The sequence below is a fragment of the Dendropsophus ebraccatus genome, chromosome 15 (assembly GCF_027789765.1).
Source record: "Dendropsophus ebraccatus isolate aDenEbr1 chromosome 15, aDenEbr1.pat, whole genome shotgun sequence".
In the NCBI taxonomy this organism is placed as follows: domain Eukaryota; kingdom Metazoa; phylum Chordata; class Amphibia; order Anura; family Hylidae; genus Dendropsophus; species Dendropsophus ebraccatus.
In genome coordinates, this window is record NC_091468.1 from 16,406,396 (window position 1) to 16,478,484 (window position 72,089).

At 44.6% G+C, this 72,089-nt stretch overlaps 1 protein-coding gene and 1 non-coding gene across 2 annotated transcripts; one reads left to right on the forward strand and one right to left on the reverse strand.

Annotated features, from left to right (window-relative positions):
* Positions 1–6,390: 6,390 nt before the first annotated feature.
* Positions 6,391–31,787, reverse strand: HAAO (3-hydroxyanthranilate 3,4-dioxygenase). Its single transcript, XM_069954845.1, has 10 exons — positions 31,617–31,787; positions 29,778–29,856; positions 24,205–24,288; positions 19,984–20,090; positions 19,028–19,117; positions 16,859–16,902; positions 10,495–10,640; positions 9,812–9,880; positions 8,221–8,303; positions 6,391–6,655 (listed from the first exon to the last, which is right to left on the reverse strand). Exons 1-10 carry the CDS (start codon positions 31,691–31,693, stop codon positions 6,577–6,579), a joined length of 858 nt encoding a protein of 285 aa, XP_069810946.1. The 5' UTR covers positions 31,694–31,787; the 3' UTR covers positions 6,391–6,576.
* A 16,492-nt stretch (positions 31,788–48,279) lies between these two features.
* On the forward strand, positions 48,280–48,373 carry TRNAI-UAU (transfer RNA isoleucine (anticodon UAU)). The gene is made up of 2 exons: positions 48,280–48,317; positions 48,338–48,373. It is a non-coding gene; the product is annotated as a tRNA-Ile (tRNA).
* The last annotated feature ends 23,716 nt before the right edge of the window (positions 48,374–72,089 follow it).

The following is a 72,089-nucleotide window of genomic DNA, read 5'->3' on the forward strand; positions in this document are numbered from 1 at the left end:
TATTAAATTATGTGACTACTCCAAAATTGGCTGTGGCTTATGTGAAGGAGGAAGTTTCCTATCTTGCAAAATTATCCCCTATCCACTATCCCCTAACCAAGACTCTCAATAGACTAGAGTAGTGGATTGCTCATGTACACCACGGCACCATACATTCTCCATGGGAGCTGCCGGAGATTGGTGAGTACAGTATTTTGGCTCCCATAGATAATAAGGGACCTGCCTTTCTGTTCTAACAGAAGATCATGAATAGGGGATAAATTCGCAATATTGGAAAATTCCTTTAGAGGAAAAGTCCGGCCATTTTTTAAATCCGTCATCCAGCGTGATACCCGTGATGAGCGGCGGGACTGGCCTCGGGACCCCTGCAGGAAGGCACTTTCCCCCAAGTTGTGATGTGGGGCAAAATGCCTGTTCTAGCTGATGGACTGACCGATCAGCCAATCACAGACTAGAGCAGTGTCCCGCCCCAGTCACTGAGCGGCCAGTCCATCGGCCGGGTTGTGATGTGTGCAGTGCCAAGATCCCGGAGCCTGGCGGGGGTCCCGAGGCCGCTTCCCCAGCTCACCACTAGCACAGGGAGAGATAAGTTCCTACTCATTATCAAATTCCCCCCTGCCTCTTTTAAAAATAGCCGGACTTCTCCTTTAAGTGATGATTAGCTGGTATTTATTTGTACTATTAATTATCTCCATTGTCTAATGAGATTCTCAGGTAACCCGAAAGCCACATACTAGTCCAAAAGAGACTCACGCTACTACCTCTTATATACTGTATAGGCCTAGGTTGGCTGGTCCATAGATGCAGAAGCCCTTCCCTATATGTAAAGAAGTCCCCCACGTGTCACTTGACTGTCATGCCCATAACAACAATAATGTGACAGCCATGCCCTAGGGATACCCCAGCCATTTCTTTTTCTTTCAAATCAACTGGTGTCAGAAAGTTATATTGATTTGTAAATTACTTCTATTTAAAAATCTCCAGTCTTCCAGTACTTATCAGCTGCTGTATGTCCTGCAGGAAGTGGTGGATTCTTTCCAGTGTGAAACAGTGCTCTCTGTTGCCACCTCTGTCCATGTCAGGAACTGTCCAGAGCAGAAGCAATAATGAATATTGTGCCTTAACGTGAATTTATTATTTTTTACTTTGAAGCATTTTTATATTTATTAAAGTTAAAAAAAAATGCAACGCAGAGTATTATAAGGTGTAATAAAAGTCCTACAGGTTTCTACTGGACTTCCCAAGTGTGCTCTGCTCGTTTGTTCTAGGCTGCAAACTCCAATGATTTTTCTTAGTTAGTTATCAGGTCCTTTTCTGGCATTTGCCAACTTTTAGCTGAAAAATGGCATTTTATTCCAGTGCCCTGACACCGCTCCTCTGGAATAAAATTGTGTTTTTTAACTATAGGACAGCACCAGGATTTGAACCCTGTACCAGGAAAGGACTTCAAGAGAACTAATGAATGGTACCAGTCGTTTGTGTGTGCGCGTTTTTTGCTGGTGGGTACAGATTCACTTTAAATTTCCAGGACCCCAAGGTGACATGGACCATTCATAATACTTGTCTCTACTCTTGGGTGACCTTTGGCCTTGTCAGACTATAGCTTGGGTGTAACTACTACTCTGTATGTTAAAAGGGTATTGCCAATACGAGTTTTCTCTTATCTTGAGGACAGAGGATAACAAGCTGATTAGTTGGGAGTCCGATAACTGGAACCCCCGCCTGCTGATCACAAGAATGATGGAAATTGTACCTCAATGAATTGAATACATCTGCTAGTGCAATATACCGGTTATGTACTGTGAGTAGTTAGAAGTAGATGGCAGGGCCAGGCCACCATGAGTCCACTAGTTCAGGCCGCAATGAGTCAAGGCAACCACAAAAAACACAAATTTGGTCAGCTCTCCTAAAACACCATTCACACCAGGCAGGAGAACGTAGCAACCACTAGTCTAAGCAACCACTAGTCCAAGTTGCCCCTAGTACAGGCAACAACTAGTACAGGCCACCATTAGTCCAGACCACCACTAGTCCAGGCCACCACTAGTCCAGGCCCCCACTAGTCCACACCATCCCTAGTCCAGGCCACCACTAGTCCAGGCCACCCCTAGACCAGGCTTTATTTTTGTTGGTGAATTCTGGAAGTTTTTGAACATTTTACTTTGGAGATTGTCAATAAAAATAATAGTTATTTATATGTGTATAGATGTTGGGAGTTAATAATAATCTCTTCAAAAACAACATGTGAAAATCCTGACTAATTTGAGTGCCACCATCTGACTGTTTACACGCACATTTCCTCGGTACATCTGTAGCGGCAGGTGGGTAACATTCAGGAAATCAATAAACTTCCTAAAGAAGTTGTTTCTTTTTTAGCTGTAAGTGTCTCATTTTCTCTTCACTTACTAAATAATACCATATGTCCGGACGTTCGGAAGGCTCGAGGACTGATTGTTCATAGCACAGATACACAGACATACATACACATCTATATGGAGTTTGTTAGCCGTGCCAGCTGGAAAAATCAGGTGCCAATAATACATTGTGTGTTGTGTAAAATTTTGCCCTTTGAAATCCAGAACACAGTCCTTCCCTCCACCTTAGTGTGTCCCATTCTGCGTCCACTTTTAGAGGAGCCCACCACTTGCCCAATAGTCACAACAGACCCCTTCTTCCCCAGCAAGTAGTAAGGTTGTCAATTGGCCATCCCATGTCTAAGATGGTCCCCTCTCTAAGCAAAGATGTCATGGAAGAGAAATCTGAGGCCAGAGAAATCTGTTTGTGGCTTAGGCTGGGTTCACGCAGTTTTTTTTTATGCAGTCTGTTTTTTTCTCATCTGTTTTTTGCAAAAAAGGAAGAAGAACGGATGTATTTTTGTGCATCCCTTTAGATCCGTTTTTCTTTTGACTACCATTATAAACAAAAAGGGATAAAATTGGATCAAAACTAGAGATGAGCAAACCTGGAGCATGCTCGAGTCGATCCGAACCCAAACTTTTGGCATTTGATTAGCGTTGCTGCTGAAGTTGGATAAAGCCCTAAGGCTATGTGGAAAACATGGATATAGTCATTGGCTGTATCCATGTTTTCCAGACAACCTTAGAGCTTTATCCAAGATCAGCAGCCGCCGCTAATCAAATGCCGAACGTTTGGGTTCGGAACGACTCGAACCCAGTTCGCTCATCTCTAGTCAAAACACATCCATTATTTTAGCATAGACAAAAAAAGTGGTCGTCCACATTTTTGTGTACCCTTAAAAAAATGATGTGATTTGATAAATTTTTTTAAAAATTGAAGTCAATGGAAAAACTAATCAAAACAGATGCACAAAAATATATGCCTTTTTTCATTTGAAATGGATAAGAAACGTCCGGCCCCCAGTGTGATGAAACCCCGTCCCCTCTATGACGCAACTCCATTAGAATCAATGGAGCTGAATCACAGTGGTGAGATCGTCACACTGAGGACTGTCCGGCCCGCCTCCTGTGCTTCATGCCCGGCTAGTGCTCAGCCATAGACCAATGCCAAGCGTGGGAACCGGGCAGCAGTTCAAAAAAAGGACCGCTGCTCTGGCGCCAGTCTATTCAACCGGTAGTACACAAGGTAAATATTTTTGCAATACATTCATTTACAAAATTCCTGATATGCTGCTCTTCTCCTCCCGTTGTTAGGGTACTATCACACGGAACAATAATCGTCCCTATCCGGCCGATTATCGTTCTGCGTAATAAAGACAACGATCAGATCGTTGTCATCGGCTGATCGTTGATATAGGTTCTGACCTATAATCGTCGGGCACCGACCACGCACCGCTGTGTGTAATAGCAGTGCACGGCCGATGCTGACGATATGCAAAGAGGAATACATACCTATCCAGGTTGCAGGGCTCCTCTTGCTCTGTGCTTCTCCCTGGGTCCCGTGCACTGCAGCTTCAGAGCGGCCTGTCTCAGCTGACAGGCCGCTCAGCCAATCACTGGCTGGGACCGCCGCAACCAGTGATTAGCTGAGCGGCCTGTCAGCTGAGACAGGCCGCTCTGAAGCTGGAGTGCGCGGACCCGGGGAGAAGCACAGAGAAAGAGGAGCCCTGCAGCCTGGACAGGTAATGTATACAATAACACATATATAAAGTCTGTAGAACTCCACCATACAAGACACTACCTGTATTACTCTAATGTATGGGGAATAGGTACAAAGTGTGTGAAAAAAACTTTGGGTTCTAGTAGCAAGCTAAAGACCGATAGAGAAACAACTGAACCTCTGATATATTACAACATATAAATTTTATTAGTTAAAATCACATACATATAACGAAATAATCAATAAATAAATACACAATGAATCATGGCTGACAGAATAGTTAAAAATGACAAACATACAGTGAGGGGGCTGCTGCAGATGGACACTAGTAACTAAATAAATAAATAAATTAATAAATCAGTAAATGATTTAGGTAAAAAAGGTAGACTAGAGTGCTAAATACAGTACCTAGAAATCTATGTGTAGATGCTATATAATAAATACACCATAAAGGCGCAGTAGATAAATAAATGACACACGTGTCTCAATTAATGCAAAAATAAAGCAAAAATAGATAAATGAGTGAATAAATCAATAAATGCAGTGTCATACCATAAATAGTAAAAATCAGAGTGTCCACCGGCGGCCCCCACCCCAACGCACGTTTCGGCGTAGCCTTTTTCAAGGGGTACCTATCAACTGGAGGGTCACACTATAAATACCCAAAGAGCCACTAGGAGAGCCAATCACCCGACTGCTCCGCACATGAAGTGCATTACATACAATCAGGCTACCTGATTGTATGTAATGCACTTCATGTGCGGAGCAGTCGGGTGATTGGCTCTCCTAGTGGCTCTTTGGGTATTTATAGTGTGACCCTCCAGTTGATAGGTACCCCTTGAAAAAGGCTACGCCGAAACGTGCGTTGGGGTGGGGGCCGCCGGTGGACACTCTGATTTTTACTATTTATGGTATGACACTGCATTTATTGATTTATTCACTCATTTATCTATTTTTGCTTTATTTTTGCATTAATTGAGACACGTGTGTCATTTATTTATCTACTGCGCCTTTATGGTGTATTTATTATATAGCATCTACACATAGATTTCTAGGTACTGTATTTAGCACTCTAGTCTACCTTTTTTACCTAAATCATTTACTGATTTATTAATTTATTTATTTATTTAGTTACTAGTGTCCATCTGCAGCAGCCCCCTCACTGTATGTTTGTCATTTTTAACTATTCTGTCAGCCATGATTCATTGTGTATTTATTTATTGATTATTTCGTTATATGTATGTGATTTTAACTAATAAAATTTATATGTTGTAATATATCAGAGGTTCAGTTGTTTCTCTATCGGTCTTTAGGTAATGTATACAGTTTAAACTAGGACTGCAAGGACATCGGTAACGATGTCCCTGCAGCCCTTGTTAAACGATTATCGGGCTATGTAATAGGCCCAGTAAACAAGCACCGATCTAGCAGGTAATACAGGTATTATCGGGCCCCCATCGGCCCGTGTAATACCACCCTTACTGTGGGTTACTGCCCATCACTATGCTCTAATATAGATAGATATAGATAGATATTACAGTACACATACCCTATATGTCTTCTACATTATAGCTATAGATACACAATAGCCAAACCACTGCTTTTATAGCAGAGTGGTGGTTGGTAACCTAAACAACAACCTGTGAACAATGAGAGGGAAATAGCAGCATATCAGGAGGAGACAAGTTTGCTAAATGAGTGTGTTTGCAAAAATATTTAGCTTGATGAGTCCTACAAGTATAACTATATTGGTTGAGATGGGAATACCCCTTTAAGTCATGTCCCAATACCATATTTCTTGCCGGCATTCCCCTTTATGCAGCCAGGTACTATATGATTTGTGGCAGGAGGCTAAAATAACTAGAGCAAAGAATTTACATAGATGAATAATAAACCTATAGATGAGCGTGCGAGACAATGCATCATCCAGAACACGAGAAAGTCGAGAAAAGAGGAGGAGCGGTCCAGGTGGGAATCATCCCTGCTATATCCGATGTTATATAAATAATCTTGTGTTAATTAACAAGGATCCTGTTCGGAGGCAAATGTGTGAATGAATAAGAATCCTACAGAAGGGCTGACGTTGACTCATTTCCTCAATGACATATGAACCGTGATCAGCGAAATACATTTCCCCAGTTATTCTGTGGATGACACACATGCTATCCTACCAGAGAGTATCACAGGAGAACACTGTCTAGGCAGATGGTGAAGAACAAGGATAAGAAAAATTTTTCTAATTATACAGTTTAATTTTTCATTTAAAAACAATTTTTAAGAGTTTTTAATTAAAAAAAATTATCTTAAGAAGTGTTCGAAATTTATTATTTTTTATTTTTGCAAACTGCTATCTCATGAGGTTGGAGATTCGTCCTCTCCTTCTTAATATACATAAGCCGTGATATATTGACGACGCAAATGTATTCATGGACATGTTTGATGGCGAGTGCGTCATGATAAAAAGGCAGCTGCTCCTCTGGAAATTCTCTGATCAAGTGATTAATTCTGAGCTTTTCTTTGAGCGGGTTCCAGGTGAACACAGAAGGCGATGCACCCGTTATGTCTCTTCCAGGAAAAGCTGTTCCAGGGAAAATAGTAAGAAAATGTCACATAGAAAACAGTCTACAAATCTTCACTACATGCAGGAGATTCTAGTAAATATAGATTTGTAAGAAAACACGTAGTATCCAGAAATTACTATTTCCTATTAAAGGAGAAGTCCGGGGTTGCAGCTATTTTTGAAAAAGGCAGGGGGGAATGGGACGTAATAATAACCACTACTACCAGCTGATTGACAGCTCGCTTAGCCAGTCAGTGATTGGGGAGGGTCGCCACTGCACTTACTGATTGGCTGACCGGGGTGTCCATCAGCTAGGTCAGACATTTTCCCCCGGACCCAGCTGATGGACACCCCGCCCAGCCAATCAGTGATTGGCTCAGCGAAAATGACTTCCGGCGCGGTCCCAGACATTTTCCACCCTGTCCCTGCCAGATTTTAAACTAAAAAAAATCTCCAGAATTCTCCTTTAAAGGGGTACTCCAGCCTATGGGATTTATTATCTACTGTAGGGGTGGTAAAGCTGCAGCTTTTCAGCTGTTGTAAAACTACAATTCTCATTGTGCCTGGACAGCCAAAGCTTTAGCTGGAGAGCTGAAGATTCCTCATCCCTGATCTACTGTATCCACTATCCACTCTGTATCCATTCTCCTGTCTCCATTCTCCATTCACAGTCTAAAGCAGCAGTATCCACCACTGCTATAGGCCTTGAATGGAGAATTATAGAACTTACCTGACTGCTGTTCCATTTTTCACTCCTAGTCATGGACATGTGGCACTACATTTCCCCATGAGAGGTGGTCATGCATCTCTTATCACTTTTCATTATGGTGAATTGACTTCAATGGGTGCTGAGCTGCAATAACTAGAGATGATCAAACAGACGAAAATCTTAGGTCCGATTGAACTCGAACCTAGCCGGACCTTCCGCACTTGATTCCCGATGCCTTCCCGGTCCATGGGGAAGGAGGAGACAGCCCTGGTACCGCCTAGAATTCCGGGATTCAGCCTATACCTCATGGACCGGGAAGGCATGGGGAATCAAATTCGGAAGGTCCAGCAAGGTTCGAATTCAATCGGACCTAAGATTTTCGGCTGTTCGATCATCTCTAGTAATAACCCAGTGTGGCCACTACACAATGTATAGACGTATCTCCCATTATGTAGACCAGTGTTGTCCAACCTGCGGCCCACCAGGCATAATGGACACCGTGGGCCGCAGTTTGGGCCTCACATGCTCTAAACATACGTGTATTCATAGGCTTCAATTATGTTATACTTCAAATTCCAAATTAAACTTTATCATTTTTTTGATCTAAGAGAGAAATGTTAAATTAATTCTACAGACAGCGACTTTCTTGCTGCCTGAACCACTAGTCATCAGGCTTCTTCCCACCCTGCCAGCCTTGATTCATTGATCTCTCTATATACACAGGGAGATGTCTATCAATCAAAGCTTAGAGAAGCCGCTGTCTCAATAACTTGTGGTTCTGGCAGCAGGAAAGTGATGACAGGTTCTCTTTAAATTCAAATGAAGCTAAAATATTACCTGGCCCCATGTTGTAGAGTATAAAGATGTTACTTACTCAGTCTGCTTTGGTATGAAGAGGCTCTCCCCTGCGGTCAATGTCCGAACTTTGTCATTAGCATTTATTACAGAGGAGCCTTCCTGTAAGAAATTGTCATAAGAACATGTTCCTAGTAGAGATGAGCAAGTAGTAAAATATTTAAAAGCTTTGAATTCAATTGGAGGAGACCGCGATGTTCAACTATTCAAGCAAATATCAAACCCCATTAAAGTCAATGGGAGAAAAATACTTGTTTTTTGGCAGCCTAAATTTGACCACTTGGAGGTCACAACATTACAACAGTCCAACATTACACCTGAGAAAATGATGCATACACCTCTGGAATGCAACTGGGACACCAGAGGAAGCATGCCTGGATGTATATAACACGCCAAAGTCACAGTATTACGCCACTATCACAGCCTATCAACTATACACTGCAAACACAATATAACCTTTATGCAAAATGGAAAAGAGAGAAAACCTTCTGCCTGTCTGTCTAATAAGCTGATATGCTGCTAGTTTATGCACTGTACGTCTGGAGCTCTATGCTGTGCTGTGTAGTGTATTAGCCCTAAGAAGGGCTTTTTGGGGTCTTTCCTGCGTACAACCAGCTAAATCTTCACTTTCCCTACTCCAGGATCTCTCCCTCACTACCTTCAAGATGGCGTCTGATGATGAGCAGGAAAAGCCAAGTTCTTATACTCCGGAGGTCACATGAGTAAATCTTTAGTAACAGCAAAAAAAAAAATGCAAATGCAAAAACAAATGTAGGAAGTGATGTCAGGTGTCCCTCTGCTCTGCACAGGCTGGCCCAGTGAAGATGAATGCTGATTGGCCAGTGTCCATACACGCCCCCTGTACACGCCCCTGAGCACTGCTGCAGATGAGTAAACTAACTGATCTAAGGGCCCGTCCACCAGCTAACAGTGAAATGCAGAAACAGACAATATACATTAGGCAAGCATTGATTATTAGAGGTTTTAGTTTTTATATATCATGACAGGAACACCTAAAGCGTAACAGTCATTTCAGGGTCATTTTTCTGAAAACAATAAATATCTATAGAAAATCGGTTTTATTACCAAAAGAGTTTCCTTCTGTACTGAAAAAGATGTTTTCCTAGGTCCCCCCTCAGAAAAAGCAGGATTTCTGTGTCCATTATGCTCTATGGAGAGGGGAGGGGCTGAGAGGAGTGAGTGAGTACGGAGAAGTCCTGCCCAGCACAACACCCTGCAATCTTCTCTCAGCAAGTTCCTAGGTGAGCACTGACCTTTCTGACCCCTTAATCCAGCATTTTAGGTGTCTAGACAGTCTACAAACAGCTGACCTTCATGTCTCTTCTCCCTGCTCACTCATCCCCCTCGGCCCCTCCCCCCTCCATAGGATATAATGGACATAGAAGAACCCATCTTTGCTGGCTTTCCTCCTTAAAAAAAATTGAGGAAAAATTATAAAAATTAGTTATGATATTTTTGAATTACATCAAGCAATTTTTCCACAGCCCTAGTGCCACATCCTAATAATAGCATATTATTACCATTCCCTGAGTCATATAATGATTCACTTAGATGTATCTGTTAATAAATAAGATTATTTTTGAACCCACCAGTTGCCATACCCAGGTGTCTGTGTATAAAGAGCTATGTGTAGTTTCTCCTTCTCCATAGACTGTAGCCTGAAATGAAAACAGAGAAAAGTATTATAAGTAAAGGTATAATTGTAGTGTCCGGGGGAACTCATGGGATGCTAATGGCCCATGGTTTCCTGTATGTACCACAAAACTTCCTTCAAGGGCTACTCTGAAGAGAAAAAATGTTTTTAAATCAACTGAAAATTACTCAAGCCTTTAAATATTTAGCAGCTGCTGTATGTCCTGCAGAAACAGTTTTCTATGGGGATTTGCTACTTCTCTGGACAGTTCCTGACAAGGACAGAGGTGGCAGCAGAGAGCAGTGTGTCATACTGGAAAGAATACACCACTTCCTGCAGGACATACAGCAGCTGGAAGACTGGAGACTGGTTTTCACACAGAAGTAATTTACAAATCCATATAACTTTTTGGTACCAGTTGATTTGAAAATAAATAAATAAAGAAAATACCTTTGTACCTTTTCCCCTTGCATGCTTTAATACCTCACTCTAAGCAGTTTAGTAGTGTAATAGACAGTATGGCAGATTATACATGCAGTATTTAGCTATTAGGATAGATTGTATGGCCATGCAACAACCTTTTATTACACAGCTCCTTGTAGACAGGTACCAGGACATTGCGCATGCATCATATCATACCTTAGTTTCATATCGGTCTTTAAACAAATTTACTGATTTTTCTCTCTCTATTTCCAATCTGTGTGTATCTAGCCAACTCTGAAAGGAAAACGGTTCCATAACTTTCTCAGTATTTAGTTGGAATGGAGGCTTTTGTGGAATTTGGTCTTTAAGAAAACAGAAGAGAAAATTACTAAAAAACATCACATTGTAATCCAAATTTATGTTTTGGGCATCCAGTGTGACTATATAAAAGCTCCCCCCCCCCCATTTAAGGGGAAACTGTCATCACTTTCAGGCTGCCTGAACCCCAAGGGCAGTCCCTACTCTTGTCCTGTGTGGGTTTTGGAGCTGATTTCCATTAAAGTGAATGAAACTGAATTGTAATACCACACACAATTCAGGGGTGGTGCTATTTTTCCAAGAAAGTAGCTGTTTTTTTTTTTTTTTTTTGCAATCCTGGATAACCCTTTTAGACTGACATATTGCTACTTTGATAAATTCCCACAATGACGATACCAAAGCTAGAATAGTGTGCTATTGTGTAAATGTGTGTTCAGGGGTGAAAACCAGTGGCATAGCTACCATAGACGCAAGGTAGGCAGCTGCTATGGGGCCCATGGGGGAGGGGGGCCCAAGAAAGCACATGGAAAATAAGTCCTACGTCTTGTGTCTTTCTGCTTAACCCCTTATGTACTGCAGTGTATATGTAACCCAGTGTTCACTTACACGCTGCAACACAAAAAAAAAAGGCTTAATAGGCAGAGGACAAGGAGATCTCTGCTTCACTGCTCTGATAACCCCTGACTCTGAGCTCTATCCAAAGGTCAGGGGTTATCAGTTCAGGAGCAGTGAAACAGAGATCTCCTTGTCTTTCTTTTTAACATTTTTTTTTGTGTAGCAGCATGTAAGAGAACATTGGGTCACTCACACACTGCAGTACATGAGGGGTTAAGCAGAAGCTAGTCTGCTCCTACAGTATGTATTTAACCATACCAGCTCCTAATTAAGACTAATTTAAGACTGGGCGCCCGAAAAGTGTTTGGTTCTCAAACTCTGCTCAGTTCTCAAAGCAAACTTTCCTTGAAAATACAGTTTGAGTTCCCAGCAGTTTGAGAACCAAAGTACCACTGTATATACGCAGTGCTTTGTGTTGTGCAAAGGGAAAGGGGGGCCCTTACAGTTTTTTGCTATGGGGCCTCATGAATCCTCGCTACGCCCCTGGTGAAAACTAAGAGCAAATATAAAAATGTGATAGGATCTTCTTAATTGTTATACTTAAAGGGGTTATCCAGCAAAAATCTTTTTCTATAGAATCAACTGGTGTCAGAAAGTTATATACATTTGTAATTTACTTTTATTACAAAATCTCAAGTCTTCCCACACTTATTAGCTGCTGCATGTCATGCAGGAAATGTTTTATTTCCAGCCTGACACAGTGCTCTCTGCTGACACCTCTGTCCAAGACAGGAACTCTGTCTCGGTTTTCTATGAATCCTCATAGAAAACCTCTCCTGCTCTGGACAGTTCCTGTCTTGGCCAGAGGTGGCAGCAGAGAGCACTGTGTCAGACTGAAAATAAAACAACATTTCCTGCATGACATGCAGCAGCTAATAAGTATAGGAAGACTAGAGATTTGTTAATAAAAGTAAATTACAAATCTATATAACTTTCTGACACCAGTTGATTGAAAGAAAAAGTTTTTCGCTGGATAACCACTTTAAGCATAAATAAGGGCCACAAGGACTATATTACAGAGACACAAAATCCTTTGGCCATAGTCTGTGCTCACTTTATAGTTATCATTACTCAGCTGAAATGCAATTAACTTGCAGCCTCCAATCATAGGCATTTCTTATATTCTGTCCTGTTAATCCTGCAATGATTTACTGACCCATAAAATTTTACATTCTGGTATTTAGGCTGCTCGAGCCTTATGCCAATGCATTGAAACTAACGTCCATTATACTGCCTGTTCCTAACTTAGTATTATACTGAAAGTTCCCAGAACATTTGTCAGTTCAGTGTACTGTACCTAATACTAACAAACATATCAGGAACAGATAGGTAGATAGAGGCAGGGCTAGAGAGGTTTATAGAAGGATGGTTAGGTATCAGGAATAGATAGATAAATGGTGTAGTATAGAGGGTAGTAGTGTAAGCTGTGCAGCTGTCAAATCGCTGCTGTCCTGCCACTCTGCGTGCAAAAACACCCGTCCACAGTTCTCCTGTGTGAAGTTAACCATGTGAGTGACCTGTCAGGTCAGTCAGGGGGCCTGTTCTAAAAGCGTGTTTTGTCACAGAATAACTGTAACAATTGCACTTTTTCTGCTGCCAGACAGTTTAATAACAGGCCACCTGAAGTAAACTGATAGGTGACTGGAGGATTTAACTTCACCCAGGAGATCTGTGGACAATGGTGGATCACTGACGTATAATGAGACATAGTAGGCCAGTGAACGACTTACGGACCACAGCTATCCTGGATGAAGTTAACCCAGTGTGTCACCTGTCAGCTGATCACAGGGATGCCCTTGGTGTTGGTGAGGTATAGCAAAAATAAGCCAACAGGGAGATGAGATATTAACAGTGACTTTATTCAAATGTCAGATACAACCGGTAAAAGTCTTTTATTTTTGGAGGACCTTTAAAATAGCTGCTGGGTCAATAAGTTAAAGGTTCTTTGTCAATACAACACATATACCTTCTATGCAATATAACAGAAGCATAGGTAAATTTTCACAAATAAAGTGCAATAGGCATACATATCACAATAAACAGAAACATAAGTTATAAAGTAGGATGGACTTCTGCCCAATGGAAAACACTCAAAGTATTGATAAGTCACTTGTAAACAGCTCTTGTAATCAGAGTCCATTATGGTGCAGAGTATCCCTCTAACTTTTAAAAGTCACTTGACACAGCATCCATATTAAAGGTATCCTGTAAACATCTGTAATCAAGAACTCTCCACTGCACACAATGGAGCATACGGCCAGAGCCACAGTGTGGCTCTACTGTGTGCACTGACAGGGTTTTCTGCGGCCGCCATTCATTGAATAGCGGCCGCAGAAAACCGACATGTCAGTTTCTCGCGGAGCCTCTAGGGATCCCGCCATAGACGGCATTGTAACGTATATTTTTGTATTAATCACAGCCATTGTTGCAATCGGCAACAACGGCTATAGTTTTACGAAAATGCACGTAGTGTGAACGTAGCCTGAGGCTGGGTTCACACTACGAATATTTTAGTCAGTATCGTGGTCCTCATATTGCAACCAAAACCAGGAGTGGATTACAAACACAGAAAGGATCTGTCCACACAATGGTGAAATTGAGTGGATGGCCGCCATATAACAGTAAATAACGGCCATTATTTCAATATAACAGCCGTTGTTTTAAAATAACAGCAAATATTTGCCATTAAATGGCGGCCATCCACTCAATTTCAGCATTGTGTGAACAGATCCCTTCTGTGTTTTCAATCCAATCCTGGTTTTGGTTGCAATATGAGGACCACAATACTGACTGAAATATACGTAGTGTGAACCCAGCCTAAATCTGTATAGTCTTCTTTTGCAGTCCCCTGTATAGTCCCCTTTTGCAGATAGAGATCCGCTAGCACATAGCAAGTAGTGTCCATTAGAGTCTCTGCATAAAATAGTCATCAAACACCATCCTCTCCAAATGACGGCAGTAGTAATCACAGCATCACAGCAGTTTTTACCAAGCAAAACTCCAAGAAAACCACTTACCCCCCTCCTATCCACAACAATAGGCGGTTTCACTGCCATATATGTGTGATCTGTGCATCCTCAGCTCCCCCCCCCCCCCCCCAAGCACTGGTGGATGGCAGGGATCCCCACCGACCTCAGGCCACCCCATGAGCACTCATGGCACTGCTGCAAAAGAGCCCCAATAGTCCCACTCTTGCAGCTGCAATGAGCTAGCTGTTTTAATGTGGCTCTTTTAATATTCGAATCTGAACTGTACGCCAGGTTTGCTCATCTCTATTCCAAATCCCATTTTAAAGAGGGTTTCCCAACTTAAAAATTATGTTCAAATGGCTTTCTCATAGCAAGTGTGAACACATACTAATTTACTGTCTATAGCTATTATCCAGTGTCACATGCATTAACGTTCTCCTGTGTGCCATCCTGTATACGGAACATGTCTTCCCCTCCACCCTTCCCTGTATTAAAGGACATTATACATGTATATACTTTATATCTACACTGCTCCCCGCTCTCTTCCACCTGCCCTGTCTGTGGAGGGATTGTGTTTCACACGCTGGGCAGAAGATAATGCAACAGAATAGCAGAGCAGACACGAGCACTACCATACAAATTGTAATTGATGGCCATGCAGGAGGCTGTACTGTAAATGGAGGCAATATTTGTAAGGGGGAGAGAATTCAGTAAACTGTAGTCTTTCACATTGATAATCCTACCCACAGAAAGCTCTGGAAGCATCAAAACAATGGTGTTTTACAGAGATGTGCCAGATAAAATACTGTGTGTACTTTTCTTTCTTTTTTTTAATGTTTGGAGTAAGCCCCTTCCTCTTTCTGCCACTAAAATATCCCATCCAATGCACATTAGCATTCACCAAGCCCCTATGATCTATGGTCAGCGTGACAGCCCCATAGCAAATTGGACTATTGGCAGGTATAGTATACTCTACGTAAAGACAAGTAGGACTCCAGGCAAAAAACTCACGTGGGTGTCTTTAGATCTTAAAGCGACTCTGTACCCACAATCTGTCCCCCCCCCCCCCCCCCCAAACCACTTGTACCTTCGGATAGCTGCTTTTAATCAAAGATCTGTCCTGGGGTCTGTTCGGCAGGTGATGCAGTTATTGTGCTAAAAAAAACATCTTTTAAACTTACAACCCCATGCCCAATGGCCGGGGCTTAGAATATCTGTGCCCTAACTTTGCACCACCCCTCCATCCCTACTCTCCACCCTCTTCATCATTATGAATACCACTAAAACATTTTCTCCTGTCTGAACATTGCACAGGTGGCCTAACGATCCAGCCCATGTGCCGGGCTGACACAGGTGAGGAATAGAAGACAATCTGCCTGGAGCATTCCTAATGATGAGGAGGGCGGGGAGAAGGGACAGAGAGGTTGTACCAGCCTAACGCATACACAATCTAAGCCCTGGCAGTAGGGCACGGGTCTGCCAGTTTAAAAGTTGTTTTTTAGGACAATAACTGCATCACCTGCCAAACGGACCCCAGGACAGATCTTGGAGTAAAAGCAGCTATCCGAAGTTACAAGCAGTTTGGGGGGGGGGGGGGGGGGGGGGGGTCAGATTATGGGTACAGAGTCGCTTTAAGTCTAAAAAAAAATGTAGTATCCAAATTATATCTTTTGGTTGCCACATTAAAAATCAGCATAATTAGTATAAAAATAAAAAAGATTAAGAAAAAAAAATCACATTAGGCTGAAAAAGACTGTGGACTGGCTGAAACTAGGAGTTTTAGAGCTTTTTGCATACTGTTACACCTTAAGCTTAAAAATAATACAGTATAGAGAGCCCTCTAGTGGCTGCTTCATGCATCAAGAACATCATGTTATAAATCCTCGAATATGCCGGAAGCTTTTCAGGGCTTTATACGAAAAGAGACAAAACATGGCTGCTTTGTTCCAAACACAACACATCAGCCCATTGACTTTAGTGGCGCTGCAGTATCAGATACAACCAGTAGGTAGCTGTGGCGCTGTTTCTGAAAAAAAACAACCCTTATTTTCTAATCCTAAAAAAAATCCCTTTGGTTCCATATGACATTTTTACTGCCATCAGTGATTATTTTAGTTGTTATCCGAAGCCATAACTCATTAAAATAAAAATCCTGAAGTATTGAAGTTTGCAGGGCACTTGCTGTCTCTTTTCAGCTTGTGCTGTGTACACTGGGGGCAGAGTCACCCCATCATCTCAGGTATATAAGGGACAGGATCGCAGTGAAGCTGAAGGCAGAGAACATCTACAGACAATAAGCAACAACTCAGGCCTTTATAACCATGTAACGAAAGTAGAATTTAAAAAAAACTATGGAAACAGAAAAGAAGAACAGATTAGGAAACGGAGAAGGTTTCAGTATAGTTTTAATTTAAACTAAAATGTAATTTAATTGTTAGTAATACATTCTTTATCTAGTTGTGTTTATGCTACAAAGATCCTCAGGGGAGGGGCTTAAATTATTATGGGTGGGGCTTAATTATATCAGTGTAAATCTCAGTGATTGACATTATTTAAGATGAAATGGAGAGTTGTAAAGTGTTTACATAATTAGTCAGGGAAGATAATTATTATATTTGGTTTCCTTCATTTTTCAGCACATACATGTAATGCTTTAAAGGTTTCAAAATTGTTGTTACCTGGATCGGGTTTTCCTGTTTTATATTGTTTTGAGTTGAAATATCTAGAAGGTAAAATAATTAACAAGTTTTATTATTCTGTTACATTGGAATTCTATTACATATAGTTAGTTACAGGGGTATTCCCATCTCAGCATGTTATCTTTGCTCCGCAGGTAGAGAGTGCTGATTGACGTTTTGTTGAAATGGGCTTTGTGAACTAAGAAAAGTTGTAAATGTAAAATTAGCGACACCTGCAGGTAACGAGGAGATACTACAACCTATCATTCTATATTCAGCAATAGGATCAGTGCACAAACATGGTTTGTAAAAAAAATAAAATTGTGAAAGAGGGTTGCAGCTCTGTTGGAGCTTCTATCAATAATATATGTAGGTCTAATTACATGACATGAGAGTAATTTTTACGACAACCCCCAAAAACTAGAATTCTGATTTTTTTTCTTTTTTTTTTTGTTATTGGCTCTTTGCATGGACATTTGAGAAAATACTGTCTGTTAATACTGTTTGCTTCACACACTATTATAATAACCAACATTTAAACCGTAAAATATTTGTAAGTCTTCACCTAACCCAGGAACAGCTCTTAAAAGGGTATTTCAGACCATGTGAATGAGGCTGGGTTCACACTGCGTTTTTGCTGTCCATTTAACGGATCTGTTTGATGGAAAAAAAGAATGAAAAAAAAAAAATGGTGCATCATTTTTTGATCTGTTTTTCCATTGACTTCCTTTATTAAAAAAGGGGGATTAAAAAAAAAGGACCAAAAGGCATACAAAAATGTGGTTGATCACTATTTTGTTTATGCTTTTGTTCCTTTTTTTTTTTTTATAATGTTAGTCAATAGAAAAGCGGTTCAGAATGGATGGATACAAATGCATCCCTTTTTCATGTTTTTTTTCCATTAAACAAATCTGGTAAAAGGGACAGCAAAAATGCAGTGTAAACACAGCCTAAATTAATATGCTAAAGGACTAAACATACTTACCTAACACTGGAGCTCTGCTGCTCCCGTATGGCTCTTTCTGGTCCCACAGTCGTCTGGGAGCAGGACCTGCTGCCTCAGCAAATCATTGGCTGCAGTGGTATCCCTGCCTGTGATTGGCTGAGGAAGCTGGCCCTGTTTCCAAGCACTTATCTGAGAAGCAGGAAAACGACAGACAAGATTGGAGGGCCAGAGAGAGCCATCCAGGAGTAGCAGGGTAACCCGGACCAGGTAAGTATGTTTTTTTTTTTTTTTTTTTTTTTTTTTTTTTAGTATGCTAAAGTTAAAGTGTACCTGTCGTTATAACTTTCAAAATCTAAACCAAAAATAGATGTGATATAAAGCAAGTTTTCAATTTTCATGCATTATTATTATTATTTTTTAGTTATCATAGAGAAAACGGCACTTCCTGTTTTCTGACCTTTTTTTTTCTCAAAAAAACAGGGAACAGTCATGTGTATCCCAGGCCATCTGAGCGCTCACAGTCATGTGATTGATGGACATTGATCTGTGACTCTCTCTACTGGCCGGAATTCCTGTGTTTAGTCTGTTTTTTTAACCAGCACAAATCAGAAAATCTGCTTTCAGGAGACTGGACCTGGATACAGTAAGTATAACTGTTATATTGCAGCCTTCAGGAGACTGGACCTGGATACAGTAAGTATAGCTGTTATATAGCTGCCTTCAGGAGACTGGACCTGGATACAGTAAGTATAGCTGTCTTCAGGAGACTGGACTTGGATATAGCAAGTATAGCTGTTATATAGCTGCTTTCAGGAGACTGGACCTGGATACAGTAAGTATAACTGTCACATAGCAGCCTTCAGGAGACTGGACCTGGATATAGTAAGTATAGCTGTTATATAGCTGCTTTCAGGAGACTGGACCTGGATACAGTAAGTAAAACTGTTACATAGCAGCCTTCAGGAGACTGGACCTGGATATAGTAAGTATAGCTGTTATATAGCAGCCTTCAGAAGACTGGACCTTGATTTCTGGCAAGTTCAGCTTTGTTTTACAGCATGAGAACAACAAAAAAAATACTACTAAATAATACTAAATCTACTGTTGATTTAGATTTTGTAAGTCATAACGACAGGGACACTAGGTTTCCTCCATCCGTTTCAAATAACACAAACTGAGTCAATGTACAACATACAATAAAACACAGGAGATGACATACTTACTCATTGATTATTGGTGCAAGTTGTACTCCGAGATCTTCACAGTGAAACCACTTTTCAAATAAAACTTCGGTTGAGTTGTCCACGTAATACCTTGCAAAAGAAAATGAGCAGGGTGGGAAAATATCACCTTAAGACCTGATTCATATTGAGGAGTGACGAGTAGAGGTTTACCTTCTATAAAGTCTGTAGGCCCTTAGGGTATGTTCACACGGAAAAAAAATTGTCTGAATCCCGCCTACCTCAGTGTCAAAAAGTGTGTCTATGGGAGGTCTTGTGCGCCTCCACTCTCCTCTGCTCTCCTCCACTCTCCACTCAAAGAATTGACAAGTCAATTCTTTCAGTGGAGAGTGGAGGAGCCTGACACTGAGGCAGACGGGAGAGCTAAGGGTGAACATATTCTTACAAAGCATATGGATAGGGGTTAGAGACAAGAGAAAAGTATCTCAGTATTCTTTTCATGAATGGGAAGGATCTGGATGTGAATCTGGATACATTCCATCCAGATGGCGCAGAATAAGGGCCCTATTCCACCGGAAGATTATCGTTCAGATTATCGTTAAATCGTTCGAATCTAAACGATAATCTTTCGGTTGAAATGCAGTTAACGATTAACGACCGAACGAGAAATCGTTGATCGCTTTATAAGACCTGGATCTATTTTTATCGTTGCTCGTTCGCAAAACGTTCGCATTAAATAAGACTTCGTTCAGTCGTTCGCAGTTGATACGAACGCAATAGCGAAGAAATAGCGGGAAAAAAAAACGATCGCAAATACGATCATAAGTAATGATTATCGTTCCATGGAAATGAGTGAACGTTTTCAGGTCTTTCGCAATACCGGTCGTTTGAGATCTTTAATCGTTAACAATTATGCGAACGATAATCGTCCGGTGGAAAAGGGCCCTAACAGTTGTTTATATTAGCAAATGTAGGATTTTGATGAGGATAACATTTACCTCAAGCCATCTTTCTCTGCCTCCGACCTCCTCCTCTCAAACACAAGCCCCACCGTATGTGCGAATCTTTGCGGAGAATGCGGAATCCGAGCAGGAAGCAGAAACATCTGTCCGGGCAGAATGTGTTATTGTAGGAGGCAACTTGCAGAAATATAGAATTATCTATGCGATACTCCCCGGGAACACATGACAATTACTATCTACTGTAATCAAACAGAAGAAATGCACAAGAAGTAAACACGTTGGATGTCTTGCAGGTGTCGTGAAGACATTGATCATTTATTCTCTCCATTTACAATTATCTCTGCGGAGAGCTTCCTACACCATGTCAGGATCCTTAACAAAAGACAAAACTCCTGTGCAAGATGAATAATGTGCAGACTCCTCCAGACTTGAGCACCTGCAGACCTCTCTGGGTACTCACTTCGCTCGGGGGAAAAGTGTTGTTCACCAATAAAAAAGTACTTTTTGCATATGGAGACTTGTTAAGAAGCAAAGCTTTATGGGAAAAAGTATGCTAATTAGGTCTCCTGAAGAAGTATAGAAGATTGTGGACAGAAAAAGCCCCCCTGGCCCATCTAGTCTGATCTTATATTATTTCCACAGGGCCCCTTTACATGGGCCGATAATCGGCAACAAATATTCCTGGAAATTCTTATTTGGCAGACATTGGCCAATTAGATTTGCTGTGTAGCGGTAAAATTTGTTGTTACTGGCCACATGAACAATACATGGATCATTTGTGCAGCCTAGCCAATAGATGGGGTTTGCCATGTAAAGACACCTTAAATGAGTGCCGATGAGACAGACAAAAATCATGGAGTGTAAAAGGACCCTTAGGTAGATTTCCCAACCATATCTGCTGGATTTTTCTTCTGAGTGTCTGTTACTCTTTTAGTAAAGTAATATTATCTCATGTTGTTTCTGATCCCCTACACCCCCCCCCCCCCCCCCCAAACATCGGATTGTGGCCCCTTGTTCTTGTGTTTTGCAGGTCGTCTGAAGCAGATTAGGTTCTCTCTCAGCTTTGGAGAATGCCGATTAGAGATGAGTGCAATTGGAGCTTGCTTGAGTCCAATCGTTTGGCTCGGATGCAGCCGTAGGGAGACCTGGTAAACATAGATGCAGTCTTAAGCCATAGGCTGTATCCATGTTTTCCAGGACACCCTAGGGCTGCATCCAACTTCTTCAGCCACCGTTATGTAAAAGCCGAACGACTGGACTCGTCTCTAGAGGAGATTGATCCTGGACCCTTACAGGAGCCTCATGGCTCAGAGGGAAAGGGAAAGATTTTGGGAGCCCCTTTTTTTAAGATAAAAACTTGCTATAGACTGCATCCTAGTGCCTACCTTCCTTCTGGTACTGTTTCTCATGTAGGTAAGATGTTCACGGCATGGGTTGGGGTGATCCCTGACTAGTCCTCCATGTACGTGTTTAGCACTGCATTGTAGGTAGAAGTGTTGCTTTAGGAAAGAAAGTCTCTATGTTCTCCATAAATGTACACTACAGCTGGTGTGTCCCGGACAAAGAACCTAGCAGAGCCAGGCTCCTGGCTAAGCTCAACCTGGGATGATCAGGGATGCCTGATCTGTCTGTTTTGCTACTCTGAGAAACAAAGAAGAGCTAAGTCTGGACCTACACTTCCTCTCCCCCATGTGACTTATTCCTACAGGGTGTATGTAACAGCTCCTGTGAGTGATGGAGACGAGAGTGTGAGAAGAAAGGATGATAAAGATAGGTAGAAGGAAAGCGTCTCTCCTATTGGTGTACAGAATCACAAGATACAACACGATAACCCTTACAAGACTACAGCTGTGCAACATATATACATGAACATATATAATACTGACATCTAGTGGCAAAACCTATACATGACTTCATCACCACTTTACTTTTAAGGTACCAGACTTTTGAGAGGGATGTTCTAAACAGAAACACCCCTGGTGGGACACCACACTGTTTCTGTAGGACCTTGCCTGTCTGAATATGATTTCTATCTTCAGGCTTGCTACCACATGTAAGTGTCTTCTATCACTCCAGCAAAGCCAAATCCATAGTAACCGAGTGGGTCCATATCTCTAGTAGGTCCTAGATTATATTGCATGACACTTTGATGTGCGGTACTTGCACTAAGCCTGACTTACGGTGGAGATACATCACTTGTGTCCAAAATTTAATGTATGTATACCTTGGGTTAGAAAAAGACTTATATAGACTCAGTATTTCACAGACAAGAACAACAGCGGACTTGAACAGAAACCATTACAGGAAGAACTCTCCAGCGTAACTTTGAAAAAAAAGTTTGTTTGTCCCATTGTGACATTTCTCCTTGGAATCCAAGTTCACTTTTTCCAGAAGTTTCTGTGATGCTAAGAGACACCGCCACAGTCTAAAAGTAGCTTCAAAGTCACACAGTTACAGAGCGCTTAATCAGCATTATCTTACCGAGGGAAATTTGTTCTAATTAAGCAGAATTAAAGCACCAATTAATCTTAATTGCCTTAGAATTGATGAAAGGGAAGGGATTTCCAGCTTGTAATATAGAGCAGTGATTACTGTACTGTGATGTTATACAGCAGGAAAGTATAGAAAATCACATTATTATTTATACTGCTAATTACTTTGGATTATGTTAGGCTGACAGATTTAACACTAAAGGTGAACAAACAGTCAGGATATACAAAATAGATACAATATGTACTGGGCACCTACACATTACACCTACATTATTAGGATATCCGATTCTATAATCATAGGCATAAAAGGGGAACTCCGGATAAGAAAGATTTAACCCTATTTAATCCCTATTTATAATCTAAGATTGTTTGTAAAAGGTTTCTATTAGATGAATCAGTCCGTTTGTCTGCAGCACATCCTGACTCACACCCTGAAGCTGCTGAAAATCCTCACTGGTCCACTCCTCTGTCCTCCCCTCCTTTGTGAGACAGAGGTCACCTGATCTCTTGTCACTTCTGTTGCCAGGCAAGCTGTAACACCTCATCTGTAACGCCGCCCACCACTAACATCACACAGTGATCACCCGACCAAGGACAGGGAAACCACAGCCCCTCCTGAGTAGTATAGGGGAAAGGAGACACTGTTGTTTCACCTCTCTCTAATCTATCTACTGTATGTAGATGAATAGATAGACGGAAAGATAGCTACTGTGCTAAGTAGAAACAGGTGGAGCCAGTGGTGGGCAGATACTACAAGACAGGGGCAGGTACCAAGCAGTTGGCATAATGGGAGATGTAGATTCCCAGGTGGATGCCATGATGTAAAACTGGGATCATTTATTAAGTTTGAATTTGGGGCTAGCAGCAGCATAGACAAGTGGCAAAGTCATCAACCAAATGGTGGGGGATCGGTGAGTGCATTTTGTGCATTTTTTTATGGGATTGCTGGGGTTGCCCTTTAATACAGACTTGTTCCCCCTTTACAGGTAGAGACTTTCTACAAGATTTTGAAGGGGTCTGTGAGAGTTTTTGCCCATTCATCCAGAAGAACGTAAGTGAGGTCAGACACTGATGTTGGGAAGAGGCTAGACTCACAATCTATGTTCTAGTTCACCCCAAAGGGGTTGGATAGGGTTGAGGTCAGGGCTCAATTCTTTCACACCAGACTCCCCCTCGTCTTTATGGATCTTGCTGTGTGCACTGGGTAACAGTTATGGTAGACCAGAAAATGGCTGAAACAAAATTTTCCCACAAAGTTGGAAGACACAATTGTCCACAATATCTTGGTGCTGAAGTATTAAGATTTCTCATTATTGGAACTAAAGGGGCCTACATCAGCAGGTAACTTTCTCCTTGCATTCACCAGAACCAGACTCATTCATCAGATACCGTAGGCTGTATCCATGTTTTTAAGGACTCCCTAGGGCTGCATCCAACATCTTCAGTCAATAGTAATCCAATGGCGAACTCTCGGACTCAAGCATGCTCGAGTATAGTACATCTATACTTGAAACTTTGTCTGCTTGTAGCCACCACTAGGGGGAGCTTATGACCTGATTAATTACATGTTCTCCTTTAACTCATTTTATATTCCTTTCAAGGTCATTGTTATTTGGATATTACTCTAACGTCTGACACTGACTCCAGGGGCAATAGCACTGCATTGCTTGAGATTAAGACTTGTACAGCCTTCTTCATACCTTCTCATAAGACACATTGGGAAATACTTTTAAGAAAACAATACAGGACATACTGATATCCTTACCTCCCCTTCTTTAATGTGAATGTCCTTATGTTCTCCATTCTCAATTATCTTCAGGCACATGTCTCCTTTTACCTGGTAGAATAGCTGTAAAAGAGGAACATTTCCATCATGAGAGCTTAAGTGATGAGGTTGAGAACATGTTTATCTGGACGTAGACATGAAATTAGTGTATGGTGTCTACTATGGGATCTCAAACTATCACATCTATGCTTCCCGCCCAACATTGCAGAAACAGGGATCAGACAAATTGGATTTTAGCCTGCCTGATCCTCTGTTCCTGTTGAAAATAAATGGTTCTACATGTGTCTGGCAGCTTTGTGCATGACACCTTCTTGTCTATGACTATATCAGGGTTCTGTTTCAAACATTGATTTATAGGGGTTGTTTCACCATAACAACATATGCTCAATCCATAGGGTCTGTCTGATTACAGTGGTGGGCTCTGTTCTAGAGATCGGGAGTGGTCCTATGGGTAAAACCTCTCTCTGTGATCAGACACTATCTTGTGAATCGGGGATAAGTTGTTATGGTAGGATAACCCCTTTAAGGGTATTGTGGCTGACTGTGTTATACATGACTGTGACATGCACTTACGTTAGCAATATGGTTAGTGGTGTATGTTGGCAATATGGTTAGTAGCCATACCATATGTTGTGTCCTATGGGACATGCTAAGAAATAGAAAGATTTTCATTTTTGCAAGGGGAAAAGGTGGTGTTTTACGGCTATCCAATACTACTATATTGTTTTTTTTTTATATGCTATAATAATATCAAAAGGGTAATCCAGGCTTAAAAAACACAGACTGGCTTTCTTCCAGAAACAGTGCCACACCTGTTGGTTGTGTTATCGCAGATCAGGTCCTTTAAATGATTTTAATACCAGACACAACCTGAGGACAGGGGTGGTGCTGTTTTTTCAAGAAGGATGCCATGATTACTACTGAACTTACATTGTGCTGCAGCTGAGGGAATCCCGGACGAAGTGTATGCACACTGAGTGTAGTATACACTCTGGCCGGGATCGCTAGTGACACTGCAAAATTGACATGCCAGTTTTTTGTCGCCGCTATTCATTGATATGTCAGTGCACACAATGGAGCATGCGGCTCCGGCAACATGCTCCATTGTGTGCAGCGCTGAATCAGAAGTGAAGATCATACAGCTGATACTGCAGTACCGGTCGGGATGATCTTCTCTGACACCAGATGTTCTGTGACCTGGCCGGGTCAAAGAACGGCTGGTATCTTACGCCATGTAAACATGGCCTAAGCCTGGATTACCCCTTTAATAGTAATACTTTGTTGTGACCTGTTATGGATCCATTAAAGCGGCACTATCAGCAGGTTCTCCCCAATGATTGATTGTCAGATCAGCGGCATGGCAGGGGGTGGGCTGGGCGGACCTAGAGGGTTGCTGAGGGCCACCCGTTATGCATATCCATACAAGCATAGTGAGCGGCAATGGAGGGGGCGGATCGGAGGGGGCGGACTGGGCGGGACGAGCTGGTGCCCATCAGGTGACGCCCCAAATGCTCTTAAGCCTCTCATTAGCATAGGGGTAATTAGGAAATATCTAAAGAAAGCAGAAGAGAGAGAATTCATTCCCATTACTGCAGTCATCATGGAAAGAACGTCTGCGGCATATCAGCCGGTTCATTGGGGAGAACCTGCTGATAGTGCCGCTTTAAATTCTAGTTATTAGTCGGGTCCTGATTTCATCTATCACAGCAAATAAATCATCTGGAGCAGGAAACAAAAGCTAAAGGCCGTCCTAAGGTATCTACTATAGGATCATCTTTCTGCATTTGGGTAATGAACAAATCTGCAGGATTTTCCATAAATACAAGAAAAGGACAATTTCATTATCTAATTATAATTAGCTGCTTACAGTGAAAATCTTCATCATCTCCGCTCCAGCAAGTCATGTTATCAGAGAAATAATTGGTGAAATTGCTCTATAAGCTATAAGATGAGTCTTACGGTTCCATTGAGCTGCAGTGTCCCACCGCGTGCTACATCCTGGTTGTCGGACAGGTCACCCCTATGTTATTGTTGTGTATTCTAATGTATCTACACACTAAACATTTGCTCATCTTTCATTTACACTGACTACGTGTTACTACTGTACTGTGGATGTTAATGTACTGTATTATACAGTATTACTGTACTGTGGATGTTAATGTACTGTATTATATAGTATTACTGTACTGTGGATGTTAATGTACTGTATTATACAGTATTACTGTACTGTGGATGTTAATGTACTGTATTATATAGTATTACTGTACTGTGGATGTTAATGTACTGTATTATACAGTATTTCTGTACTGTGGATGTTAATGTACTGTATTATACAGTATTACTGTACTGTGGATGTTAATGTACTGTATTATACAGTATAACTGTACTGTGGATGTTAATGTACTGTGTTATGCAGTATTACTGTACTGTAATGTTACTGTGAACACTGTGACGGGGTTTTAATGTGTGCTGGGCTGCTTCAGTGTGATCAGCCCCACACACATTAGTGTGCCAAAAGCTGGGCATAATGACAGGCAGCCCTGCATCTGCCTGTCATTAACCCCTTAAAGGGGTTGTCCAGACAAAATCTTTTTCTTTCAAATCAACTGGTGTCAGAAAGTTATATAGATTTGTAATTTACTTCTATTTTAATAATCTTAAGTCTTTCCATACTTATGAGCTGCTGTATGTCCTGCAGGAAATATTGTTTTATTTTCAGTCTGACACAGCGCTCTCTGCTGACATCTCTCTCCGAGACAGGAACTGTCCAGAGAAGGAGAGGTTTTCTATGGGGATTTGCTACTACTGTGGAGAGTTCCTGTCTCAGACAGAGTTGGCAGCAGAGAGCACTGTGTCAGACTGAAAATAAAACAACATTTCCTGCAGGACATACAGTAGCTCAAAAGTATGGGAAGACTTGAGATTTTTAAATAGAAGTAAATTACAAATCTATATAACGTTCTGACACCTGTTGATTTGAAAGAAAAAGATTTTCTCAATCAGTAGAACTACCTGTCACTGACAGAACGGTACCTCCACAGCATCACTTTTGGGGGTATAATACTTACCTCCGTCCTGTCGGATCAGCAAGCTTCTCAAAGAGAGACATTTATCAAGACTGATGTATGAGTATGCCAGTCCTAAATAAAGCCCCACCCCTAATTTACTGGCACACACCTCTTATTAAATCCAGCCACCCTGCGCCTGATGGAGTCATTGCATAACAAACCTGCTGAGAGTAGGCATAAATCATGATAAATCAGGAGCAGGAGGAAGCCATACCGCCTGCCTGACTTGGCACTACCTCTCTGCCTGCCCATTAGGCAAGTGGGGGATAGGGCTGGCGCATGCCACAGAGAAGGGGTGAAGCTGCCTCTTTTCCTTCGCATTTTGATAAATGTCTCCCATAGAGTCTGCCCTCAGTCAGACTCTATGTAAAAAACACATATCATTGATCAACATATGGAATCTAATGATTGTATATGTAAGTCCCCTAGGGTGTAAAAAAAAAAATTAAAAATGAAACCCCTCCCCTAATAAAAGTTTAGATCATTGCCTTTCCCATTATACAAATTAAAATACGTAAAATAAATAAATACAAAGCTTGTCTTCTCTAGTACAATTTAACTATATTGTTCCCGTACGGTGAAGGGTGTGAACAAAGAGGGGGGAAATAATGCCAGGATTGCCGCTCAAATATATACATGATTACAAAAAACGATCCAAAATTTTCTATTACACCAATAGGATACCAATAAAAACTATAGATCATGGTGCAAAAAATTATACCCCAACAAGCCCTATTATTGCAAAAATAAAAATGTAATGGCTCTTAGAAGGCGAGGAGGAACACTGCTTCAATGTGACCTGAACATCCGTGCATCAATGAACTTTGATCCTGAAGCGGTTAAATTACTGTGGTTTCTTCAATGTAATAGCAGGTTTAAAGGGAATCTGTCACTAGGTTTATGTCGCCTTAAATGAGGGCAACATAAGTGAGAGAAATGCTGAACAGATCGGTGTATTACTTACATCATACTGTTCAGCCGTTCTCCTAATATGCAGGAGAATAGGATTCTTACCACACCCCTCCCCCCACCTTTCACCCATGAATAGATAACTGCCAATCAGCAGCTGGTGGGCGGGGTTTTCTGCTACTCATAAATATTGAGGGCTACTGTGCTCATGTATATAATGGAGAGGACTACTTATTGTCCAGGTTATTCAGGAGGAGATCTCTGGATCAGCTGCACAGAATAATGTAAGCGATACATCATCCTGTTCAGCTTCTCTGTCACTAGTTTATGCTACCCTGAGATAGGACAGCCTAACCCTACTGACAGAGTCTCTTTAAAGATGACTGGCAGCCTGACATGGGTTTCTGTAATGGATATGTAAAGAAATGTCGATGGAGACACCCCTCCGAGATTAGTCACTAACCAGTGAGATTAAAGGGGTACTCTGGCGAGGGGGGGGGCTTTTTTTGCCGATCTGGCCGGGGAGGAGGTGGCTGAGGGCAACGACGTCCACTCACCTACCCGGTTCCAGCAGCGGGTCACGTCTCGAGCCTACGTCAGAGACCAGGAAGCAGCCGGGCAGCGGGACTGGAGCACCGCGATACGAGACCCGCTGCTGGAACCGGGGAGGTGAGTGGATGTCGTTGCCCTCAGCCACCTCCTCCGCTGCCAGATCGGAAAAAAAAACCCTGCCGGAGAACCCCTTTAATAACCTTTGATAGCTGCTGGCTGAATATTTGATTTCTCCTGTCCATCTCATACACATGAACATTTCACTACCATCTACCCCTCAAGTTCGGCCGGACTTTGGTTGGCTAGGCAATCATTTATTTAAAGTGTATCTGAACTTTTAGCCACATGTTAGACTGACCTACCATAGCCACATGTTAGAAGTTGTGATTGGTGTGGCCTGGCTGCTAGGATGCCAACGATCAATAGAGAGAAGCGCCCGGGTGATTGCTTCGTCCCTTCGTTTCTGCTCAGTTTCCCCCAGAAAGCCAAGCATACGGAGTTCAGATGCCAGGTCAGTCTCTATCTATCTGTAGAGATTGTCATGGTGCATGTACTCCGTATGCAAGCAGAAACAAAGGGGGAGATTTATACAACATGGTGTAAAGTGAAACTGGCTCAGTTGCCCCCGGCAACCAATCAGATTCCACCTTTCATTCCTCACAGACTTTTTGGAAAATGAAAGGTGGAATCTGATTGGTTGCTAGGGGCAACTGAGACAGTTTTTCACACCATGGGGGAGATTTATCAAACATGGTGTAAAGTGAAACTGGCTCAGTCGCCCCTAGCAACCAATCAGATTCCACCTTTCATTTTCCAAAGAGTCTGTGAGGAATGAAAGGTGGAATCTGATTGGTTGCTAGGGGCAACTCAGCCAGTTTCACTTTACACCATGTTTGATAAATCTCCCCCAAAGAGTCGGAGGTGTCCTTTCCTTCTAGTGATCAGTGGTGTCTCAGCACCTGGGATCTTTGGAACACTTGAGGTCCCAGCGATCAGCTGATCACCCTTACAGCTTCCCAGTACCTCTTCTCCCTCTTCGATGTGATAATCCTTCCTCTGGTTCGGGCCTCCCACAAACATTACCGTCAGCTGATCATTGTGCCTGCGAAAAAAAACAGATGTAAAATATTAACGTCAGAAAAACACAACCCAAGGAAACAAATCCAAATCAGCGAGACTCCGGCTCTCCTGCAAACTCATTGTTAGTCCAGACACAAAGATCGATTGCTGGGCTGTTGCTTTCTTTCTATTGTTCTTGTGCCTTTGTTGCATCCAGGGATATATTGTAGTAGATCAGGTATAAATTATAGACTAGGTGATGGGACGGCGGGCAGTCAGGTAATAAGCTTATGGTCAAAGATATAAAACAATGATATATTTTACTCCAGCTGCATGAAAAAGAAGCAAACCGCTACAGGGTTAACATATTATTTGCTTTGCCGATGCTGCACTGACTATTGTATAACTGGTTCTGGAATTTTGGAGTCATTAATGTGCATGGTAACTGTCAGGTTATTATGTATATAGCTGTTAAAGGGGTATTCCCGTGACTAAGATCAATACTTTTTAAAGGGGAACTCCATTGAAAATGTTTTTCTTTCAAATGAATTGGCTTCAGAAAGTTATACAGATTTATAATTTATTTCTATTTAAAAATCTCAAGTCTTCCCGTACTTATCAGCTGCTGTATGTCCTGCAGGAAGTGGTGTTTTCTTTTCAGCCTGACACAGTGCTCTCTGCTGCCACCTCTGTCCTTGTCAGTAACTGTCCAGAGCAGTAGCAAATCCCCATAGAAAACCTCTCCTGCCCTCTAGGGTGGGAAAAAAATTACCACTTCCTGCATGACATACAGCAGCTGATAAGTACTGAAAGACTCAAGATTTTTTAATAGAAGTAAATTACAAATAATATACAAAAAAATAAAAAAAAATATGTAATAATAATAATAATAACAATAATAATACATAATAATAAATAATAAATCATAATAATAAATAATAATAATAATATTAACAACCCCTTGATATGTTTTATGCCCCTCTGCACACCACATGGATCTACCCGCTGAGCCAATCAGTGACTGCAGAGGTGTCTCACCACTGCCACTGATGTGCCAGCCCCCAAGCCGTGAAACCGGGGCTGCCAGAAGGTGGGGGCAGCAGGGTTGTGCTGAAGGTGAATACAGGCTCTTACCACAGATAACCCCATTAACAGCATTTGGATGAGAAGCCCTTCACATCACTCTTTTATCTAGTACATTTAAAGGGGTTGTTCACCATTATTTTTCTCTTTCTAAACAACTGGTGGTGGAAAGTGCCAGAGATTTGTAATTTACCCCTTTAAAAAAATCTCAAGTGTTCCAGCACTTATCAGCTGCTGTATGTCCTGCAGTATGTCCTCCAGTCTGGAGAGCAAGAGATAATTTCTATGTGGATTTGCTGGACAGTTCCTGACATGGACAGAGGTGGCAGCAGAGAGACTAGAAAAAAAATACACTTTCTGCAGGGCATACAGCAGCTGATAAGTACTGGAAGATTTTAGATTTTTTAATAGAAGTAAATGACAAATCTCAGAGGCTTTCTGCGACCAGTTGATGTGAAGGAAAAACATTTTTGGTGAACCACCCCTTTAATAATTGCACCCACTTTGTGATGTCCCAATTTAATGGGACTTTTTAGCGTCCACATGAGTATAATAACACATTGACAATAGTCCCAGCTATTCCATGTCCTATCTCTATTATATAACATCATATCTATAGCACATGTGTAGTCTGTGCAATAACCTGGCCGTCAGTGCTGACAATTCACATAGGAATACGTCTATATTCAGCAATGAGCGGGATCATCTCCTTGTACTTACATAAGTTTGTTGCACACAGGCGGTAGGAAATGAGCCTTGTTTTCTTCTATCCATTTGCTGACATTTATCGGTTCCATCTCTCTATGTGTGAGCGGCGGTCCGTCTTATGGAGGATCTCGGAATACTACAGGTAAAAAAACGCAGAGTGAGCATTCAGAGACCACTGCATGTTTACTGGGCAAAGGTTGGAGGGGGCAAAGGTAAAAACAGGCAGAGCGCGTTGCAAAAGAAAACATGCTGGTATGGCAATAGAATAACATTATATACCTAGATATAAACTATATAATATACACAAGAAGGTCAAAGTGTTTGATTCCAGTGTTAATAGGTTAGATGCTGGATTATCAGATGGTTAAAGAAAAAGTATTAATATGCTATTACTATGCTGCATATCCAAGATACTTCTCGTACTGGAAAGTTATAAAAATTTACAGCAATGTACAAGTGCCATATAAAAATTCATATTCTTTTGTATTGTTGCTGTTACCATTACTGTCATTTCTTTTTATTTTTCAGATTCTCTTTGGCGCCATCTTGTGGCCATGATGTGGAACTGCTGGTGTAATGTGAAAAGCTTTTTCTTTTCACAGGTGATATTAGCACACAGTAAAAAAAAAAAAATGGAGAGAGGATACTAGTATCATAAATAACAATGAATGACCTTTGCTTCTCAGATAAATTAGTTTATTCACTGTTCGGAGGGGAGTAGTAGCCAGTCTCCCCCCCCCCCCCCCCCAGCCAGGAACATCCTTTTCTTATACAGTGGTACCTTGGATTATGAGCATAATTTGTTCCCGGTCTGTGCTTGTAATCCAGATCACTTTTAAACCAAATAAATCATAGAAATGCCGACAATTGGTTCCAAACCCTAAAAATAATGATATTTTTTTATTCTGAATAACATGTAAAACAAATCAAACAAACATTTAGAAACAGCAGAAAATGTGATATAAGTTACTGTACAGTAATGGAGAGGATGGGAAACACAAGGGCTGACAGAGACTGCAGGGAGCAGGAAGGAATGAGCAGGGCAGATGTGGGCACATAATGCAGCACTCTCTGTCCGGGGAGAGAGGGGTTACAGCTATGGAGAGATTACCTCCATAGTCCTGTCCCATGATGTAAGCCCCAGCCTGAAGTGGATCTGCTATGATTTGGAAGGTGAGGTCAGAGTACAGGGCTGTAGACCCCGCTATGCAGATCATACCCCTCCCTCAGGGAGCTCTTAAACCAAAGCAATGCTCTTAAACCAAGTCACAATTTTGAAAAACTGCGAGCTCTTCTTGCAAAACGCTCTTAGACCAAGTTACTCTTAAACCAAGGTACCACTGTATCTCCTTATGATATTGGGAACACCATGGCTGCTCAAACTCCAACTTGATCTTCACCATTCACTATCTACAGTATATGTTACTGGCACTTCAGGTAAGTAGAAAACATTTATTAAAACACAATCAAATGCGTATCGGGGGAACACTGTACCCCCCTTTCTTAGGGATAAACAGAATGAATGACAATACAAGACTTTTAAAACCGCATGTCGGCTCCTTTCCCCTCCTCCCCACTACCATGTGCAACCAGAACCCTCATCAGACCTGTCCATCAGACTTTCTCTAGCATTTCATTTAACCCATTAGGCACCAGGGTGTTCGTTCTAAAAATCCAGTAAATCTCCCTGCGGCAAAGTTTACTGAATCTATGCAGTTGTGTGTCTATTTTCTCCATCGGATACACTGTAAGATCATCTGCATAAGCTTCATAATATTGCGAGAAACTCACCTATCCGGTCCCAGCAGCATCTCTCCTGGCAAAGCGCGCACTCCTGTCATCCTCCGGTGCGGCCAGCGGGGTATAGAGACACTGACTGTTCCGGAAGTGCCCTGCAGCCTCTGTCATGAACTCGGCACAGTCAGTGACTCTGTACCCCGCTGGCCGCACCGGAGGATGACAGGAGTGCGCGCTTTGCCAGGAGAGGAGCTGCTGGGACCGGCGGATAGGTGAGTTGTTGCTTTGTTGTTTTTTTCGTCGGACCACCTGTCCGCCGGTCCCAGCAGCTCCTCTATCGGCAGAATTATAGAGGCTGCAAGGACACCCGACACAGGCTGTGTCTCTGTCTCCCGCTTCCTGCGCCGGAGGATGATGGTAGTGCGCGCTCTGCCGGGAGAGGAGCTGCTGGGACCGGCGGACAGGTGAGTTGTTGCTTTGTTGTTTTTCTCGTCGGGCCACACTATATGGGGGCGTTGGATACTATGGGGGCATTGGCTACTATGTGGGGGCATTGGATACTTTGGGGGCATTGGCTACTATGTGGGGCACTATATGGGGGCATTGGCTACTATGTGGGGGCATTGGATACTATGGGGGCATTGGCTACTATGTGGGGGCATTGGATACTATGGGGGCATTGGCTACTATGTTGGGCACTATATGGGGGCATTGGCTACTATGTGGGGGCATTAGTTACTATGTGGGGCACTATATGGGGGCATTGGCTACTATATGGGGGCATTGGCTACTTTGTGGGGGCATTAGCTACTATGTTGGGCACTATATGGAGGCATTGGCTACTATGTGGGGGCATTAGCTACTATGTGGGGCACTATATGGGGGCATTGGCTACTATGTGGGGGCATTGGATACTATGGGGGCATTGGCTACTATGTGGGGCACTATATGGGGGCATTGGCTACTATGTGGGGGCATTGGCTACTATGTGGGGCACTATATGGGGGCATTGGCTACTATGTGGGGGCATTGGCTACTATGTGGGGGCATTGGCTACTATAGGGGCATTGGCTACTATGTGGGGGCATTGCATACTATGGGGGCATTGGCTACTATGTGGGGCACTAGATGGGGGCATTGGCTACTATGTGGGGGCATTGGCTACTATGTGGGACACTATATGGGGGCATTGGCTACTAAGTGGGGCACTATATGGGGGCATTGGCTACTATGTGGGGCATTATATGGGGGCATTGGATACTATGTGGGGCACTATATGGGGGCAGTGGATACTATGTGGGGCACTATATGGGGGCATTGGATACTATATGGGCACTATATGGGGGATTGGATACTATGTGGGGCACTATATGGGGCATTGGATACTATATGGGCACTACAGGGGGGCATTAGATACTATATGGGCACTATATGGGGGATTGGATACTATATGGGGGATTGGATACTATGTGGGGCACTATATAGGGGCATTGGCTACTATGTGTGGCACTATATGGGGGGATTGGATACTATGTGGAGCACACTATATGGGGGATTAGATACTATGTGTGGCACTATATGGGGGGATTGGATACTATGTGGAGCACACTATATGGGGGATTGGATACTATGTGTGGCACTATATGGGGGGATTGGATACTATTTGGGGCACTATAATGGGGGATTGGATACTATATGGGGCACTTTGGGGGGGATTGGATACTGTATAGGGCACTATAATTGGGTTTGGATACTATATGGGGTACTATTCAGTCAGCAGCATGTGGTGACTGTAGGGGAGTGGCTATGGAGGGTTGCTATGGGGGCGTGACTATGGAGGGTTGCTATGGGGGCGTGGCTATGGGGACCGCGGCGCACATGTCCCTCTTTGCTCTTTGCAAAAGTTGGGAGGTATGCATGTTTGATAAATCTCCCCCACTATGTTGATTAAAACTGTGACTAATGTTAAAACGATGAGTATTTATTCTACGCCTTAGGGTCTGGCTTGTTCTCCCTATATACTGGAGGCCGTATGAGCACTCCAGCATATAGATAACGTACTCGCTACCACAAGTAAGGTGACTTTTTATCTCAAATTTCTCTCCTGAAGTGTTATTGTATTATTCTGTATATAAGGGCAGGTTTTACACATCTTTTTACCACATCTATGCAAATATCTCCAATACCGGGAGACCTTGAGCCTGTCCGGGAGGATTGCGGCAGATCTGCATGTGGAAACTGTTTTGGGCTCATACATCTAGTGAGTGGTGAACATTTTCACCACTCACCAAGTGTAAGTTGTGATTGCTGGGGAAGAGGGAGAAGACTGAGCTGTAACTGGTGTGTGTGTGTGTGTGTGTGTCAGTGTCAGTCAGTGCCTATGTCAATAATGTATGTTTGTACATGTAAGTGGTGTCTCACGTTATTGTGCATAGGGTGTATATGAGGGTCCCGCTGAGGCTCTGCAATAATGTAGAAGGCCGTGGCTTGTCAGCAAAGAAGCCCTGCAAAGACCTCTTTCTCCAGATGCCCTGGCAGCATCCCTGCATTGATTCCATGGTATTTGTCAGTCCCACCAGCAGTAAAAGCATCCATAGACCCTTCCCATTTTATGCATTATGTATACAGGGATCTGGATATGTTTCCTCGCTACTGTTGGTGCGTCTTTGAATCTGATCAATCATCTGTGAGATGTGGTGGAGATGCAAGTCCCATCCATGTAGGCCGCACCTGATTCCTTACAGGACACCTTCACAGGTCTATGGATTCTGGCTTTGACAGATTATAGCACAAGGGGGATATACACAGGATTAGACAGGTGATATAGAAGTTATGGATATGTCTGTATCTATGGATGCTTAGGTTGTGTACTCTGCTACCAGTTTCTCCCTTATCGGACTCAATTTCCTACTTCAAGGTCCTATGACTCCCTGTTACACTTAGTTTCTTGAACATTAATGTACTGCACAATCCTGGCAACATGTATCTCCATGGGAGGCCAAAATCCTTATACTTACCAACATGGGGATCTCAATTTGAAAGACATTTGAGCCCATTTAGGGGCACAGGAAGGCCGTAGAGTCAGCCCATTGTAAACCTTCTCACAAAACATTCATAAGACAGTCCTAGAAAAATCAGGACTATAAGCAAGTATGAATTAGACCTAACAGATCCTTGCCTCTATTGGTCTCCATTCACATTAGATTGTTGCCATACCTGTCTATTACCTGGTTGGCAGTATGGCTAGGTGAGTACTCCCCTACAGTTTATATGTTATAATTTTTTTGGCCTTTCTACTTTGGTGCAAGCTAAAGTATAAGAGAACAATCATCACGTAACAAGTAAAAAAGGGAATAGAAAATGACAGTAATACAGGAAGAAGGTGCAGCGGGATCCTCTTCACTTATAACGCTTGTAGTTAAAAAACCACCTGTCGCAAAAACTAACCTCAACATATATGTCAAAAGTTACTGATCAGAGGGGGTCTCACTGCTGACACCTACTCTTGTCAGAAGATTTAGCCGGGGAAAGATCTCAACAATCCCTGGCCGGCAGAACAGTTCATCCAAATTCCCCATAGAAGTCTATGGGAAATTTTGATGTTCTGAACTGCCGGCTGGATATTGCATTGTATTGTTGAGATATTTCCCCAGCTGTATCTTCTAATAAGAGTGGGTGTCAGCTTTGATAAATACCTTTTGACATATCTGATGACATGCCAAAAGTAAATTTTCATGACATTTTACACCAATGTTAAGTACATACAGACCCCTCAATAGGTGCTGATCCGGAGGATGGAGTCTTGCAGGGAGCCGGCTATATTGATGTGACTGGTAACACAGCAAATACAGGAAGTGGCTTTGTTACATCCCAGACAAGGCTTATTGTGCAATGGTTTTGGTACAGAAATTCTGCAATATTTTCTGAGACATTTATGTTTTTTGTAAAAAATGCAGAATATATGGAATGATTCTCATTTTACAATTATTGCTTCATGTAATATGATTCCCTGGTTCAGTGGGTTAAAAGGTGCAATTATTAGATATCCTGTCCAGACTGATAGCCCTATTTCACGGAACGATTATCGTTCATAGACTTGCTCCAACGACTGCTCGTTAACGAGCACTTAACGATTTTTTTAAGCGAACGATAACACATAATACGTGTGGGAACGTGAACGATATCTGTAGTGTAACGATTTTTTTGCGGTCGTTACATCGTTACATGGTCGTTTAAAACGTGGGGAAATGTAGGTAGACATTTCAAGAACGACTGAAAGATTTTTTATTCAATGAAAAGATTAGTGAATTATTGTTGAAAGACCAACGATTTTTTTTCGACATGTTGAAAAAAAATAGGGAACGACTCAACGACGAATTCGCTGTTGTCATTCGCTCGTTTACAGCTATTCCACAGAACAAATATCGTTAACGAGCGGTCGTTTGAACGATTTTATGAACGATAATCGTTTGAAAAAGTTCAGTGGACTAGGGCCTTGAGTGTCCATAGTCCATCAAATCAGAGCAGCACGGACACAGGTTACATGGACGGGGAAACTGACTGTGCCAAGAGGGTGACCACAAGACGTCCTGCTATGCTGCTAAGAGATAGATATTTCCTGAAATTTTTTTTGTACTGAAGAACAGCATAAATGTAGGTTCCGGCTGTCTTTACCTGGTTCATTTGGTAAATCTAGTTTTAAAGGCGAAGTCCGGTGTTGGACATTTTTTCAAATGAGCCGGGGAGGAGGTGGCGGAACATAACACCATGCACCTACTTCCCCAGCTCCAGCACAGGGGTCCGCTGTCCCCTGCTCCGGTTCCTGGCCCCCCGATGCTTCCTGGCAGGACACCGCTTTTGCCACTGACTGACTGAGCAGGGCTGACACGTCATGACCCGGTCCCTGCTCAGACTAGGAAGTGTCCAGAGGACCGGGAACCAGAGAGGGGGACAGCGGACCCCCTATGCTAGAGCCGAGGTGGAGGTGGCTGAACATAACACTATGCACCTACATCCCTGGCTTCAGCGCAGGGGTCCTCTGTCCCCCACTCAGGTTCCTGGTCCTCTGGTCACTTCCCCGCTATGGACGCTGACTGGCTGACACGTCATGACCTGGCCCCCACTCAGACCCGGAAGAGTCCGGAGGACCGGGAACCAGAGCGGGGGACAGCAGACACCCTATGCTGGAGCCAGGAAGGAGGAAGCTGAACATAACACCATGCATCTACATCCCCTCCCTTTTGGGAAAAAAAACTTCTGTATACAGTACCTCTGTGAGCTCAGTTCACATTATGTTTCTGCATCCTGTTGAGATATCCTGTTTTGTATTTACCAAATTGGACACAAAAGGAAGGAAAGACAAATCTTCTTTTATTTGGCTATAAATAAATAAATAAATAAATAAATAAAATAACCAAATAAACAAATGAAAAATAGCATAATAGATGGGATGTATGATAAACCTGCTGCCTGTGTACATTACTTAATGTGTCTCCAAGGTGAAACATCGCATTAATATGATAGTGAATCATTTTCTTTAATCACTTCTGGCCTGTAATAAAGGTTACGCTCATCCATATATTCACACCATGTCAGGCTGAAATACTACGATTAGGAAATTCTATTAAAATAAACAGCGGGGCGGTGGGTTATAAGGGTAGGAGGTGGGGGTTGGGGGGGGGGCGACACAATGATTAACTAACGGAGACTTGATGAGTTTGATGTTATTAGGAAGGTTACACACACAGCGGTGGCTGATGGAGGAGGGAGGCTGCTCTTCATCTTTGTGCTCTACAATGTCTTCTTCCCAGCACATGGTGGGTGCACAAACTAATCATGATACAGACTGCGCATAGACCCCAACCAGCAACCATAAATAATAAGCATCCGCTGCCCGCAATAAAGACACAGACACCAATATAACGTTTATACTGGGTGGTGATCGGCTTTAAATAATCATTTCTTTAACCATACAGATAACTGGGCACATAGTGACAAACTCATATTACACGGGCGATTATCTGCCCAATCAGGCCGATTCTGCCACATAGAGCCCAGTATAATGAAGACAATGATCAGTCGAGGGCGCTGCTGTGACTACCAGATATCAAACTCCTGTGACCGACTTCTCCTGAGGGTAGGCTGTCAGTGTTTAAAGCGAATATACCATCAGGTACATCACTTTGGGTTTTCTACATCAATGGATCTGAGCCGGTGCGAGGATCCCAGTCCCGGGGTTCTTTTTTTTGAACTGCTGCCCGGTTCTTGCGCACGGCAACGGTCTATTCCTGAGCACTGACGGCTGCCCGCCAGCCCCCAGTGTGACACTCTCCCCTCTGTGACACAGCTCCATTAGCATCAATGGAGCCGTGTCACAGAGGGGAGAGGTTTTGTCACACTGTGTGTGTGTGGGGGGGCTGCCCCCAGTGCTTGGGTTTGGGAATAGACCAGCGCCGTGCACGGGCAGCGGCTCAGAAAAGGGACCGCGGCACCGGGATCCCAGCGCCATTGCCGATTTGTTAATGTAGAAAACCCAAAGTGATGTAGATTTGCTTTAAGTCCTTGTAGACCCCTTTAAGGCCAGAGCTCCTTAGTGACTACACAACCATGATAAGTGCAAAAAGGATGCATGGGAACGCATTAAGGGATTATGGGAATCCTATTCTGTGCATAGGATTTGATTACTGGTGGTTGAAGGTGTTTGCAGCCCTAGGGAGTCCTGGAAAACATAGATATGGCCTATGTCTGTATCAATGATTTCCTCTGAGCCTTACGGCTGCATCCAACTTCCTCAACCACCGGTAATCTTATGTCACACACTTATGCTTCACTCATCTCTAGTTGTGACTATAGGATAGATACTAAACTACAAAAAGCATTAGAAGTTAGCTATGCATGGAGCCTTATGGGAAGATGGGTCATATATAGGCGGTTTTGCTGATCAGGAGTCTTGGAAAGCTGAGTGGTACGCTGTTACTGTAACTATATTACTTGTTGGAAACACATATAACTTGGGGATATCCCAGTAGAATTTGGGATAAGCATGGTTCCTGTCATGATGCAGGACATTTCCATCTGTTTTTTGTCCCATCGGTATCGCTCAGTTCCATCCTTTGAAGTCTATCTGGAACAACTGTAACAATACGCCGGGCCCTATGACATGGGGGGAGACAGGCCTGTGCTCGGCGGGGGGCTATTAGCCACAGACTGGAAAGTTTTAATGACTTCGGTTCTCATGGAGAAGAAGGAACAGTAAAGTCGGCAGCTGCCTGAGGTTTGGAAACCAGAACCGTCACTCTCTAAGGGCTTCAATAGCATCAATGAGCGGAGAGCGGCAGAGGCATCATGGGCCGTCCAGCTTTCCTGGGATCCCTTATATAACCAGTCTATGAAGGAGAGAAAACGGATGAAAAGTTAGAATGTGATGGAATTTAGGAAGATAGAAGCAACAGGGATATTACTAATGAATTTTAATAAATGCAATATACAAAAATATTATTATTTTTATCACGAATAAAGGTTTTGACTACTTTCTAAATACAATTTGTATATTCCTTAAAGTGGTACTCCAGTGAAAAAATTAACTGCTTTCAGAAAGAAAGAAAGATTTGTAATTAACTTCTATTAAAAAATCTCAAGTCTTCCAGTACTTATCAGCTGCTGTATGTCCTGCAGGAAGTGGTGTATTCTTTCCAGTCTGACACAGTGCTCTCTGCTGCCACCTCTGTTCATGTCAGGAACTGTCCAGAGCAGTAGAAAATCCCCAAAGAAAACCTCTCCTGCCGTCCAGACTGGAAAGAGAAGAATATATATCACAGCAACAAATTACAAATCTCTGGAACTTTCTGGCATTAGTTGATTTGAAGCATTTTTTTTTCTTTTTTTGCTGGAGTACCCCTTTAAAGAGGTATTCCTGTAAGGAAATTTAAACTACCTATAATCACCTGCCCTGATCGCCAGCTAGATCATTCACTATGAGGCCCCAGTGCTCAATTCATTCTCTATGGGACTTCAGTGCCCTTAATAATTCTCTATGGGACTCCATTCTTTCTTTATGGGACTCCAGCGCTCCATTCATTCTCTATGGGGCTCCATTCATTCTCTATGGGGCTCCATTCATTCTCTATGGGGCTCCATTCATTCTCTATGGGATTCTAGCGCTCCTTTCATTTCCTAGGGGGCTCCAATCATTCTCTTTGGGGCTCCAGTTCTCCTTTCATTCTCTATTGGGCTCCATTAATCGATTTCTTCCTGTTTTTCTCGATGAGCTTTGACCCTGCGGTTGCCATGCAACCGTGCAGACACTTTCCCACAATCCCTCTTGCATGTGAAGTAAAAACAAACTGCCAGTACTAATGAGACCGATCATGTGACTGGGACTGAACTGAGCATGAGTGACCCACGCTAGTGGATGCCCGGTGAGATGTTACCAAGGGCAACAGGTTATGAAAATAAGTTACATTTAACATAATGCATTAGTATAGACCTAGTTTTCTGTCCTTTGTTGCCCGTGGCAACCACACACGACTCAGCTTCAAATATTAATGAGCCCTGGTAAGATGAAAGCTGGGCTGTGATTGGTTGCTATGGGCACCGAAGGACAGTCTTACTCCCCCATAGGGCTGTTGAACGCAAACAAAATGTTGACAGCCTGGCTACAGCGATTCATTGTGGACGCTGAGCCCTTCTCCATTACATTGGTGAGTGGATAGCATGGCGTTGTCCTCACTTGGCCCCCATCCCTCCGCTGGTGAGTGTGGTCCACAGACTGTGGGTTGGCTCCTCTGGTGAGTGTGGGCCACAGACTGTGGGTTGGCTCCCCTGGTGAGTGTGGGTTGGCTCCCCTGGTGAGTGTGGGCTACAGACTGTGGGTTGGCTCCCCTGGTGAGTGTGGGCCACAGACTGTGGGTTGGCTCCCCTGGTGAGTGTGGGCCACAGACTGTGGGTTGGCTCCCCTGGTGAGTGTGGGCCACAGACTATGGGTTGGCTCCCCTGGTGAGTGTGGGCCACAGACTGTGGGTTGGCTCCTCTGGTGAGTGTGGGCCACAGACTGTTAAACCATTAAGCATCAAGTTCCGCTTTATTATTCCACATATCTAAATGCCTTGGCCTGTAATGCCATCATCCATCCACATGGTGGCAGTATTTCAGTTACAAAGGGTTACTGCATATTTATATTAGTGATCTTGTCAAGCAGGTATTATCACCTTGTTGTGACATCATAGCGACAGTTACCAGGCCCCTCCCCCTGCGTTATTACAATTATCAGTATTGTTCAGGCTGTTTTGCTTGGACACCGATCTGTGGTCTCTGGCAGGAGGGTAAGTAATATGGAAGTGTGTGGTTGGCATGGTAATAGGGGGGGGTATGTCTCTGGGGTATTATCCTGTGGGACATTGTGCTTGCATTGTGGCGGTGTTATGGGGTACATGTAGCTGGCAGTGTTATGGGGGACATGTAGCTGGCGGTGTTATGGGGGTACATGTAGCTGGCAGTGTTATGGGGGGTACATGTAGCTGGCAGTGTTATGGGGGACATGTAGCTGGCAGTGTTATGGGGGGTACATGTAGCTGGCAGTGTTATGGGGGACATGTAGCTGGCAGTGATATGGGGGGTACATGTAGCTGGCAGTGTTATGGGGGTACATGTAGCTGGCAGTGTTATGGGGTACATGTAGCTGGCAGTGTTATGGGGGGGACATGTTATGGGGGTACATGTATCTCAGTGTTATGGGGGGACATGTTATGGGGGTACATGTATCTCAGTGTTATGGGGGACATGTATCTCAGTGTTATGGGGGTACATGTATCTCAGTGTTATGGGGGGGACATGTTATGGGGGTACATGTATCTCAGTGTTATGGGGGGACATGTTATGGGGGTACATGTATCTCAGTGTTATGGGGGGACATGTTATGGGGGTACATGTATCTCAGTGTTATGGGGGGGACATGTTATGGGGGTACATGTATCTCAGTGTTATGGGGGGACATGTTATGGGGGTACATATATCTCAGTGTTATGGGGGGGACATGTTATGGGGGTACATGTATCTCAGTGTTATGGGGGGGACATGTTATGGGGGTCAGGGCCGATTCTGGGGTTTCTGCCGCCTGAGGCAAACCTCAGGCGGCCGCCCCGAGTAATGGCCGGCACTCCCCCCCTCCCCCCCTCCCCCGCAGCCATCCACTCACCTGTCCCACGCCGCAGCCGGCCCGCGCTCTCTGCTGTCTCCACATCCCGTCAGGTCCCGCGATGTCACCCTGCAGCTGTCACGGACCTCCAGGCTGTGGTAAGTGAGTGGGGTGATCGGGTCCCGCGCGACCCGATCACCCCAGCGCTTCCCCCACCGACCCCGGGCACTCACCACAGCCTGGAGGTCACAAACTGGAGAGAATGGAACGGCTGCACATCCCATCTATGGCTGATACTAATGCCGCTAGGCCTATATTAAAAATCAACACCAGAGTGTCTGTATATGAATTGATCAAGCCATATTGCCCCGTGTACCACCGCGCAGGTCCTCTGGTCCACACGGGTCCCTACGCTAACTCCACACCGTGTCGGTCAGCCTGGAGGTCCGTGACAGCTGCAGGGTGACATTGCGGGACCTGACGGGATGTGGAGAGCGCGGGCGACGGGACAGGTGAGCGGCCGCTGTCATTTTTGTTAAGTGATACTTAACAAAAATGACAGCAGGGGGGACATAATGCCGCCCACCTGCCAGACCGCAAAATCTGCCGCCTGAGGCGGAAGGCTCATTCCGCCTCATGGCAGAAGCAGGCCTGATGGGGGTACATGTATCTCTGTGTTATGGGGGGGACATGTTATGGGGGTACATGTATCTCAGTGTTATGGGGGGACATGTTATGGGGGTACATGTATCTCAGTGTTATGGGGGTACATGTATCTCAGTGTTATGGGGGGACATGTTATGGGGGTACATGTATCTCAGTGTTATGGGGGACATGTTATGGGGGTACATGTATCTCAGTGTTATGGGGGGGACATGTTATGGGGGTACATGTATCTCAGTGTTATGGGGGGACATGTTATGGGGGTGCATGTATCTCAGTGTTATGGGGGGGGACATGTTATGGGGGTGCATGTATCTCAGTGTTATGGGGGACATGTTATGGGGGTACATGTATCTCAGTGTTATGGGGGGGGACATGTTATGGGGGTGCATGTATCTCAGTGTTATGGGGGACATGTTATGGGGGTACATGTATCTTAGTGTTATGGGGGACATGTTATGGGGGTATATGTATCTCAGTGTTATGGGGGGGACATGTTATGGGGGTACATGTATCTCAGTGTTATGGGGGGGGACATGTTATGGGGGTGCATGTATCTCAGTGTTATGGGGGACATGTTATGGGGGTACATGTATCTTAGTGTTATGGGGGACATGTTATGGGGGTATATGTATCTCAGTGTTATGGGGGGGACATGTTATGGGGGTACATGTATCTCAGTGTTATGGGGGGGACATGTTATGGGGGTACATGTATCTCAGTGTTATGGGGGTGACATGTTATGGGGGTACATGTATCTCAGTGTTATGGGGGGGACATGTTATGGGGGTGCATGTATCTCAGTGTTATGGGGGGGACATGTTATGGGGGTACATGTATCTCAGTGTTATGGGGGGGACATGTTATGGGGGTACATGTATCTCAGTGTTATGGGGGACATGTTATGGGGGTACATGTATCTCAGTGTTATGGGGGACATGTTATGGGGGTACATGTATCTCAGTGTTATGGGGGTGCATGTATCTCAGTGTTATGGGGGACATGTTATGGGGGTACATGTATCTCAGTGTTATGGGGGGACATGTTATGGGGGTGCATGTATCTCAGTGTTATGGGGGGGACATGTTATGGGGGTGCATGTATCTCAGTGTTATGGGGGGGGACATGTTATGGGGGTGCATGTATCTCAGTGTTATGGGGGACATGTTATGGGGGTACATGTATCTTAGTGTTATGGGGGACATGTTATGGGGGTATATGTATCTCAGTGTTATGGGGGGGACATGTTATGGGGGTACATGTATCTCAGTGTTATGGGGGGGGGACATGTTATGGGGGTGCATGTATCTCAGTGTTATGGGGGACATGTTATGGGGGTACATGTATCTCAGTGTTATGGGGGACATGTTATGGGGGTATATGTATCTCAGTGTTATGGGGGGGACATGTTATGGGGGTACATGTATCTCAGTGTTATGGGGGGGACATGTTATGGGGGTACATGTATCTCAGTGTTATGGGGGTGACATGTTATGGGGGTACATGTATCTCAGTGTTATGGGGGGACATGTTATGGGGGTGCATGTATCTCAGTGTTATGGGGGGGACATGTTATGGGGGTACATGTATCTCAGTGTTATGGGGGGGACATGTTATGGGGGTACATGTATCTCAGTGTTATGGGGGACATGTTATGGGGGTACATGTATCTCAGTGTTATGGGGGTACATGTATCTCAGTGTTATGGGGGACATGTTATGGGGGTGCATGTATCTCAGTGTTATGGGGGGGGACATGTTATGGGGGTGCATGTATCTCAGTGTTATGGGGGACATGTTATGGGGGTACATGTATCTCAGTGTTATGGGGGGGGACATGTTATGGGGGTGCATGTATCTCAGTGTTATGGGGGACATGTTAAGGGGGGTACATGTATCTTAGTGTTATGGGGGACATGTTATGGGGGTATATGTATCTCAGTGTTATGGGGGGGACATGTTATGGGGGTACATGTATCTCAGTGTTATGGGGGGGGACATGTTATGGGGGTGCATGTATCTCAGTGTTATGGGGGACATGTTATGGGGGTACATGTATCTTAGTGTTATGGGGGACATGTTATGGGGGTATATGTATCTCAGTGTTATGGGGGGGACATGTTATGGGGGTACATGTATCTCAGTGTTATGGGGGGGACATGTTATGGGGGTACATGTATCTCAGTGTTATGGGGGTGACATGTTATGGGGGTACATGTATCTCAGTGTTATGGGGGGGACATGTTATGGGGGTGCATGTATCTCAGTGTTATGGGGGGGACATGTTATGGGGGTACATGTATCTCAGTGTTATGGGGGGGACATGTTATGGGGGTACATGTATCTCAGTGTTATGGGGGACATGTTATGGGGGTACATGTATCTCAGTGTTATGGGGGACATGTTATGGGGGTACATGTATCTCAGTGTTATGGGGGTGCATGTATCTCAGTGTTATGGGGGACATGTTATGGGGGTACATGTATCTCAGTGTTATGGGGGGACATGTTATGGGGGTGCATGTATCTCAGTGTTATGGGGGGGGACATGTTATGGGGGTGCATGTATCTCAGTGTTATGGGGGGGGACATGTTATGGGGGTGCATGTATCTCAGTGTTATGGGGGACATGTTATGGGGGTACATGTATCTTAGTGTTATGGGGGACATGTTATGGGGGTATATGTATCTCAGTGTTATGGGGGGGACATGTTATGGGGGTACATGTATCTCAGTGTTATGGGGGGGGGACATGTTATGGGGGTGCATGTATCTCAGTGTTATGGGGGACATGTTATGGGGGTACATGTATCTTAGTGTTATGGGGGACATGTTATGGGGGTATATGTATCTCAGTGTTATGGGGGGGACATGTTATGGGGGTACATGTATCTCAGTGTTATGGGGGGGGACATGTTATGGGGGTACATGTATCTCAGTGTTATGGGGGTGACATGTTATGGGGGTACATGTATCTCAGTGTTATGGGGGGGACATGTTATGGGGGTGCATGTATCTCAGTGTTATGGGGGGGACATGTTATGGGGGTACATGTATCTCAGTGTTATGGGGGGGACATGTTATGGGGGTACATGTATCTCAGTGTTATGGGGGACATGTTATGGGGGTACATGTATCTCAGTGTTATGGGGGTACATGTATCTCAGTGTTATGGGGGACATGTTATGGGGGTACATGTATCTCAGTGTTATGGGGGTGCATGTATCTCAGTGTTATGGGGGACATGTTATGGGGGTACATGTATCTCAGTGTTATGGGGGGGACATGTTATGGGGGTGCATGTATCTCAGTGTTATGGGGGACATGTTATGGGGGTACATGTATCTTAGTGTTATGGGGGACATATTATGGGGGTATATGTATCTCAGTGTTATGGGGGGGACATGTTATGGGGGTACATGTATCTCAGTGTTATGGGGGGGACATGTTATGGGGTACATGTATCTCAGTGTTATGGGGGGGACATGTTATTGGGGTACATGTATCTCAGTGTTATGGGGGGGACATGTTATGGGGGTGCATGTATCTCAGTGTTATGGGGGGGACATGTTATGGGTGTACATGTATCTCAGTGTTATGGGGGGGACATGTTATGGGGGTACATGTATCTCAGTGTTATGGGGGACATGTTATGGGGGACATGTTATGGGGGACATGTGCAGCCATTTGTGGCTATAGTGTGTTTGTCAGGGATTCTGTACATGGTGGTTGTATTATGAGGTATCCAGGATTCAGTGTCTGTCAGCGTTATGATATCTGTGGCTGCCATCCTCCTGTTATCCAGTGATCCGCACACCCTGTACTACAATAACGCGGCAGCAACTCTGCAGCTAAACCCTGATCCGCAGTCCTACAGCCGTGTGAACAGCGCTCTGCATAGCTAATATACAAGTGCAATATGTCAGTCAGCCACTAGAGGTCAGTGTGGCAATGATAAATCCTCACTTTATGACAGGACACGATGCCGCTGCACAGACTGGTGGGGGAAGGGGCGGCTCATTCACTGACTTCTCTGCACTCTCTGCTGACACAAAGCCGAACACTGGCAGTGGGCGGGGTCAGTGATGTCACCGCCCCGCCCTCTCTGAAGGCTGATGAAGCGTTCTGCAGACACACATGTCAGAGCTCCAGTGGCGCAATCGGTTAGCGCGCGGTACTTATACAGCAGTACAATGCAGAGCCATGCCGAGGTTGTGAGTTCGAGCCTCACCTGGAGCATGAAATTTTTCCTTCCTATATTATCCTGTATTTTTATTCTTCTGCTTCTGCTTTGTGTCTGTGCTGCAGGGAGATCTGTGATCCATCATTGTGTGTGTGTCACTGGTTACTCTGCATGATGGGGGTTGTAGTAACAGTCTGCAGCTCACTGGTGTATTCTGTGTGTGCTGCCTTTTCTTTCCGCAAAAGCTTTTTTAAAATTTTTGTGTTTTGTGTTTTTTTTTTTTTTCCTGTTGGATCAGTTTTCCCTTCTAATGACTTCTATCATATAATATAAAGAGGAAAAAGAAGATACAAATTATTTTTACAGTGAATAAAGTCCTGCAATGTTAGCATTTTTGGGGAGTTTTTGTAAAATTATTATTATTATTATTATTATTATTATTATTATTATTATTTATTAGTTTAGGAGTTAAGATAATTTTTGAGGTGTGTTCTGGGTCCTGGAGCTGGCAGACAGCTCATTGCACATCACACCAGCAGGGGGCAGCATATCCTCCCCACATCCTCACACCAGCAGGGAGCAATGTGTTCTCCACATCATCACACCAGTAGGGGGCAGTGTATCCTCCCCACATCATCACACCAGTAGGGGGCAGTGTATCCTCCCCACATCATCACACCAGTAGGGGGCAGTGTATCCTCCCCACATCATCACACCAGTAGGGGGCAGTGTATCCTCCCCACATCATCACACCAGCAGGGGGCAGTGTATCCTCCCCACATCATCACACTAGCAGGGGGCAGTGTGTCCTCCACATCATCCCACCAGCAGAGGGCAGTGTGTCCTCCACATCATCACACCAGCAGGGGGCAGTGTGTCCTCCCCACATCATGACACCAGCAGGGAGCAGTATGTCCTTACCGCATTATCACACCAGCAGGAGGCAGCATATCCTTACCACATCATCACAGCAGCAGGGAGCAATGTGTCCTCCACATCATCACACCAGCAGAGGGCAGTGTATCCTCCCCACATCATCACACCAGCAGGGAGCAGTGTGTCTTCCACATCATCACAGATGGCAGACAGCTCATTGCACATCACACCAGCAGGGGGCAGCATATCCTCCCCACATCCTCACACCAGCAGGGAGCAATGTGTTCTCCACATGATCTCACCAGTAGGTAGCAATGTGTTCTCCACATCATCACACCAGTAGGGGGCAGTGTATCCTCCCCACATCATCACACCAGTAGGGGGCAGTGTATCCTCCCCACATCATCACACCAGCAGGGAGCAGTATGTCCTCCACATCATCACACAAGCAGGGAGCAGTGTGGCCTCTCCACATCATCACACCAGCAGGGGGCAGTGTGTCCTAACCACATCAACACACCAGTAGGGGGCAGTGTATCCTTCCCACATCATCACACCAGCAAGGGGCAGTGTATCCTCCCCACATCATCACACCAGCAGGGAGCAGTGTGTCCTCCACATCATCACACTAGCAGAGGGCAGTGTATCCTCCCCACATCATCACACCAGCAGGGAGCAGTGTGTCCTCCACATCATCACACCAGCAAGGGGCAGTGTATCTTCCCACATCATCACACCAGCAGGGGGCAGTGTATCCTCCCCAAATCATTACACCAGCATGGAGCAGTGTGTCCTCCACATCATCACACCAGCAGAGGGCAGTGTGTCCTCCACATCATCATCACACCAGCAGAGGGCAATATGTCCTCCACATCATCACACCAGTAGGGGGCAATGTATCCTCCCCACATCAGCACACCAGCAGGGGGCAGTGTATCCTCACCACATCATCACACCAGCAGGGAGCAGTGTGTCCTCCACATCATCCCACCAGCAGAGGGCAGTATGTCCTCCACATCATCACACAAGCAGGGAGCAGTGTGGCCTCTCCACATCATCACACCAGCAGGGGGCAGTGTGTCCTAACCACATCAACACACCAGTAGGGGGCAGTGTATCCTTCCCACATCATCACACCAGCAAGGGGCAGTGTATCCTCCCCACATCATCACACCAGCAGGGAGCAGTGTGTCCTCCACATCATCCCACCAGGAGAGGGCAGTATGTCCTCCACATAATCACACCAGCAGGGAGCAGTGTGTCCTCCACGTCATTCCACCAGCAGAGGGCAGTGTGTCCTCACCATCATCACACCAGCAGGGGGCAGTGTATCCTCCCCACATCATCACACCAGCAGGGGGCAGTGTATCCTCCCCACATCATTACACCAGCAGGGAGCAGTGTGTGCTCCCCACATCATCACACCAGCAAGGGGCAGTGTGTCCTAACCACATCATCACACCAGCATGGAGTTGATGTATATTTTTGCCATGATTGATGCCCGTTTGCAGGTGTAAGCCATGATAAATCAGGTCCCTGCCCATCCATCAGGTGAGCGGGATATACACCAGAAGATTTTTTCGCCAACCATTCGGTTTCCGTGGTGTTCACCAGGGGCTCAGTTGATAAATGTGCTCAATATGGTTCCAATCCGTAACAGCACTGCATATGAAGGTGACAATTATTAGAGGCAGCGCACTTCACTCCCTGACTCTCTGACTTATAATGGGACTGTCCAAAAGAAGAACAGAAACTGCTGCTGATAGATGGGGAGTAAAACGCAGTACCACTTATTACTCCCCAGTCGTTCTAATGATTTTGGGTCTTCCAGTACTTATCAGCTGCTGTATGTCCTGCGGGAAGTGGCGTATTCTTTTCAGTCTGACACAGTGCTCTCTGCTGCCACCTCTGTCCATGTCAGGAACTGTCCAGAGCAGGAGCAAATCCTCATAGAAAACCTTTCCTGAAAGAATACACCACTTCCTGTAGGACACACAGCAGCTGATAAGTACTGGAACACTTGAGATTTTTTTTTTTACTAAAAGTAAATTACAAATCTCTGGCACTTTCTTGCACTAGTTGATTTAAAAGAAAAACATTTTTGGTGAACTACCCCTTTAATCTATACAGATATGTTCTACAGGATTTGTTCCATATATCGGCCTGGCTGTATTCTACCTGTTGCCCAGCAGGTGTCAGCGTTGTCATCTCTATGTAGCACTCACTGTAATAGCTCCAGTTCCCCTTTCTGGCACATTAATTGCTGTGACAGAATAATGGGAAGCAAATGTTCGGACCTGTAATTCATAGAGTTTTTTTACACGGCTGAAATAAAGTCACTGGACAATGTGGCAGCACGTTATACTTATTAAAAGTCAAGTTATTTGGAGGAAACAGAAACTATGAAAAATTTGGTGAAATAGATGCATTAGTCATACATGTCAGATACGTCAGAAGTCTCATACGTTTTCAGTTATTTATCTTGTGAAGATATCGCTCAAAAAATGTCTCCAAAATCTTGCATGCCCCCAAGGGGCAGACTGCATGTTGCTTGTTATATAGGTGATCCTATCCCAATGTAAAGAGCCTTTTCCTTGTATAGTAACCCAAGCGGCACAAGAGCAGTAATATATGGAAGACTGATATAGAGAGAGAGAAAAAGGTGTATTTACTGGGTGACTGGGTGACCAACAGATACAACTGTATGAGTACAGTCCAATGGCCAACAATAGTGGCCATTCCCCGTCCTTGATTATGGCAGAAAAGGACAGAAGGACAGCTCTGAAGCACAAACTGCTACTCTATGATAGATGCAATACATAGATAGCTGTATCATAGATACATATGCTCTATATCAGGGATGGGGAACCTTCGGCCCTCCAGCTGTTGCAAAACTACAATTCCCAGCATGCCTGGACAGCCGAAGGCTATATGGACAACAGTACTGGCCCCCTCTCCATTACTCCTACAGGAGCTTCTTACACATCCCATAGGTATACAGGTATACAGGAATAGCAGCTTATAGGGAAACTTTCTATGAGATTTTGGAGGTGTCTGTAAGAATTCTTTTCCTATACATCCAGAAATACATAAATATTTTCCTCAAAATAATGCCAGACCGAAGAAGAGCACCCCCTGTGTTCCAGGGAACAGTTGTTATGGTGTGGTGTCCCACTAGGAGTGTCACGTTTATATACACATTTCGCAAAAGTCTGTTTTTATTGTGTTATTATGGTGATGAAAGTAGTACTAAAGTTCGCCACTAGATGTTGCTATATGTATATGTATGGAAACTGCACAGCTGAAGGATTGCAAAGGGTTATCGTTTACGTACGTCACATGGGTGGAGGAGGAGCTAGGTCTTTTTCGTTCTGGACGTTGTGGAGGAAGGACACGATAGCTCTCCACAGTGATCTGCCAGGCCCCCGTACCCCAAGTCACACTCCAAAGCACTATGCACTGTTAAACTCCTCTTAGGAAAGGACAAGCCAGAGACAACCTCAACCCACGCCGAGGACAAGGAGAAGTCACAGAGCAGAACAGTATCTACAAAAGAGCCAAAGATCTAGGAACTGATCCGGACAGAGCAATGTTGCAGTAGCCTATGAACTCTGTCTCGCAGCGCGGGTGTCAGCAGGGAACCCTCAGCATTCCGCTCAACCCAGGTAACAAGGTCTGGGGCCTGTGTCACTTAGTGGCGGATTATAATGTGGGCGGATTGGGCGGCCGCCCGGGGCCCAAGGCTCCGGGGGGCCCATGCCGCGCCGCCCACATTAGGATGTTACAGAGCAGCACATCACTTTCGGGCCCAGTGGGCCCCTGAGTAATGTTCTGCTGTGGCACGCTGTGCCTGGAGTCCGCCACGGTGCCACCCCCTATCTCCAATAGTCCGAACCTCTGCCTGGTTTGCTGAACTATGGGAACTCCCCTTCCGTCCCGGGCGGCACTTTGCTCTCTGACCACTGCGTGCTTACGCTGCTCCAGGTGGGCGGGCCGTGGTACGCAGTTAAAAGGAAGGAGCTGGCGTCTGGCGATGCTGCATTAAGTCAGCTGAGCCTGAGCTGACATGCAGTGCACTGTCTATGCTGAAGAGGAGCAGCTAAGGGGGTGCCCAGCGGTGCCCGACACCACCCAGCTCCTGCCCTGGCCATGTAATCGGCGCCCCCTCTGCCTCCCCTCCCCTACAGACCTCACTAATCTCCTCTGACGGCGGCAGCCTCCTCTCCCCCTGCGCGGATCTGCGTCTCTCTCTTAGACAGATCCTCTTGCAGGCCAGTAATGACGTCATCGGGCCTGCTGGAGGATCCATGCGGCAGCTGACAGGCTGGAGAGCAGAGGAGAGAAGAGAGGAAGACCGGGGCCAGGATTAGGTGAGTATATTGGTTTGTTTTGTTTTCTTTTGTGTTCATGCAATGCAGGGGGGCTATGGGGATAATGCAGGGGGACTATGGGGGTAATGCAGGGTGTCCCCTATAGTGTTCCCCTGCCCCTTGTATTATCTGTGCTGTTACATAGGGCTACAGGTGACATCTACTCCATTATCTGTACTTAGAGATATCACTGTGTTATCTGTGCTGTTACATAGGACTGCAGGTGACTACTACATAATCTGTACTCAGAGATATCACTGTGTTATCTGTGCTGTTACATAGGACTGCAGGGGACATTTACATTATCTGTACTCAGAGATATCACTGTGTTATCTGTGCTGTTACATAGGACTGCAGGTGACTACTACATAATCTGTACTCAGAGATATCGCTGTGTTATCTGTGGTGTTACATAGGACTACAGGTGACAGCTACTACATTATCTGTACTCAGAGATATCACTGTGTTATCTGTGGTGTTACATAGGACTGCAGGGACATCTCCTACATTATATATACTCAGTGAATTAAGTTGCTGGAAATGTGCGGAGACTAAGATGTTTGCCTGGCAGGTTCTGATGAGACGAACTGTAGCTGGAAGAAATCATCAGAGTGGTCCAGGCCAGAGGAAGAGGAAAAGGAAACTGACGCCTCAGATCAAAGAAGACGTCACCTGTAAGTTACATTTTTGTATTCAGTAGAACATTATTTGGTCGGGGTGCAGCACTGCTCTATGCAGTAATACACACACTGCTTCTTCCTAGTGACCCAAGTAACCCCCCTTTCCTTCCCTACTTCATCCACCTCTTAACCTGAGAGAAAAAAGGCTTTTTGACAGGTACACAGGCGTCGGTTGTTAATTGACCGGGGGGGGGGGGGGGGGGGGCCCAGGTTGGGTGGACAGCCCGGGGCCCAGGGTACATTTAATCCGCCACTGGTGTCACTATACCACTCTGGCCATCCGTGACATAACCCCAAGAGACCCAGTAGCAGGACACTGACCATAGGGGAAAATGGTACAACCAGCCTTGTAAAATAAAAGCAGGCGTGCCATCACACCTATGTGCCCACCAGGCACAGCGTCACGTGACAACATCCCAAGGTCCGGCTGCATCTTGGCCAACCACCACAGAAGTGGCGTCACACTACAACATCTAGCAAGTGACCGGCCGATCCTCCGATTAACACCACTGGGGGTACACCACAATGGCCCACTTTCTCCTTCTGGCCACCCTACTGCCTCTTTTAGCCTGTGGTGGGGCTGTGGATCCCTTTCCTTTTGAAACACTGTGTCCAATGGGCTCACCAGCTTCCCAGGCCGGACTAGTCCCCTCATTGTCCATTCCCTCCTCTTCCAAATCCTCTCTCTGCTTGTCCCCCTCACAAGTAGTGTCTGTAACCTCACCGACCGACACTACTTGCCAGTTCCCACCATCATCTCTACCCTGAGACAGCGGGAAGTGAATGCTTGAATGGAAGGATCAATGTGTGGAATTGCTCATCAGCACAGAAGACTGCGTGGTGGAAAACTGGCCGCATTATCTGCCATCCACATCAACACCTGCTTACACTGCCGCGGATTCAATAGTGGCGTACTGCACGTCCCTGCTAACTGTGATAGTTGGCTAGGGATCCTGCATTAGCGGTGTTCTCATTCTCCCTCAGCAGCAGGCTCTGTTTTGCCATATGCAGGCCCATGGCTTCTGCCATTAAGTGAGCAGAGTATCAGGTTCCTTAGGTCTATGTACACACAGGTAACCTGAAACAAATGACCAATCACTGCTATGCCAGCAGCAGACATGGATGCGGCATAGCAGGATGTGCCAGCCCCTTCCCCGCATATTTATTGGCTTATTAATGACACCATAAATGTGGGGAGGAGACTTTCTGTATTACTCGAGTACTAGACGGTAATTGTTAGAGTATTGATTACTTTTGAGTACTCTGATACTCGTGTGAATAGTGTGCTTAAAAGAGCATGCTCGCTCATCTCTAATCACTACACAGAACATGTCTCCAGTGGCAGCTTTACACCACTTCATCTGCCTTTTGATATCCGTAGGCACAGAGTGACACGAATCCAGGAACACAGGCCCTGCCTCATTGGTAAATATTATGCTTATTGGTATATTTTGATGCAGCAGTGTTCTTGGCTTGACTTGCATTTATCTAATTGCTGACTTTTGGCCCCTGTCTAAGTTATCGGGATGAAGTAGAAGAAGTACTTGAAGAAGTAGAAGAACCTCGGTGGGGATAAGACTTGTTCCATCTCTGCAGAAGCCTCACTGCAGGTGTTACTGGCCCAGCATGGATAGTATTAGAACTCTTTTAGAATATAATAACTACCTCACTCATTGTAACCTCTCTATACTACTCTCCAACTACTTCTCTCACTGAACTAGTCAATGGCCTGCTTCCCCACAATATAAGGCTTCAGGGAGCTGGGATATTCAAACGATCATTTAAGCAATTTATCTGCCCTTGTGAAAGGACTATTATGTTTGTAAAGGCAACTGCACTGGTTGGGGCTTGATAAATAACACCTGGGGCAATGGGACTGAACTCAGGAATTCATTGATTAAGAGCTGGAGCCCAATACTTGGGTCCATATAAAGAAGTAGTTAGATATATAGGGAGATAGACGTAGATTACGTAGACTTGTTTTTATTTCTTCATACAAAATATCAAACTGGCAGGTAAAATTGAGAGACCCCATACCCATGCATGACAGCTGTTTCACCCCCTCCACACACTTCTTCAGATGTCGCCCCATCTACCACGTCTAGGTAATAGTGAGTGCTTACGATTAATTTCCACATTTGTGATTGTGAATATACAGACTGTTCTATTCTCCATGAGAGCACCACCGTAAGAGACATTATATCCACCGTTGGCCCGGCCATATATAAAGGTAGTGCCAACTTCTGTGTCTTTTTGAACTATTAGATAGATAGATAGATAGATAGATAGATAGATAGGAGATAGGAGATAGATAGATAGAAGATAGATAGATAGATAGATGGATAGATAGATAGATAGATAGATAGATAGATAGATAGATAGATAGATAGGAGATAGATAGGAGATAGATAGATAGATAGATAGATAGATAGATAGATAGGAGATAGATAGATGGATAGATAGGAGATAGATAGATAGATAATAGATAGATAGATAGATAGATAGATAGATAGATAGATGATAGATAGATAGATAGATAGATAGGAGATAGATAGAAGATAGATAGATGGATAGATAGATAGATAGATAGATAGGAGATAGATAGATAGATAGATAGATAGATAGATAGATAGATAGATAGATAGGAGATAGATAGATAGATAGATAGATAGGAGATAGATAGATGGATAGATAGATAGATAGATAGATAGATAGGAGATAGATAGATAGACAGATAGGAGATAGATAGATAGATAGATAGAGAGCTAGCTAGATAGATAGGAGATAGATAGATAGATACATAGATAGATAGGAGATAGATAGATAGATAGATAGATAGATAGATAGATAGATAGATAGGAGATAGATAGATGGATAGATAGATAGATAGGAGATAGATGGATAGATAGATAGATAGATAGATAGATAGGAGATAGATAGATGGGTAGATAGATAGACAGATAGGAGACAGATAGATAGATAGATAGATAGATAGATAGGAGATAGATAGATGGATAGATAGATAGACAGATAGGAGACAGATAGATAGATAGATAGATAATAGATAGATTGATAGATAGATAGATAGATAGATAGATAGGAGATAGATAGATGGATAGATAGATAGACAGATAGGAGATAGATAGATAGATAATAGATAGATTGATAGATAGATAAATAAATAGATATCAATTTGATGTGAATATGCGATATATTATAGACTTATAGGTTATAAACTTTATATAAAGGACTAACCCAGACTTTTTTTCATTAGATAGATAGAAAGTCACAAATGTAGAAATAAATCGTAGACACTCACCATTATGTAGACTTGTTTTTATTTCTTCATACAAAATATCAAACTGGCAGGTAAAATTGAGAGACCCCATACCCATGCATGACAGCTATTTCACCCCCTCCACACACTTCTTCAGATGTCGCCCCATCTACCACGTCTAGGTAATAGTGAGTGCTTACGATTAATTTCCACATTTGTGATTGTGAATATACAGACTGTTCTATTCTCCATGAGAGCACCACCGTAAGAAACATTATATCCACCGTGGGCCCGGCCATATATAAAGGTAGTGCCAACTTCTGTGTCTTTTTGAACTATTAGATAGATAGATAGGAGATAGATAGATAGATAGATAGATAGATAGGTAGATAGGAAATAGATAGATAGGAGATAGATAGATAGATAGATAGATAGATAGATAGATAGATAGATAGATAGATGATAGATAGATAGATAGATAGATAGATAGATAGATAGGAAATAGATAGATAGATAGATAGATAGATAGATAGATAGATAGATAGAGATCTATCACTTCGATGTAAATATGCTTTATATTATAGACTTATAGGTTATAAGGGACTAACCCAGACTTAAAATTTTTTTTTTATTAATGCAATGCTATGGCCCCATCCCCTGCCCTCCGGAGCACGGGCTTCATAAAGTCACCAGGTGCAATGGTCTGATGTACTGTATAATATAGGACATTTCTATTCATCATCTCCTCCATGCGACATGTACAGCCTGATCCCCGCTCTGCTCTGCATCCTTCACCGCATTTATATTAATTAAAGCTAATTAAAAGCATAGTTAGATGGAGTCCGGCGAGAGGCAATATGTTGTGGGGTAATAAATATTGTAAGCATTATCTATAAATGCATGAGGCCTGTGCTATAAATATCAGGATTTCCAGGAAGGAAGGAACACTTAATGGAAAGATTAGCTGTACTGAGAGCTAATTCTCCCCAGGCATAATACAGTGGTGGCGTATAGGGAGCCGGAGCTTCTCCTCTGACCGGTGTGGGTGCTCAACTCTGCCGCAGCCTAATCCAAACCCTTTATTGCGTTAAAGTTTTGTTAAAATAGGATTTCAGCGGGAACAAAACCCGAGCTGCATTCTAATTTCCTATTATACATATTGGTACAAAGCACATGATTGAATTGCAGATGTTTGGTAGAACTTGTAATTAGTTCCTTGGAACAACGAGTGACGGCTCTGTATAACCGCGCACAATGCAAAGGGGTGGGGTGAGGAGCAAAGTATACGTCATACATAGCACCCCAGAAACCAGGCGTCTTCCCCCAGGGTCTCCTAAAGGACAATAACACTGGCAGCAAGGATCATAGAAATGTCAAAAGTTTTGATTAGTCAGGACCTGGCTGCTGAGACCCCACGGATTTCTAGAACAAGCCAGAAAGATTCTATAGTAAGTCTATGGAGCCTGTTCTCTGCAGGGGGACAGGGAGTGAAGCGCTCAGCCAAGCACTTCTCCTGCCTCATTCCATCGATTATTGGTGTTCTGAATGCTCAGCCCCCCCCCCCCCCCCCCCCACACACACACAATCAAAATGTCTCTATGACATGACAAAAATTTTGTTAAGCCACAGTGACACTTTAAAGCTATGTTCACACGACGTATTTTTTAGTATTTCTGTGGCCGTTGCTGATTGCAACAATGGACGTGGTTAATACAAAAAAATATGTTGGCTTGCTGTCTATGGGATCCCGGCCAGAGTGTATTCACATGGTATACGTTCCGGCCGGGATCCCTCGCGGCGCAGCAAAGAACTCTCATGTCAGTTTTCTGCGGCCGCTATTCAGTGAATAGTGGCTGCAGAAAACCCTGTCAGTGCACACTGTGGAGTGAGCGACTCCGGCCACACGCTTCATAGTGTGCAGTAGGGAGTTCTGATGCGGGCGCACTCAGATGCACCCGCATCAGAACTCTGCGCCGTTAAAGATCATCCGGCCAATACTGCAGTACCGACTGGGATGATCTTTTTAGGGACTGGCCGGGTCTCTTACGCCATGTGAACATGACCTAAGAACGCATCTCATTTACTTTTACATTTTTGTTTTTTTCCTTCCTCAACTCTGTCTGACACAACTGTATTTGGCTTGTTTTTTGCGGAACAAATTGGCATTTTTATTGTCATCCCACAATTACAGGTGAAAAAGTGTATGTGTGTGTGTGTGTGTGTGTGTGGGGGGGGGGGGGGGTTGCTCAGATTCAAACAGACATGTTTTTTAATCCCTGGATACATGCTAGTTCTGATTTTCAGGTTTTCTGAGATAGTTCACAGTTTCTGGAATTTTTTTTTTGCTAATTTTCTGTGCTCAGGACAGGCCATAGGTATCTGATTGGCAGGAGCCCTATACCCAGTACTGCTGCTAGAGCCATGTATACAGAGAACAGAGCAGGAAGAAAACAGCGCTGTATACTGCATAGTGGCCATGCTGGGGTACTACAGCTCAGCTCCCACTAAAATGAAATGATGCTAAGCTGCAGTTACTCGGCCTGTCCACAACATAATCTATGGCGCTGTCTGCCCCCAGCTCAGTTCTTTGTATAAGCAGTCCTGGCAAATAGCTAATCAACTGGGGTACCAGATGTTAGTCCCCCCATTAATGCTTATGGCCTATCCTGAATATAGGCTATGAGCAAAATAAATAAATAAAAAAGTCCCTGAATAATCCCCTTGAATCTTAAATTAGAGGGACAATTCAGACGTATATGGTGCTGCAGGAGTAGTGTACGATATGGACACAATAACACACAATTTAAAGGGATGATCAAGAATTAGAAAAACATAGCCGTGCTCTTTCATAAACAGCGCCACCTTTTGTCCTCAGTTTTTGTGTGGTATTGCAGCCCTGTTTCACTGATGTAAATGACTTAAGTTGTGTTGTAATACCACACACAACCTGAAGACAGGGGTGATTTTTTTTTCTTTTTCTTAGTTTTTATAGAAAGCAGCTATATTAGATAACCCTTTTATTAAACCTCTTCCCACACGAGGGCGTAACTGTACGTCCTCATGCGGGTGGGGGCGTCCAGATAGGGGTCGCACGGCGACGCTGCTCTGAGCCGACGCAATTAGTGGGCATGGTCCGATCGCCGTGCGCGCTAATTAGCCTTTTAAATACAGCTGTCAAAGTTGACAACTGCATTTAAAATGCTGCTTTTCCCTTCCCTGGTGTTTAGTGGTGGTGGTGGGGATCGTCACATCCTCACCCACCCAGAGCTAAAAGCAATAGAACGCCTATCTCATGGATCTATGCAGTATATCTATACTGCATAGATCTCAATGAGAGATCAGAGCAGTGATACTAGAAGTCCCCCAGGGGGAATAACTCTAAACTGTGTGTAAAAAAAAAATGTTATTTTTTTTTTAATAAAAAATCCCCTCCCCATAGACCAAAAGATAAAAGCGCTATAAGCCTGGGAATGGAGCGATTTTAAGGAACATTTATTTTAATTGTTTTAATTTTTTAAAAGCCATAAAATAAAATTAAAGTTTTACAAGTTACATATCGTTGTAATCGTAACAACTTAAGGAACATCTAGAACAAGTTTTACCCTAGGGCAAACGGCGTAATCACGAACACCCCCCCCCCCCCCCCAAATTTAAAAAAAGGGTTGTTTTTTTTTCAATTTCACCACACATTTAATTTTAAAAAATAAGGGCTCATGTGGGTCTGTAGGTGAAAAAATGCAACTACTATGGCCTTTTAAGCACAAGGAGGAAAAAAACAAAGTGCAAAAACGAAAATTAGCGCGGTCCAGAAGAGGTTAAAGAAGTATGGTACTGTCTGAGCACTGGGACAGTAACACTTTAAATTACTTTACTCCCAGCTGCCCAAACAACCCCTCTAAGCCTGAACCGCCCCATACTGCGTAACATAAAATCATTTGTAATTTGGGGAAGAAACTTTGATGCGAACTTCGCTTCCCACCGCGGGATGAAACCCAAGTTGTGCATTTCCAGATTATATTCTGCTTTTAATTTAAAGCAAAAACTTTGTTAATTGAGATGTAATTGCTTGTGAAATACTGGATGAGTCTCTGGGACGGTGTAATTGCAACCAGAGCCTCCCCATCTGCGTGTCAGCCCGGCTTCACCCCGCCAAGGGTCTGAAAATGAAATCTTTGACATATGCATCGGACTATGACATGGATCATCATTAAGGAAATAGAAGATGACAGGTGTTGTAAAAGTCACCGAGCTCCGTGGAATTACAGGCAAATACATAAACAGCGCCGGAGGTCACGGGATCCCTTACAATAATAAACACCAGGACGTATGACTTGACATGGAAGTAAGCACATAGTGTAGGTAGATATAATCAGGAGGGAAGGAACCAATGAACGTCCAGGCCGAGGGTAGCGAAAATAAATTGCATGTGAAATGGTTACGCAATGCTGCGGAATAGGCTTAGCTTTTATTAGGCCACAGATGTAGCAGAGCTGAAGTTGTCATTTCTGTGTGATAGCACACTGGTGGTGATGGTAAGGTCTAACGCATAGATTTGTACTGATGAAAATCAGATGCCGAAACACCAAAACTTATTCTTGTAATCATATCTGTTTTTGTTTTATGAATGTAGATTTTTTTGTCCTGTTTCCTGTATATAATTATGGGAGCAGCCATTTTGCTTTAGCAACTACTGCAGCATCCAGAATCTTACTTCAGTACATGGACCATAGGAAACAGCAGTATAGTCGGGAGAGGATGCATTGATTTTTTATGGGAAAAGTCTTGTGGGTAGAGATGAGCGAATGACTCGGAGATTTGTTTCCTGAATTGCATGTAAACACACTTTTATGAGAGCAGCACTATAGTAGCTATAATAGAGTGACTATTACAGAGTAGCGCTTTTTTTCAGCAACTGTTGCTGTGACATTGTCAAAATTGGAAACAGTAAACAATGTCAATCAGCCTGTCAATCATTCAATTTCCACCATGGACAGTAGTGGATGTTGGTGGATCAGCGGCGTAATATCATTGTTCTCCCAGGACGGCAGTGGACATTGGTAAATGAGCAGCCAGTGAGGTATTAAGATGGATACTATGGTCACTGTGACTTCTTATAATGCACACCCAGCACCCAGTGACTTCTTATAATGCACACCCAGCACCCAGTGACTTCCTATAATGCACACCCAGCACCCAGTGACTTCTTATAATGCACACCCAGCACCCAGTGACTTCCTATAATGCACACCCAGCACCCAGTGACTTCCTATAATTCACACCCAGCACCCAGTGACTTCCTATAATGCACACCCAGCACCCAGTGACTTCTTATAATGCACACCCAGCACCCAGTGACTTCCTATAGTGCACACCCAGCATCCAGTGACTTGGTATAATGCACACCCAGCACCCAGTGACTTCCTATAATGCACACCCAGCACCCAGTGACTACCTATAATGCACACCCAGCACCCAGTGACTTCTTATAATGCACACCCAGCACCCAGTGACTTCCTATAGTGCACACCCAGCACCCAGTGACTTGGTATAATGCACACCCAGCACCCAGTGACTTCCTATAATGCACACCCAGCACCCAGTGACTACCTATAATGCACACCCAGCACCCAGTGACTTCTTATAATGCACACCCAGCACCCAGTGACTTCCTATAGTGCACACCCAGCACCCAGTGACTTCCTATAATACACACCCAGCACCCAGTGACTTGGTATAATGAACAACAGTCACCCAGTTACTTGGTATACTGGACAATGGCTTCACTACTCCCACAGGGTTATTGTTTTTATGTGTCACCTGAATCTGTAGACCAGTAGAGTCCAGCTTACTTCTTTCCTATCATCTCCTTTCTTTCTTCTTCTTCTTCTATTGCACTCTTTCACCCACTCACAGCGCACCTAACACACTGGGGAGGAAGTGAGTCACACAGGGGACAGGAAGAGAAAGTCAGTCTTAGTCAGTACCCCGCATGGGAAGGATGCAAGACAGCACACTGCTACCAACTTCTTCACTAGAAACACTCCAAAGCACTATGCACTGTTAAACTCCTCTTAAGAGCGGACAAGCCAGATATAATCTCAACCCATGCCATGGATTAGGAGAAGCCACAGAGCAGGACAGTATCCACAAAAGAGCCAAAGAGCTAGGAAATGATCTGGACAGAGCAAAGTTGCAGTAGCCTATGAACTCTGTCTTGCAGCACGGGTGTCAGTAGGGAACCCTCAGCACTCTGCTCATCCCAGGTAACAAGGTCTGGGACCTGTGTCACCCTCATAGGATGGGTAACCTGACACTCGTGGGCATAAGGTGGTGTGAAGACTAAAGTAAAGCTCAATACATGGGCACAGGTGTTCTTCTTCTTCTAAGTATTGTACCTCATCCTCCAACATCCCGGCAGAGCACAGTACTACCTGAGTTGAGACTCTCACAGCATCCTCCTCTCTACTACTCTACTTCTTGTATCGCTCAGCACAACTCAACCAACACGATTATCTCCTACACTGCACTTATTCTCGGTGGTGTTCCGGTGCAGTTAGTTATTTGCTTCATTTTCCAGTAAGACCGCTAGGAGCACTGCCCCGCCCCATATCGACAATCAGGCCCGTCCCCGCTATTGATTATCATTATAAAGGCGGATCTGCTCTATGGGGGCGGGGCAGTGCTCCTAACAGTCTTACAGATTGTTAGCGGATGGTGCCAAGGATGAAAGTAAGAGACATACCTTGCTCCTCTGCATCTTCTGTGCAATAGGTGCCTATCAAGAGTAAATTCTTCCACTTAGAACTTTCAAGTACAACAAAGTAAATAGATCATTATGGATTGTGTCCTACACCCAAGACGATCTCCACTCATTAATAGACTGTCCATTGGTGCAGTTCCTGTTAAATTGTGGTCCATTGGTACACCCATTGCTGGCTGCTGTATTGTCCTGTGCTAGCTTCTAGAAACCTGCAGGACAGCCTAGGTCAGACGTGTCAAACTCAGGCCCTCCAGCTGTTTTAAAACTACAATTCCCATCATGTCTGGACAGCCAAAGCTAAAGCTTTGGCTATCCAGGCATGATGGGATTTGTAGTTTTGCAACAGCTGGCGGGCCGCAAGTTTGACATCCCTGGCTTAGGTTATGCTAAGCAAGTGTAAAGGCATAGACAGACCCCAGTAGGACCTTATGCTCTGCGTGGGTTAACTCCCCCACCTAGACGGTTTCCCATTAAATGAAGTAGATCATAAAAGGTTGTGGCCCACATCCGACAAGGTCTCCACACAGTCCACACAACCCCGAGACATACATTGAAAGGGCTACGCACTGGAGGAAACCTCCTTCTCCGTGTTATTCTCCATACATGCCTGTTACATATTTATGTAAGCTCTGTACTGTTCCTAAATGTTATCTCGCTTATGTCTGCTTATACCTTTGTTTGTTCAGGTGCAAGAACTCTATTGCAATGAAAGAATTCATTCATCGGCCCCGTCCGCTGTGTATAGTTTTAAATGCTGAAAGTACAGGATTTACTGCTAGATTAAGTTGTACAAACACAGGCTCGGATTTTTTTGGAATCCATCACTGGTAAGATTAGTATGATGGGATATTGATGCCTCGCTCTTCTCTCTTTAGATTCTTGAGCCTGTGAAAACTTCGCTTGTTTTCTCTTCAAGTGTCACTGCATGTAATGATATGAGATGTATCCGAATTATAACAGCGTAATCTGGCTAAAAATAACAGGCCTGCAAATACTGACAAACCCAGCTGCTAGCGAGGGTAAAGTCATTGTTCTCCGACGAAGCTCATAGCCAAGGTTGGGTGTTGGTTTATATTCAGGTTTAGATTCGCTATGTAGTTTTTATTATTACTATTATTAAAGTGGGTTTTCTGGCCTGGAGGACATATAAACAGTTCATATTGAATTCTTCATTAATAGATGACCCTTGCTGTTTATACGTGCCTTGAAGAGGTTTTCTGGGATAATATGATGGATGGCTTAAGGCCCTATTCCACGGAACGATTATCGTTCGTATTCGGCGGATATCGGCCGCTACGGACGATAATCGTCCGGTGGAATAGAGTGCAACGATCAGCCGACATCGTTCATGTCGGCTGATCGTTGCAGTCGCTTGTTTTTCAACATGTTGAAAAACAAGCGACTGATATAGCAGCGATCTGCTGCCGTCGCTCCATTGAATAGGAGCATCGGCAGCAGACGCTGCTGTATCCTATGGGCTGCCCGGACGATCAGCGATCCCCCAGGCAGCCCCCCGCAGCTCCCCGCCGCCCCTCCCGCACTCACCCGCTCGCTGCAGCCGCGTTGAATAGCGGCGGCAGCGAGCGGGGAACGAGGAGCAAACGAGCGCTGAAAGCGCTCGTTTGCTCCTCTAAACGACCTGTGGAATAGGGGCATTATCCTCAGGATGGGCCATCAGTCACTGATCGGTCAACTGCCGTGGCCCCGATTGCTGGTACTGATATTGAGGCCTACTAGTGGGTTCTGGTGTTTTTAAGGCTACTTGTCACGGTGGCCAGGAGCGGTAAGAGCAACTTCCGGACACACGGCAACCGGACCTTGGTTAGGACAGGTGTGAGGTGCGGAGTGTAGATGCAGGTGCGGCGACAGAGATGACAGAGTCCCACTTTAAACAACTTGTAAACTTTACTTGGCTCCAGTGTCCCTAGGAGTCTAGTCTAGCAGTCCATGGAGGTTGGACAGCTAGTGTCAGGAAGAGCTATATACTAAGGATGGTCTGAACCTGCCGAGGTTCGGGTTCGTATGAACCCGAACGCTCGGCATCAGATTCCCGCTGTCTGGCAGCTCCGTGCAGCTGGTGGATACGGCGGGAGGACCGCCTGGAAAACTTGGATACAGCTAGGGATGGTCCAAACCGAGTTCGTATGGGCTATGTCTGTATCCCAGTTTTCCAGGCGGTCCTCCCGCTGTATCCACCCTCTCCACAGAGCAGACAGCGGGAATCATTGTCGAGAGTTCGGCAGGTTCCGACCATCCCAACTATATACATGTCCTGCCTGGTCTGTAGCCAGGCACTAACTTAGCTAACTAAAAGAATTAGTTACTGTAAGGCTGCCTTCACACACACCGGATCCACATTAGATTTTACGCTGCGAAATCCGCTGCGGATCTAGTATCATTCGACCCTATGACAACCCTATGTTAACCCCCCCGGCAGCTGGAGCATAGATGCTTTCCGCTCCGGCTTGCTTTGGGGGTTCTCGGCAGGACGTCCCGCTCAGCCAATTAGTGGTTGCGGCAGGGCAGCGCACCGATTGGGACAAGAACCCCCCAAGCTATCGGGAGTGCGGAGCAGGTGATGTATGCTCCGGCCGCCGGGGTATTAACATACATCCCGCTGCGAGCAGGGCCGGCCTTAGGGGTGTGCGAGCAGTGCAGCCGCACAGGGCGCTGTGCACTCCCGGCAGGAAGGGGGCGCCACCTGCGTCCCCCTGAGGCCATATATCCGTCCCCTGCCTCTGCACAGCAGCCGAGGAAGCTCTTCTCCCCGGACATGTGACTGCAGCCTGGCCCCCATCCCCCGCCCCCCACAGCGTCTCCCAGCTCACAGAGGCCCATAACCCCGCCCCCTCCCCCGACGGAGACACCAGCAGTGTGATCCTCCGCTCTACCTGCTTCTCCTCATAGGCAGAGACATCCTCCACTACTGCAGTGTGACTGTGAGTATATCTATCTATCTCTGTCTGTGTGTGTTAGTGGAGTTTGTGTGTGCTCTGTGTGTGTTAGTGCTCTGTGTGGTAGGACAACATCTCCCAGCATGCCCCTGTGTGGTGGGACAACAACTCCCAGCATACTCCTATGTGGCTCTCTGTGGTGAGACAACAACTCCCAGCATACTCCTATGTGGCTCTGTGTGGTAGGACAACAACTCCCAGCATACTCCTATGTGGCTCTCTGTGGTGAGACAACAACTCCCAGCATACTCCTATGTGGCTCTGTGTGGTAGGACAACAACTCCCAGCATACTCCTATGTGGCTCTCTGTGGTGAGACAACAACTCCCAGCATACTCCTGTGTGGCTCTGTGTGGTAGGACAACAACTCCCAACATACTCCTGTGTGGCTCTGTGTGGTAGGACAACAACTCCCAGAATACTCTTATGTAGCTCTGTGTGGTAGGACATCTCCCAGCATGCCCCTGTGTGGTAGGACAACAACTCCCAGCATACTCCTATATGGCTCTGTGTGGTGGGACAACAACTCCCAGCATACTCCTGTGTGGCTCTGAGTGGTAGGAAATCTCCCAGCATGCCCCTGTGTGGCTCTGTGTGGTAGGACAACAACTCCCAGCATGTTCCTGTGCGGCTCTGTGTGGTGGGACAACAACTCCCAGCATACTCCTATGTGGCTCTGTGTGGTGGGACAACAACTCCCAGCATACTCCTGTGTGGCTCTGTGTGGTGGGACAACAACTCCCAGCATACTCCTATGTGGCTCTCTGTGGTGGGACAACAACTCCCAGCATACTCCTGTGTGGCTCTGTGTGGTGGGACAACAACTCCCAGCATACTCCTGTGTGGCTCTGTGTGGTGGGACAACAACTCCCAGCATACTCCTGTGTGGCTCTGTGTGGTGGGACAACAACTCCCAGCATACTCCTATGTGGCTCTCTGTGGTGGGACAACAACTCCCAGCATACTCCTATGTGGCTCTGTGTGGTAGGACAACAACTCCCAGTATACTCCTGTGTGGCTCTGTGTGGTAAGACAACAACTCCCAGCATACTCTTATGTGGCTCTGTGTGGTAGGACAACAACTCCCAGCATACTCCTGTGTGGCTCTGTGTGGTAGGACAACAACTCCCAGCATACTCCTGTGTGGCTCTGAGTGGTAGGACATCTCCCAGCATGCCCCTGTGTGGTAGGACAACAACTCCCAGCATACTCCTATGTGGCTCTGTGTGGTGGGACAACAACTCCCAGCATACTCCTGTGTGGCTCTGAGTGGTAGGAAATCTCCCAGCATGCCCCTGTGTGGCTCTGTGTGGTAGGACAACAACTCCCAGCATGCTCCTGTGTGGCTCTGTGTGGTGGGACAACAACTCCCAGCATACTCCTATGTGGCTCTGTGTGGTGGGACAACAACTCCCAGCATACTCCTGTGTGGCTCTGTGTGGTAGGACAACAACTCCCAGCATACTCCTATGTGGCTCTGTGTGGTAGGACAACAACTCCCAGCATACTCCTGTGTGGCTCTGTGTGGTAGGACAACAACTCCCAGCATACTCTTATGTGGCTCTGTGTGGTAGGACAACAACTCCCAGCATACTCCTTATGTGGCTCTGTGTGGTGGGACAACAACTCCCAGCATACTCCTGTGTGGCTCTGAGTGGTAGGACATCTCCCAGCATGCCCCTGTGTGGTAGGACAACAACTCCCAGCATACTCCTTATGTGGCTCTGTGTGGTGGGACAACAACTCCCAGCATACTCCTGTGTGGCTCTGTGTGGTGGGACAACAACTCCCAGCATACTCCTATGTGGCTCTGTGTGGTGGGACAACAACTCCCAGCATACTCCTGTGTGGCTCTGTGTGGTGGGACAACAACTCCCAGCATACTCCTATGTGGCTCTCTGTGGTGGGACAACAACTCCCAGCATACTCCTGTGTGGTAGGACATCTTCCAGCATGCCCCTGTGTGGTAGGACAACAACTCCCAGCATGCTCCTGTGTGGCTCTGTGTGGTAGGACAACAACAACTCCCAGTGGTGGGTATGTGTGGTGTGTATGTGTATATGTGACTGTATGTGTGTCTGTGTTTGCAGGATATATATACTGTGTGTCTGTATGTGTCTGTGTAAGCAGTATATACACTGTGGGAGAGGTTCATCAAACATGGTGTAAAGTGAAACTGGCTCAGTTGTCCCTAGCAACCAAAGAGTCTGTGAGGAATGAAAGGTGGAATCTGATTGGTTGCTAGGGGCAACTGAGCCAGTTTCACTTTACACCATGTTTGATGAACCTCCCCCGTGCGTCTGTATGTGTATATGTGACTGTATCTGTCCGTGTAAGCAGTATATACAGTGCGTGTCTCCAAGAGATAGGCTTGGGATGGGCTACAATCAGCCGGGGGGGGGGGGGGGGGGCGCCAAAAGAGTATTCTGCACAGGGCGCCATCTACCCTAAGGCCGGCCCTGGCTGCGAGTATGTATTGTCATAGGGTTGAATGACGCTGGATTCGCAGCAGATTTCGCTGCAAATTCGCAACATGAACTCCGCTGCGGATCCGGTGTGTGAAGGCACCCTAAAGGAAAGTTGTTACTAGAGAAAAGAAGTGTAATTGTAGCTAGACCTAAGTGTTATCTGCAGCTGTGCTGTGTGAGAGTGACATCTAGTCATTGGAGTAAGGAACAGCGGCCAACCTGTCCTTAAAGCGAGTCTGTACCCACAATCTGACCCTTCCCAAACCACTTGTACCTTCGGATAGCGGCTTTTAATCTAAGATCTGTCCTGGGGTCCGTTCAGCAGGTGATGCAGTTATTGTCCTAAAAAAATAACTTTTAAACTTGAAGCCCCATGCCAAACGGGAGTATCTGTGCCCTAACTTTGCACCACCCCTCCGTCCCTCCTCCCCACCCTCTTCATCATTAGGAATGCCCCAGGCAGATTGCCTCCTATTCCCCACCTGTGTCAACCCAGCACATGGGCTGGATCGTTAAAGAGCTGTGCAATGTTCAGCATGGAGAAAATGTTCCAGTGACATTCCTAATGATGAAGAGAAAGTTAGGGCACAGATACTCCCGTTTGGCTCGAGGCTGCAGGACAGATCTTGGATTAAAAGCAGCTATCTGATGGTACAAGTGGTTTGGGGGGGGGGGGGGGGTCAGATTGTGGGTACAGATTCGCTTTAACCTGTGACACTAGAGTGATGCGGTTTTACCAAGGTGTAAGAGAAGAAAAGAAAACACATAGTGTGACACTACACAACACTTAGACCCCAACTTTGAGCTATTAGGCACAGCTGCTATGCTTGCACTATGATGCAATACGATGCCTGCAGCTAGCTCCATTCACTACATAGTGGTCAGGCCTGGTTACCGCAGCTCAGCACTCGTTGACTTTAATGGCAGCAGAGCTACAGTGGTGCCACCTCACCACTATACGGTGAACAGAGCCAGCTGCTTCCAACTATGTTCTCTGTGTAGTGCAAGTGCTGCAGCTGAGTTCTGATGTCGGTATCTTTCCATTCAGTGATTGATGGCCCATCCCACAGATGGCCCTGTAAAGTTTTTTACTATGGGGACCCATGAACCCTAGATACACCCCTGTTGCCAGGGTACCAACACACTCTCCGAAAAACATCCCTATTCAACCCTTTCCACAACGTGTTGGCACAAGACAAAATCCCAAGGAGATCGATAGTTCACAGTTGCAGTTCTTGTACACAAGCATACGGTAGTAGCTTAGGAGCGGGTCTGTCAGGTGATTCCTCTGTAAGGTGGTGAGCGCTTCTGCTTTGCACAGGTATACTGAGATTATTGGAGACTTTAGGAAAGAACAGTCTCTGACTTAGGTTACTTAGAAGAAGGTTGAGGCAGAGGTAACATGGTGAATTCTTAGAGGGGCTCTGTTCAAAAAGCACTAGACTCTGCCATAGACGGTCTTGACAACCTTGGCTTGGTTGCAGATACTAGGTTGAGTGAGAGAGAAAACAGTACTCTGGGTAAGAATCCGACCTGCTTCGATACAACACTGGTGCATATTGCTGTGATACGACACTTTCCGGGTGCATCCAGGAGTACTCGGCACCAACATAAAAGATGGTAGTAGCGTTAACCAGAAACAGGACTCGGCAAAAGTCGACAAGAAATGCAACTTTTCCAACCCCTGGATAGACTTGAACGACTTCTGCGAAATGCAGAACTTTACTGAAGATGATTGAACCTTTTAGCGTGGACATGCTGCATCCCTCTGCTGTAGTCGCACCTCTGCTGTTTAGCAGCTATGCTGGATCATCCATAGGTTTGGCATGTGCCCCATTTCAGCCCATGAGACCATGATGCAACACATCTATCTTCTTGCATCTTGGATTTTCATCCAGAGTATCTCTGACTTGGCAGACATAAGGGGGGGAGGGGCCTCTGATTAGAATACGTAATGTCTTACAGGGGTACTCCAAAGGGAAAAAAATGTTTTTTTTTAATCAACTGGTGTCATAAACTTATACAGATTGATATATTGTATTTAACAATCTCAAGCCTTACAGTACTTATTAGCTGCTGTATGTCCTGCAGGAAGGGATTTAGTTTTTCCAGTCTGACACTGTGCTCTCTGCTGCCACCTCTGTCGATGTCAGGAACTGTCGAGAGCAGCAGCGAATCCCCATAGAAAACCTCTCCTGTTCTGGACAATTCCTGACACGGGCAGCGGTGGCAGCAGAGAGCACTGTGTCAGACTGGAAAGAATAAACACAGGGTATCATCCACCATAAGGTTGGCCTTGTTCTAGATCTGTATAATTGAAGACCAGGTTGTTCATACTCTGTTATACAAACCATATAAGTAAAAAAAATAAAAAAAATCAATACAGCA

Excerpts from the sequence above, each read along its gene's own strand:
- HAAO (XM_069954845.1), bottom strand. The coding sequence starts at position 31,693 with ATGGAACCGATAAATGTCAGCAAATGGATAGAAGAAAACAAGGCTCAT. Across the intron at positions 19,118-19,983 it reads GCAGAGAAAGATGGCTTGAG|GTATTACGTGGACAACTCAA; the intron begins GTAAATGTTATC and ends TTCTTTTGCAAG. Across the intron at positions 6,656-8,220 it reads TTCATACCAAAGCAGACTGA|CTTTTCCTGGAAGAGACATA; the intron begins GTAAGTAACATC and ends TCCCTGGAACAG.